The sequence below is a fragment of the Xenopus tropicalis genome, chromosome 8, assembly GCF_000004195.4.
Source record: "Xenopus tropicalis strain Nigerian chromosome 8, UCB_Xtro_10.0, whole genome shotgun sequence".
Taxonomy (NCBI): Eukaryota; Metazoa; Chordata; class Amphibia; order Anura; family Pipidae; genus Xenopus; species Xenopus tropicalis.
Window position 1 is genome coordinate 6,825,477 of NC_030684.2, and position 72,089 is coordinate 6,897,565.

The 72,089-nt window shown below is 46.5% G+C and overlaps 2 protein-coding genes and 1 non-coding gene across 7 annotated transcripts; 2 read left to right on the forward strand and 1 right to left on the reverse strand.

The window, feature by feature from the left end:
- The first annotated feature begins 669 nt into the window (after positions 1–669).
- Positions 670–27,799, forward strand: egfl7 (EGF like domain multiple 7). Of its 4 annotated transcripts, NM_001079441.1 has the most exons (10): positions 798–935; positions 5,349–5,415; positions 12,538–12,732; positions 16,945–17,067; positions 19,339–19,451; positions 19,957–20,052; positions 20,541–20,717; positions 22,690–22,754; positions 24,451–24,610; positions 26,884–27,796. In NM_001079441.1, the coding sequence occupies exons 3-10, from the start codon at positions 12,650–12,652 to the stop codon at positions 26,904–26,906; spliced, it is 840 nt and encodes a 279-aa protein (NP_001072909.1). In that variant the 5' UTR covers positions 798–935; positions 5,349–5,415; positions 12,538–12,649; the 3' UTR covers positions 26,907–27,796. The 4 variants fall into 4 exon arrangements, with proteins under 4 accessions (XP_012824157.1, NP_001072909.1, XP_017945364.1 ...); XM_012968703.2 differs by lacking the exon at positions 5,349–5,415 and having other exon boundaries at positions 670–935; positions 26,884–27,799; XM_018089875.2 differs by lacking the exons at positions 798–935; positions 5,349–5,415 and adding an exon at positions 6,760–7,273 and having other exon boundaries at positions 26,884–27,799.
- On the forward strand, positions 22,495–22,563 carry mir126 (microRNA mir-126). The gene has a single exon (NR_049571.1). It is a non-coding gene; the product is annotated as a microRNA mir-126 (primary transcript).
- Positions 27,800–30,884: 3,085 nt separating the features above from the next.
- Positions 30,885–57,716, reverse strand: agpat2 (1-acylglycerol-3-phosphate O-acyltransferase 2). 2 transcript variants are annotated; one of them, XM_031890246.1, is made up of 7 exons: positions 57,627–57,716; positions 55,310–55,537; positions 41,729–41,862; positions 36,714–36,889; positions 35,383–35,478; positions 34,780–34,852; positions 30,885–32,462 (listed from the first exon to the last, which is right to left on the reverse strand). In XM_031890246.1, exons 2-7 carry the CDS (start codon positions 55,495–55,497, stop codon positions 32,299–32,301), a joined length of 831 nt encoding a protein of 276 aa, XP_031746106.1. In that variant the 5' UTR covers positions 55,498–55,537; positions 57,627–57,716; the 3' UTR covers positions 30,885–32,298. The 2 variants fall into 2 exon arrangements, with proteins under 2 accessions (XP_031746106.1, NP_001123741.1); NM_001130269.1 differs by lacking the exon at positions 57,627–57,716 and having other exon boundaries at positions 30,888–32,462; positions 55,310–55,502.
- Positions 57,717–72,089: the final 14,373 nt, after the last annotated feature.

The window sequence follows — 72,089 nt, forward strand, 5'->3', positions numbered from 1 at the left end:
ACAGATAGCTAGAATCTCAGCCATAAAGCAGGGCAGGACTGCTGCTTACAATGGGGGGGGATCAGATAGGATCTGTGCCACTGTGACAGAATGCTCTGTTATACAGATAGCTAGAATCTCAGCCATAAAGCAGGGCAGGACTGCTGCTTACAATGGGGGGGATCAGATAGGATCTGTGCCACTGTGACAGAATGCTCTGTTATACAGATAGCTAGAATCTCAGCCATAAAGCAGGGCAGGACTGCTGCTTACAATGCATTCTGCCCACACTACAGATATGTGATCCTTACTGAATATCTCTGGATTTGTGCATAAAAATGCCCCTATTCTTTATTATACCCAATATTTAGGCCGGGGCAATCACTCTATGATATGACATTATAGGAAATCTGGAAGGAAGTGGGACCACCAGATGATGTTGGGGGGCTTCCTGCCTCATTAGGAAATGGCTTATGGCTTTTGCTGATGGGACGAGTTGCCCACAGCCGTTTCCTCGCTAGCAGTTAAACAAACATGGAAGTGCTTTGAGTTTGGAAAGCTGATCCCTGTGTCCCCCCTGTGCCTAAGGCTTGGGCAGCGAGTGCCACCGGGCTAGGCCGAGACCCCCCATGTGTGCAGCCTTAAGTGTTTGTTCTAACAGAAGTCTTTATCAGCCCCAAACACACACAGGATTTCCTCTTCTGGATTGTCCAACCCAATCCTGATTTATACAGGAAGAGCGGCATAAAAAGCATCCCTTCGGTCATCTGAGCTAGCACTCGTGTGGCAGTATTGCAGGGAGGTGGCCAGGAGCAGCTCAGGGGCCCACAACAGGAATCTGCTCCTTAAGACGATGGTGAAGTCTAAGGAGCCTTGGAGCTGGGCTAACTGCCTGCAATCACCATGGCAACTGCCAGTCTGGAGGCTGAGCCTGCACCCTGACTTACACCCAGCAGGTAAATATGATTTAATTACCAATTACCTTCTCCTCTTGTTATCCATGCCTGGCACCCACTACTCAACAGCCCCTTTATTTTATTTTATTACAATTTTAGCCTTTTTTTGGATATTGGGGAGTTGTATCAGGAGTCAGAACCAGCAGTGCAGAGAAGGGAAAGGGACAGACACAGTGACAGTTACACATAACTATAAACCCAGTGAGAATGAGGGATGAATGGGTATTGGGGAGTTGTATCAGGAGTCAGAACCAGCAGTGCAGGGAAGGGAAAGGGACAGACACAGTGACAGTTACACATAACTATAAACCCAGTGAGAATGAGGAATGAATGGATATTGGGGAGTTGTATCAGGAGTCAGAACCAGCAGTGCAGGGAAGGGAAAGGGACAGACACAGTGACAGTTACACATAACTATAAACCCAGTGAGAATGAGGAATGAATGGGTATTGGGGAGTTGTATCAGGAGTCAGAACCAGCAGTGCAGGGAAGGGAAAGGGACAGACACAGTGACAGTTACACATAACTATAAACCCAGTGAGAATGAGGAATGAATGGATATTGGGGAGTTGTATCAGGAGTCAGAACCAGCAGTGCAGGGAAGGGAAAGGGACAGACACAGTGACAGTTACACATAACTATAAACCCAGTGAGAATGAGGAATGAATGGGTATTGGGGAGTTGTATCAGGAGTCAGAACCAGCAGTGCAGGGAAGGGAAAGGGACAGGCACAGTGACAGTTAGACATAACTATAAACCCAGTGAGAATGAGGAATGAATGGATATTGGGGAGTTGTATCAGGAGTCAGAACCAGCAGTGCAGAGAAGGGAAAGGGACAGACACAGTGACAGTTACACATAACTATAAACCCAGTGAGAATGAGGGATGAATGGGTATTGGGGAGTTGTATCAGGAGTCAGAACCAGCAGTGCAGGGAAGGGAAAGGGACAGACACAGTGACAGTTACACATAACTATAAACCCAGTGAGAATGAGGAATGAATGGATATTGGGGAGTTGTATCAGGAGTCAGAACCAGCAGTGCAGGGAAGGGAAAGGGACAGACACAGTGACAGTTACACATAACTATAAACCCAGTGAGAATGAGGGATGAATGGATATTGGGGAGTTGTATCAGGAGTCAGAACCAGCAGTGCAGGGAAGGGAAAGGGACAGACACAGTGACAGTTACACATAACTATAAACCCAGTGAGAATGAGGAATGAATGGATATTGGGGAGTTGTATCAGGAGTCAGAACCAGCAGTGCAGGGAAGGGAAAGGGACAGACACAGTGACAGTTACACATAACTATAAACCCAGTGAGAATGAGGAATGAATGGATATTGGGGAGTTGTATCAGGAGTCAGAACCAGTAGTGCAGGGAAGGGAAAGGGACAGACACAGTGACAGTTACACATAACTATAAACCCAGTGAGAATGAGGAATGAATGGGTATTGGGGAGTTGTATCAGGAGTCAGAACCAGCAGTGCAGGGAAGGGAAGGGGACAGACACAGTGACAGTTACACATAACTATAAACCCAGTGAGAATGAGGAATGAATGGATATTGGGGAGTTGTATCAGGAGTCAGAACCAGCAGTGCAGGGAAGGGAAAGGGAAATTTGCTTAGAATTAGATTTCCAAAAGCAGTTTTGGGTTGATTTCCCCTTTAAACATTTCTATCCTTTAGTCTGGGCAGCGAAGGAATCCGCCGAGTTAATGACATATTTTACCTTGCAAATTATAGGTGTTTCGAAACAATTTCCCGAAACTGTAAAAGCCCCTTATTAACCCTTGCACTTACAGTTTTCTGTGTCTGGGTGGGTACCACGGGGGGGTTAGTTCTGACATTTCTTAATTTTTTTTTGTTTGGGTCTGTCACTGTCTGTCCCTTTCTCTCCTCTGGTTCTGACTCCTGAAACAATGTAGCAGAAGTCTGTTCTACATCTGCTACAGGGTCTGGCTTCTGCTACATTGCTGCAGTCTCACTGAATGCAGTAGGAGCACTCACAAAGAGACACTTACTATTGCTATAAACCTGCAGTCTCGTATAAAAGATTTCCACTCCAGCCAATGGGAGAAAATTGGATTTAATAAACCCTCCCCCCCAGTCTTTTTATTAGGTGCGATTCCCACATTATTTCTTTACATTAAAACATTTTTGGCCCTTATAGTTTTCCCATGGGCCCCCCGAGAGACCCCGTTTGTCAGTAATGGACTTTCCTGCGGCTGAACTCATACGCTCTGCCTAATTGGATCCATATAGAGAGGAGTGTGCGGGACATGCACGGGGATTGTTACAGGGGCTCGGGGGGCGCGTGTTAAACCCAACCAGTTTGTCGCTCACTTTAAACACTTGTTCTAATGTAGTCATTGGATTCTTGTGCCCAGAACATTCCTTCTCTGTATATTTGTATTTATACATATGGGTAGGAGGTGCCATAGTGTTTCCCTTAGACAGTACAGTATGGGGGTACAGCTTATTGTGTGCCCAGAACATTCCCTCTCTGTATATTTGTATTTATACATAAGGGTAGGGGGTGCCATAGTGTTTCCCTTAGACAGTACAGTATGGGGGTACAGCTTATTGTGTGCCCAGAACATTCCTTCTCTGTATATTTGTATTTATACATATGGGTAGGAGGTGCCATAGTGTTTCCCTTAGACAGTACGGTAGGGGGGTACAGATTATTGTGTGCCCAGAACATTCCTTCTCTGTATATTCGTATTTATACATATGGGAGGGAGGTGCCATAGTGTTTCCCTTAGACAGTACGGTAGGGGGGTACAGATTATTGTGTGCCCAGAACATTCCTTCTCTGTATATTCGTATTTATACATATGGGAGGGAGGTGCCATAGTGTTTCCCTTAGACAGTACAGTATGAGGGTACAGCTTATTGTGTGCCCAGAACATTCCTTCTCTGTATATTTGTATTTATACATATGGGTAGGGGGTGCCATAGTGTTTCCCTTAGACAGTACAGTATGGGGGTACAGCTTATTGTGTGCCCAGAACATTCCTTCTCTGTATATTTGTATTTATACATATGGGTAGGAGGTGCCATAGTGTTTCCCTTAGACAGTACAGTATGGGGGTACAGCTTATTGTGTGCCCAGAACATTCCTTCTCTGTATATTTGTATTTATACATATGGGTAGGAGGTGCCATAGTGTTTCCCTTAGACAGTACAGTATGGGGGTACAGCTTATTGTGTGCCCAGAACATTCCTTCTCTGTATATTTGTATTTATACATATGGGTAGGAGGTGCCATAGTGTTTCCCTTAGACAGTACGGTAGGGGGGTACAGATTATTGTGTGCCCAGAACATTCCCTCTCTGTATATTTGTATTTATACATATGGGAGGGAGGTGCCATAGTGTTTCCCTTAGACAGTACAGTATGGGGGTACAGCTTATTGTGTGCCCAGAACATTCCATCTCTGTATATTTGTATTTATACATATGGGTAGGGGGTGCCATAGTGTTTCCCTTAGACAGTACAGTATGGGGGTACAGCTTATTGTGTGCCCAGAACATTCCTTCTCTGTATATTTGTATTTATACATATGGGTAGGGGGTGCCATAGTGTTTCCCTTAGACAGTACAGTAGGGGGTACAGCTTATTGTGTGCCCAGAACATTCCCTCTCTGTATATTTGTATTTATACATATGGGTAGGGGGTGCCATAGTGTTTCCCTTAGACAGTACAGTATGGGGGGTACAGCTTATTGTGTGCCCAGAACATTCCTTCTCTGTATATTTGTATTTATACATATGGGAGGGGGTGCCATAGTGTTTCCCTTAGACAGTACAGTATGGGGGTACAGCTTATTGTGTGCCCAGAACATTCCTTCTCTGTATATTTGTATTTATACATATGGGAGGGGGTGCCATAGTGTTTCCCTTAGACAGTACAGTATGGGGGTACAGCTTATTGTGTGCCCAGAACATTCCATCTCTGTATATTTGTATTTAGTCATATTATTCATACTGATGTATCTGTAAAATAAACTGTATTTCACGGTGAGCCCATAAAGCCCCGGAATATAGGAGTAATAAATGTGCCCCCCTGACCCGAGCTGGTTAGTGGGTAGGTGCCAAGAGTCTCAGCGCTGCCAAATTCGGGCCCTGGGAACCGCTCGCTGGGAAGAACACGCAACTTTGTAGTCAATGAAAAATGAAATGAAAGGGGATTTATGGGAATTTCAGCTGCGTTTGGGTTCGGGGGGCTGACTCTGCGCCGTTACCAGAATCCCACAGGTACAATCGGGTCAGCACCCTCCCCGGCCCAATATCAATAACATAACTCATTAATGAAAGGTTCCCTAATTAATATGTGTCTGCTAACGAGGACCCCCCGACGCACAGAATAACCCCCCCCCCCCGCTTCTGGCTTTTTCTCTCTCAGGCACATGAGAAACACCGGGTCGTGGCGCCGTCAGGCCCATTCCTGTGAAAATGAGCAAATGGAAAAGGTAAGGTTTTTTTTCGTATCTCACTAACAGACATGAGTTTGTAATTAGGGGCGAATACACGGTTCTCTCCCCCCCCCCCTCTGTGCCCCATTAAAGGGGAACTTAGCTTGTTCAGACTTTATATCCATTTAAATACAGGTATAGGACCCCTTATCCAGAATGCTCAGGACCAAGGGTATTCCGGATAAGGGGTCTTTCTGTAATTTGAATCTCCATACCTTAAGTCTACTAAAGAATCAATAAAACATTAAACCCAATAGGGCTGTTCTGCCCCAATAAGGGGTAATTATATCTTAGTTGGGATCAAGTACAGGTACTGTTTTATTATTACAGAGAAAAGGGAATCATTTAACCATGAAATAAACCCAATAGGGCTGTTCTGCCCCCAATAAGGGGTAATTATATCTTAGTTGGGATCAAGTACAGGTACTGTTTTATTATTACAGAGAAAAGGGAATCATTTAACCATGAAATAAACCCAATAGGGCTGTTCTGCCCCCAATAAGGGGTAATTATATCTTAGTTGGGATCAAGTACAGGTACTGTTTTATTATTACAGAGAAAAGGGAATCATTTAACCATTAAATAAACCCAATAGGACTGTTCTGCCCCCAATAAGGGGTAATTATATCTTAGTTGGGATCAAGTACAGGTACTGTTTTATTATTACAGAGAAAAGGGAATCATTTAACCATTAAATAAACCCAATAGGACTGTTCTGCCCCCAATAAGGGGTAATTATATCTTAGTTGGGATCAAGTACAGGTACTGTTTTATTATTACAGAGAAAAGGGAATCATTTAACCATGAAATAAACCCAATAGGGCTGTTCTGCCCCAATAAGGGGTAATTATATCTTAGTTGGGATCAAGTACAGGTACTGTTTTATTATTACAGAGAAAAGGGAATCATTTAACCATTAAATAAACCCAATAGGGCTGTTCTGCCCCAATAAGGGGTAATTATATCTTAGTTGGGATCAAGTACAGGTACTGTTTTATTATTACAGAGAAAAGGGAATCATTTAACCATTAAATAAACCCAATAGGGCTGTTCTGCCCCAATAAGGGGTAATTATATCTTAGTTGGGATCAAGTACAGGTACTGTTTTATTATTACAGAGAAAAGGGAATCATTTAACCATGAAATAAACCCAATAGGGCTGTTCTGCCCCCAATAAGGGGTAATTATATCTTAGTTGGGATCAAGTACAGGTACTGTTTTATTATTACAGAGAAAAAGGAAATCAGTTTTAAAATTCTGAATTATTTGATTAAAATAGAGTCTATGGGAGACGGGCATTCCGTAATTCAGAGCTTTCTGGATAAGGGATCCCATACCTGTACTACATACAGCTGTTGTACTACAACTCCCAGAAGTCTCTGCTGGCTTCATGCTTGGGATATGTCCATATATAGATATATATATTGGGACACCCCGGTCCTGTGCCGGACCAGGGAACTTTCTTCAAAAGCCAACCCCCCCTCCCCATTGACTTAAGTGGAGAAATATTGGGCACTGGGGTGGGAAGCTCATAATTAAAGGGTGTAGGGGAATTCCGGTTATTAGCCCCTGTTGCAAATAACCAGCTGCCCCACAATAACGTGTATGGGCACAACTGCCACCTGTTATTCCCCCTTTGTTCCCAGAATAAATTGCTTTATGGCAGCCGGGGATGAATTGGGAAGCAGCACGCATTTCTAACACCTTTCTGGCCAATCAGAGGCTCACGTGAGTTTGGATAGGCTCCCCAGTTTTCAATAGGGATAGGCAGCCCCGCCGTTGCTCCCCATTTAGTACTCCGCTCCCTAAGGGGGGGTCTTACGTCATGGGAAGGGCTTGAGGGCCGCTAGATTAGGTAAGTAATTCTATTAATACGTAAGGAGATACTAGGGGCTATGGCCCCCATTACTTTATTATAGAGAGCGTTTTGTTGGAGTTTGGGGCCCCCAGTTGGGCGTGGGGCCCCTGTCGTCTTTGTTAGAAATGCTGACAGATGGGACATTTGATTTGTAAATTGATTTTCTAGGGTTTTAAAATAAATGTTTGATACACCCATTCCTTACCCTACCACAGTACTTACCCTACTTACCCTTTCCATTGTGTGGTTTAAAGGGGAAATAACCCAAGTGAAAGAAATTGTAATTGTAAGCAACTTCCCAATATCCATTCATCCCTCATTCTCACTGGGTTTATAGTTATGTGTAACTGTCACTGTGTCTGTCCCTTTCCCTTCCCTGCACTGCTGGTTCTGACTCCTGATACAACTCCCCAATATCCATTCATCCCTCATTCTCACTGGGTTTATAGTTATGTGTAACTGTCACTGTGTCTGTCCCTTTCCCTTCCCTGCACTGCTGGTTCTGACTCCTGATACAACTCCCCAATACCCATTCATTCCTCATTCTCACTGGGTTTATAGTTATGTGTAACTGTCACTGTGTCTGTCCCTTTCCCTTCCCTGCACTGCTGGTTCTGACTCCTGATACAACTCCCCAATATCCATTCATTCCTCATTCTCACTGGGTTTATAGTTATGTGTAACTGTCACTGTCCCTGTCCCTTTCCCTTCCCTGCACTGCTGGTTCTGACTCCTGATACAACTCCCCAATATCCATTCATCCCTCATTCTCACTGGGTTTATAGTTATGTGTAACTGTCACTGTGTCTGTCCCTTTCCCTTCCCTGCACTGCTGGTTCTGACTCCTGATACAACTCCCCAATATCCATTCATCCCTCATTCTCACTGGGTTTATAGTTATGTGTAACTGTCACTGTGTCTGTCCCTTTCCCTTCCCTGCACTGCTGGTTCTGACTCCTGATACAACTCCCCAATATCCATTCATTCCTCATTCTCACTGGGTTTATAGTTATGTGTAACTGTCACTGTGTCTGTCCCTTTCCCTTCCCTGCACTGCTGGTTTTGACTCCTGATACAACTCCCCAATACCCATTCATTCCTCATTCTCACTGGTTTCAAGTTATGTGTAACTGTCACTGTGTCTGTCCCTTTCCCTTCCCTGCACTGCTGGTTCTGACTCCTGATACAACTCCCCAATATCCATTAATCCCTCATTCTCACTGGGTTTATAGTTATGTGTAACTGTCACTGTGTCTGTCCCTTTCCCTTCCCTGCACTGCTGGTTCTGACTCCTGATACAATTCCCCAATATCCATTAATCCCTCATTCTCACTGGGTTTATAGTTATGTGTAACTGTCACTGTGTCTGTCCCTTTCCCTTCCCTGCACTGCTGGTTCTGACTCCTGATACAACTCCCCAATACCCATTCATTCCTCATTCTCACTGGGTTTATAGTTATGTGTAACTGTCACTGTGTCTGTCCCTTTCCCTTCCCTGCACTGCTGGTTCTGACTCCTGATACAACTCCCCAATATCCATTCATTCCTCATTCTCACTGGGTTTATAGTTATGTGTAACTGTCACTGTGTCTGTCCCTTTCCCTTCCCTGCACTGCTGGTTCTGACTCCTGATACAACTCCCCAATATCCATTCAGACTCCATATCACAGAGACATTGCCCAAAGGCTGTACAGATTGGGGATAGTTGCCCGAGGCTCCGGGATAGGGAAAGTTCCATTTTATGCATTATTCGGAGTCTGAAACTTTCCAGGTTCTTTTGTTTTACTGGAAACCAGTTGAATCCTATGGGACAGACACTGGTACCTCCTCGGGGACAGATCTAGGGCTTCTTCCAGCCCGTCCCTTTATAGATCCTGGAGGGTCTTTATCCCAGAATCCCAGCCGGACTCCCCCAGGTGATCGGTGAATGGGGGGACAGCGGTGTGGGGTCAGGTGGGATAAATTCCATATGATGTCAGGGAAAGCCCTGTATCCAATTGGAAGAGGGAAGGGGGGGGGGGGGCTTTCCCCCTGGCATGTGGGGGATGGGATCCCCGTGAACCGCCTGTCACTTTCACATCAATGTATATTTCAGATTGCACGAGCAAAGTGCAAAGCGGCCATTTCCCTAGTGCACCGAGCCTGCCTGTCCCCTTGTGGGATTTAAAGGGTCCCAGCGAGGAAATTTAACCTCTTCATGTCTGTCTTTAATGGACTCCTCTCCCTTGGAGTAGCCGTGATTGCACAGAGTCATTAGCTTGCGTGTAGGAATCAGCCTTCCCCTGCAGAACTGCAACTCCCAGCATCCTCGGCCAAGCGTCCGTCTCTTCTCTATGTCGTAAGTTGTAGTTAGGTCTCTTGTATGGGGGGGTTATTCTTGCTGGAGGGAGTAAAGGGGTTAAAATTAGCAGCCCTACCTTTGGAACCTTGATCCCTCGCTGCTCTCGGCTGCTATCAGGGAAAAAGTCCTGAGTGAGTGCTGAGCTGCAGGGGGGGCGAGAGAAGTTTTCAGCCCTTCTCTGATTGGTCTCCCTTGTATGGTACCCCCCCTAGTGGCAAAACTGTGGGAGCTGCACCCATACTTGGATTCCTGCACCCTGTGCCACCACCTATCTGACTATGCATTTAGGGCTGGGGCACTTCCTGGGGTGTGGCTTACGCATGGTTAAATGCAATATTAAAAGGGCAAGTACGATATAGAGAGTAATATTCTGAGACAATTTGCAATTGGTCTTCATTGTTTATTATCTTTCACTTTTTAATTATTTCATTTTTTGCATAGCAGCTCTCCAGTTTGGAATTTCAGCCGCTATCAGGTTGCTAGGGTCCAAATGACCTTAGCAACCAGGGAGTGGTTTGAATGAGAGACAGGAATATCAATAGGAGAGGGGCTGAATAGAAAGATAAGGAATAAAAAGTAACAATAACAGTAATAATAAAACTGGAGGTTTTTGGCTGCCGGGGTCAGTGACCCCCATTTGAAAGCAAATAATTCAAAAACTATGAGAAATAAATAATGAAGACCAATTGCAAAGTTGTTTACAACTGCCCATTCTATAACATAGTAAAAGTTAATTCGAAGGTGAACTGCCCCTTTATAGGTTGGTAATTTATCTGCAGCTTTTGGGAAATTATCTGGGTCTGGCTTTACATTATTATAATAACAATATTGGCACGGAGAGGCCTATTTATTGTCTGTTGGTGTTTATAGGTTGTTGTTAATATTTATTATTATTATTACTTTATATTTATTATAAATGGGACAATAAAACAGTGCCCCCTGTAGGTTGAATGCTGGCCTGGAAGTTGGGTTGAGTATTTGGTACAAGGGGGGGGGGGAACGGTCCATTTACTGAGCTGTATTGTTAGTTGCTAAATCCATCATTAGCTCCTATATTGCTAACATTTCCTATACTGAGTAATTAGGGCAGTACCTACCCCCTTAGGGGGTTACTTACCCCAAACTGTTATTGTAAATTTGTGTTTCTGAACTAGAACAAAAACAAATGTATATGGATGTGAATGTTCTCTACTTATTGCCTTTGTACACCTTGCAAGCAGTATGGCAGCTCCCTGCCATCAAAGGGGAGATTCACCTTTCAGCTAACTTTTATATTAATATTTATATTATAGAACGGCTAATTCTAAGCAACTTTTCAACTGGTTTTCATATTTTCTTTATAGTTTATGAATTATTTGCCGTCTAACTCTTTGCAGCTTTCAAATGGGGGTCACTGACCCCGGCAGCCAAAACCTATTGCTCTGTGAGACTCCTGATTTATTGTTATTGTTACTTTTTATTCCTTATCTTTCTATCCAGCCCCTCCCCTATTCATATACCATCCTCTCAACCAAACCACTCCATGGTTGCTAAGGTAATTTGAGCCCTAGCAACAGGATAACTGACCCCGGCAGCCAAACCCTATTGCTCTGTGAGGCTCCAGTTTTATTGTTATTGTTACTTTTTATTACTTATCTTTCTATTTAGGCCCTCCTCTATTTATATTCCAGTCTCTCTTTCAAACCACTCCATGGTTGCTAAGGTAATTTGAGCCCTAGCAACAGGATAACTGACCCCGGCAGCCAAAAACCCTATTGCTCTGTGAGGCTCCAGTTTTATTGTTATTGTTACTTTTTATTCCTTATCTTTCTATTCAGGCCCTCTTCTATTCATATACCAGCCTCTCATTCCAATCAAAGCCTAGTTGCTAGGGTAATTTGGACCTTAGCAACCAGATTGTTGAAATTTCAAACCGGTACATAAAAAGCTAAATAATTCAAAATACACAAATAATAAAAACATGAAGACCAATTGCAAATTGTCTCAGAATAGCACTTATTAATGGTTATGTTGAAGGTGAACAACCCCTTTATATAGATAGGGAGGGGTATTGACGAAGAATAGAAAGTTGAAACATTGCACCACTCCCGTTATGCCTGTGTGGGGCAGATGTAGGTGCTATAAGAACCCCACTTGTGTGATTGGAGGGGCAGCAGAGATGAGCCATTGTGATTGGCTGCTCTGAGACCTGTATGGGTGACAATAGCTTTATTGGGGCAGTGGAAGGATACATTCTTTTAAAGGGGCAGCATAATAGGTACAAGGTGACTATGGCCAGTGTTGGGGTATTAATGATCCCCCATCCAGGGAGAGAAGGGTTAAATTTGCCAGTCCTCCCGTCACGCCTTGCGTGCAACAAGCCCCCTCCTGTTCAAGAATTCATTCCTTTTGCTCCGGCAATTACTGGCAATTCCCGAATAATGCTCCACGCACCATAAACGCGTCCCCGGGCCGCGCCGCCTGATGGATGGGTCCCCCCAGGCCCCCTTGGGACTTTGGCCTATATGTCAGCATTTACATTTCATACACACAGGAGTCAGACATGAAGGTCTGTCCCAGACTCCTCTGCTTGCAGTTTAAAGGGGAACTATACCCCATATCCCATATCCTCATGAGAATTACAGATCCAGCATGGCCGCCACCGCAGGGGATTCTGGGAGCTGTAAGCGTGCTGGCATGGCCTCCAGATGGGCAGATTCCAAAGCTCACACTTGGCCTCCTACAATTTGGAGTTTATGATCCATTTCAAGACCCCAAAAATAGAAAAATGCTATTTAACCGTTTGAATGAATAGCCTAAATCACATGCCCCCCCCCCCCGCTATGATGAAAATGACAGCAGTTTATTGTGTAGAGAGACCCCACGGGGCCCCGAATAAATATGAATTGAAACAAGTTCTCCCCTTTGCTTTGTGTTCCAGGGAATTCCATTGAAGCCCCGGCTATAGGAGCGGCGGAGGGGAGAGAACGCACGGAACTCATTTATTCACCATTGCACCGCGGGAGAGTCGCCGCCACCGGGGCTGCCAGACCATGTGGAAAGTCAGCTGCTTGGTAACGGGATACCTTCTCATCCTGGCAGTGGGCGGCGCCGCCGAGCATTTGTACCGGACAGGGTAAGGGGACCCTTGGGGGGCGTCTGGCTCTGGCTCTCTGCTCTGGGACTGTGGGGGGGAGAGACAAAGGTAGGGGAATGCTCTGGGTTTTAGTGTTTTGTGCTCAGGAAGCACAAATTGTGTGTTTGTACACCCAGGGGGGGTCACTAACATCCCTGCCCTATACACTAACAACATAGGGGGAGAGTTATAGTCAAGGAAAAAGATAAAGTACTCCGACCCATACAGCTTGCAGTTGCCCTGCTGAATATATACATACACGGGCAGATCCGCTTGGTTGGTGAGATCCCCAAATGAATGGATCTGGGCCCAATTTGGCCACCCAAATGTTGAGCCTGGTCTGATTGTTGGACCCAGAAGACCTGTCGGACAAGGAACACATCAAAGCCAATATGCTTCTTGTCCGGAGGGATCTTAAAACCAGACAGACTGATATGTGGGCAGTTGGGCCCATACACAGACCAACAAGTTGCTTTGGAGGGCCAGGTCACCTTAAGAACCATAACTGATGTGGGTCCTTCAATAGGCAAGTATGGCGCCATACATTAGTGAGCCACACATGGATAGATAAGGTGACAATTCTACTGTATTGTCTAGGGGAGATAATATGGCCGCTCCCACCCATATGTATAAATACAAATATACAGAGCAGGAATGTTCTGGGCACACAATAAGCTGTACCCCCATACTGTACTGTCTAAGGGAAACACTATGGCACCTCCTACCCATATGTATAAATACAAATATACAGAGAAGGAATGTTCTGGGCACACAATAAGCTGTACCCCCATACTGTACTGTCTAAGGGAAACACTATGGCACCTCCTACCCATATGTATAAATACAAATATACAGAGAAGGAATGTTCTGGGCACACAATAAGCTGTACCCCCATACTGTACTGTCTAAGGGAAACACTATGGCACCTCCTACCCATATGTATAAATACAAATATACAGAGAAGGAATGTTCTGGGCACACAATAAGCTGTACCCCCATACTGTACTGTCTAAGGGAAACACTATGGCACCTCCTACCCATATGTATAAATACAAATATACAGAGAGGGAATGTTCTGGGCACACAATAAGCTGTACCCCCATACTGTACTGTCTAAGGGAAACACTATGGCACCCCCTACCCATATGTATAAATACAAATATACAGAGAAGGAATGTTCTGGGCACACAATAAGCTGTACCCCCATACTGTACTGTCTAAGGGAAACACTATGGCACCTCCCTCCCATATGTATAAATACAAATATACAGAGAAGGAATGTTCTGGGCACACAATAAGCTTTACCCTCATACTGTACAATATATATACAAATATACAGAGAAGGCGCCACTGCCCTGTAAATGTGTTTATTTTTTCATTTAAGTCAAATCACATCCTTCGGTTAAGTAGAGAGCGGCCTCACATAGCCAATTACCAGTAACCATCCCCTAATTCCCTCTATCCGCCTGGTTATTAGAAGCCTATTTACGTGCATGAGTGGCTAATTGAGTAGCAAGCGTTTAGCTGCAGAGGTGATTACGTCTCCGGCGTGGGTTTAATTAATTGCTCAGCCGTGGGCAGAACCAGGCTGATGTAGTAGCTCGGCCCCGGCCAGGATGGGGTTAACAGAGGCAACCTGCGCTGCTTCCATCTGGTCTCTGTTTCCTGCGGCCATGGAACATTTGTTACCTATTTGCTGTCAGAGCACATAAACACCCTGCGCCGAGGGACGGAGCCGTTGATTACAGGCTCTGGATATTGTGATCACTTACACATGGGCATTCCCTCCTGCACCCCCATATCATCCTATCAATGGTGGGTGGGATGGGGAACCAGTAACTGGCACCGACCCCTTCCCCTTAGTACAACCACATGTTCCTGCTATCGGGCCAGGACTCACAGCTTGAGTGAGCAGGGAAACACAGACCCAGTGAGCTCACTAATAAAACATTTATTATGTAGAATACAATATATACACAGTATAACGGTCAAACCTAAACAGCCGGAGGGCCGCAGGTTGCCCAAATCACTATTAGCATCCATCTGCTGCCTATTATACTTGGTGAGTGTTCCCTTTCAATAGACATTTCTGGTTGGTAGCTCAGGGCTAGTATTTTTGGATCCGGAAACCCATTATCCAGAAAGTTCTGAATTATGGAAAGGCCATCTCCCATAGAATTATTTGCTTATAAAGGAGTCTAAGTTTTAAAAATGATTTCCTTTTCTCTGTAATAATAAAACAGTACCTGTACTTGATCCCAACTAAGATATAATTACCCCTTATTGGGGCAGAACAGCCCTATTGGGTTTATTTCATGGTTAAATGATTCCCTTTTCTCTGTAATAATAAAACAGTACCTGTACTTGATCCCAACTAAGATATAATTACCCCTTATTGGGGGCAGAACAGTCCTATTGGGTTTATTTAATGGTTAAATGATTCCTTTTTCTCTGTAATAATAAAACAGTCCCTGTACTTGATCCCAACTAAGATATAATTACCCCTTATTGGGGCAGAACAGCCCTATTGGGTTTATTTAATGGTTAAATGATTCCCTTTTCTCTGTAATAATAAAACAGTACCTGTACTTGATCCCAACTAAGATATAATTACCCCTTATTGGGGCAGAACAGCCCTATTGGGTTTATTTAATGGTTAAATGATTCCTTTTTCTCTGTAATAATAAAACAGTCCCTGTACTTGATCCCAACTAAGATATAATTACCCCTTATTGGGGCAGAACAGCCCTATTGGGTTTATTTAATGGTTAATTGATTCCCTTTTCTCTGTAATAATAAAACAGTACCTGTACTTGATCCCAACTAAGATATAATTACCCCTTATTGGGGCAGAACAGCCCTATTGGGTTTATTTAATGGTTAAATAATTCCATTTTCTCTGTAATAATAAAACAGTACCTGTATTTGATCCCAACTAAGATATAATTACCCCTTATTGGGGCAGAACAGCCCTATTGGGTTTATTTAATGGTTAAATGATTCCCTTTTCTCTGTAATAATAAAACAGTACCTGTACTTGATCCCAACTAAGATATAATTACCCCTTATTGGGGGCAGAACAGCCCTATTGGGTTTATTTCATGGTTAAATGATTCCCTTTTCTCTGTAATAATAAAACAGTACCTGTACTTGATCCCAACTAAGATATAATTACCCCTTATTGGGGCAGAACAGTTATGAAGATCCAAATTACAGAAAGATCCCTTATTCGGAAAACCCCAGAATGAATACTTAACCAACAGATAGTTTATATTATGTTTAGTGACCTATTAAATAATCTCACCAATCTGGAATATACTGTATATATCAGTAAATATTGCCCTTTTACATCCTTTCCCTTGAACCACCATTTTGTGCTGGGCTGTGTGGTCCCTCAGAGATCACATGACCAGAAATAATGCAGCTCTAACTGTAACAGGAAGTAGTGTGGGAGCAAAAGGCAGAACTCTGCCCATTCATTGGCTGATGGGGCCTAGCATGTATGTGTGCCTATGTTTACCCAATGGCACATAGTACTAAGAAGGTATAGGGCTTATGAAAACCGGGCTGTCCAGGCCAAAATAGACAGGTGGCAACCCTATGGATTTATGAGCACCCATTTTAGCACCTAGTGATTGTAAACAAGCCCTTGCGTTTAAACTACAACTCTCACACTCCTGCCCTGAGGCCACAGCACATTGTGGCGTGGGAGCAACCATAACACCCCGGTATCCGCCATGTTGTGGATTAGCCGTTCCGCTTTGCCACACTGTGATATTTCACGGCAATAAATTAAGTAAGCGTTACAACCCATAATTAATTCATTTATAAAGTGGCTGCGCATTAGTCCTCCCCTGGTAGCAATTGTATCAAAGTACATTAATTGCATTTGGCTGCTCTTCCGCATTGCTCCGTCGCCGGCGCACTCTAAATAATAGGACTTGTCGTCTCCCTTTGATATATTGCCACTCTCAATCCGCCGCCAAAGAGCCGGCAATCTGCACGCTCAAAAATCTACCCAAATCATGACTTTTTAATGTGTTTTCTTTGTCTCCGGTTGGCACCCGGCGGCACTCAGGCCTCGGCGTAATTGGGCTTTTCGGCGCGTTCCGAATCATTTCTCTAGAAAGGAAGTTAAGCGATTTGTGCTCCGTACGTCAGCTCTTGTTTTAGATCCTTATTCTAACGAGTTCTCTCTCTTCTCCCTTAAAGGCGCAGGATCTGCTCGGCAGCCGGGCACGCTGGCACCGTGTCTGTTACCCAGTCCTTTGTGCAGCCTGTGCATAGCCCTATCGTCACGCTCTGCGACGGGCATAGGATCTGCAGCACCTACAGGTAAGCACTTGGGCACCTTGAGGAGTCATACCAGCTCCGGACTGGGACTCGAAATAGGCCCTGGCATTTCAAGTACCCAGAGGCCCAGACTGGCAATCTGTGGTTTCTGGCAAATGCCAGAGGAGCTGCTGTAAGATGCCATAGACAGTCACTATTTATTGGGCCGGTGGGGGGCTGTTTGGGCCTCTGTGTACTTCCCAGGGCCTATATTGAATCCCAGTCCAATCATGGTCCAAACATCCCCCTACAGACCCACTAAATACTGACTGTCTATGGTATCTTGAGGTGGCCATACATGGGCCGATTCCAGCTGCCGATATCGGTCCCTAAAGGTGGCCATACACGGGCCGATTCCAGCTGCCGATATCGGTCTCTAAAGGTGGCCATACATGGGCCGATTTCAGCTGCCGATATCGGTCCCTAAAGGTGCCCATACACGGGCCGATTCCAGCTGCCGATATCGGTCCCTAAAGGTGGCCATACACGGGCCGATTCCAGCTGCCGATATCGGTCCCTAAAGGTGGCCATACATGGGCCGATTCCAGCTGCTGATATCGGTCCCTAAAGGTGGCCATACACGCTAAGATCCACTCGCTTGGCGAGGTCGCCAGATGAACAGATCTTCTCAACCTATGGGTGGGCGATATCGGGTGAATTTAAGGTAATTCAGTCATTTGGCCTTGGGGCCAATCGATCGAATTACAACGCTGGTAATAGGCACAGTAAATCCGGATCTGACTAAATTTTTTAACCTGCCGATCGATATTTGCCCAATTTCAGGCCAGATATCGGTCGGGCAGGCCCGTCATTTGTGCCCCTACACGGCCCGATAAGCTGCCGAATCTGTCTAAGGGACTGATATCGCCAGCTACAATCAGCCCGTGTATGGGCTCCTTTAGACCAATTCGGCAGTTTACCGGCCCATGTACGGGCACTAACGACAGGCCTGCCCGACCGACATCTGGCCTGAAATCGGCCAGATATTGATCGGGCAGGTTTAAAAATGTAGTTGGATCGGGGACCGCATTGGCTTGTTGATGCGGTCCCAGAACCGGCTGCATCTATACCTGTCGTTATAATTCGATCGCTTGGCCCCAGGGCCAAATTAGCCTGAATTAGCCTGATATCGCCCACCCGTAGGTGGGGATATTGGGAGAAGATCCGCTCGCTTGGTGAGGTTGCCAAGCGAGCGGATCTTCTCCCAATATCTTAGCGTGTATGGCCACCTTTACAGCAGCCCCTCTGGCATTTGCCAGAATCCACAGATAGCCAGGCCTACCTGACACTAAAGATGGGTACCATACACAGGCAGATTTCAGCTGCCAATTTTGGTCTTTCAGTGTATGGGCACCACCGATGGCTTCCTGACCAATATCTGGCCTAAAATTGGCCAGATCTTGATCGGGCAGGTTTGATTTTTCATCAGAACGGGGACCACATCGGCTTGTTGATTCGGTCCTCCATCCAATGGCACCTATAATTTGATTGTTTCGCCCTAGGCCAAACGATTGAATTGGCCCGATATTGCCCACCTTTAGGTGGCCATTTCAGGAGAAGATGCGCTCATTTGGCAACCTTGCCAAACAAGCTAATCTTACCGTGTATAGCCATCTTAAGTAATAGGTGGTTGTAACTGCAGTTGGCCATAAAAGGGACCAATCTCATATTGGAATGTGACTGATAGGCCACCTTTCTATTGTTACATTTATCAAGGCTGACAGCCCAACAAGCTTCAGTGTGAATAGTAAGGCCAGATAGTGTCCGGATAAAGTGGAGGCAATGGAGGGTTAGTGTATCGTAAGGCAAGATGTGCCAAGGGTAGGGACTGTAGGTACCTTTAGTGTATTTATAGACATCCCATTAATATTGCCAAGGTACCAATCTGAACATGTGCGCTCAGTTGGCAATGGATAAACACACACTGTTAATAATTATCCAAGTAATTAGCCAAGCAAATGCAGGTTATGCTTCTATACGTTGCTTTTATTGCCACCGACGGCATAATCACTGGGATCAGAAGCAGAACAGCTGCAGCAGCCAAATAATCATATACTATAACCACTCCCTGTTAATAATCACATTAGTAGCCTGTTTTATTCTCATAATCATTATTACCAGTGGCAGTTTATCTCTGGTGCCCTCTGTGGGCAAACTGTAGAACTGCAAGTGCCCAGATAGGCACAAAGTGCATTTCTTACACTATATATATATATATATATATATATATATATATATTTTTTTTTTATTTATTTATTTATTTTTTATTTCCAGAACCACCTACAAGGTTTCGTACCGGCAAGTCTCCCGGAAAACGTCCCTTCCCCTTTACTCTTGCTGCCCCGGTTGGCGGAAGATCGAGGCTCACACCCACAGCTGCGGCCAAGGTACCCATTCTCCTCTGGAAATAGGCCAATGGTAGCTTGGCAAATGGTTTTATATTCTCATATTCTTATTTGTTTCATAGTTTTGCCCCTAAATTGCTATAATAAACTATTAACCATCTCAGGGACACCCCCCATTTAGAGGGCACTGCCCTTCCCATCTTGTCTCTGCGCTGATGGATGTCGGCGAGATTATTGCCCCGATGACAGAATGAGCAATAGGGGCACGACCCCATGTTCCCAATAATTAGAAAGGCATGCCCAGATGGCTCTAATAGGCCTTAATGTTAAGTGCTTCCATCTTTCCCACCCCAGGGGCGGAGCTACAGAGGAAGCAGACCCCGCAGTTGCTGGGGAGGGGGGCAGGAGTATAGAGGCCTTAATTAATGAGCAATTTCAATATATCATAGTATAAAAAGTCAACTTTCCAATATTTTGGGGCTCCAAATGACATTGTGGGGGCCCAGTGACATTGGGGGGGCCACTGACTCTCTTTCTCGTTATTTAGCCGGGTGTCGACTGCCGTGCCGGAACGGAGGGACGTGCGTCGCTTCTAATAAGTGTGAATGTTCTGCCGGATGGAGAGGGATTTATTGCCAGACAGGTAATACCTCTATTTCCTATGACTATTTATTAAGGGGAAATTCACCTTTACATTAATTTTTAATGTTATAGAATGGGCTGTTCTAAGCAACTTTCCAATTGGTCTTCATTTTTTATCTTTTATAGTAACTGAATTATTTGCCTACTTCTTCGGCCTCTTTCCAGCTTTCAAATGGGGGTCACTGACCCCGGCAACCAAACCCTATTGCTCTGTGAGGCTCCAGTTTTATTGTTATTGTTACTTTTTATTACTTCTCTCTCTATTGAGCCCCTCTACTATTCATATAGCAGTCACTCTCTCAAACCACTCCCTGGTTACTAAGGTAAAGTAAACCCTAACAACCAGATAACTGCTGAAATTCCAAACTGGAGAGCTGCGGAACAAAAAGTAAAATCATTAAAAAACTGCCAATAATAAAAAATGAAGACTAATTGCAAATTGTTTTAGAATAGCCCTCTCTGACCAACCCCTTTATTTTCTCTTTACAGATGTGGACGAGTGCAGCGACGGCAGCCATCAATGTGCCCAACTGTGCGTCAACTCTGCCGGAAGCTACCATTGCGGCTGCCTGGGGGGGTACCGGCTAATGGCGGATGGGAAGAGCTGTGATCTTGTGCCAAAGCCGACAGTGCCCCCTGCCTCTCCCCCATCAGTACATGAACAAGGTACAGTCTGATCTCTATACAGTGGGCCCTTGTGCTGTGGTTAAACTACAACTCCCAGCAGCCTTTAGTAGCCAATCAGTGCTGGGAGTTATCCTTCATCAATAAGTTCAACTGATATAAAGCAGTAGAGCCTCTATAAGCATGTATAGGACAGCCCCCCCCCCCCCCCAAAAACAGCTCTGGTTAATAGAATAAAGGGCAAGTATACTCCAGGGGGGCATTTTTACTGTGTGGCTTTTATTTTAGCCGAGACTCCATAAAACGCTTACAAACGGCTTTCCCAGGAAATATTTCCATGCTAAGCAGGAAGTTATTGCTACATTAATGTACAGTAATTAAAAATAAAACTCTGTGATAAATTATTCAGATTTGTAATTTCCATCGAAGCCGCTGTGTTTATCAAATACACTAAAATGCAAGCACAGCCGCTTCTTAGTTTATTCCCTTTCCTAACTGATAGAGTGTCAGCTCTTCTTTATTAAGGGTTGTATAGATTGTCAGCTCTTCTTTAGTAAGGGTTGTATAGATTGTCAGCTCTTCTTTAGTAAGGGTTGTATAGATTGTCAGCTCTTCTTTAGTAAGGGTTGTATAGATTGTCAGCTCTTCTTTAGTAAGGGTTGTATAGATTGTCAGCTCTTCTTTAGGAAGGGTTGTATAGATTGTCAGCTCTTCTTTAGGAAGGGTTGTATAGATTGTCAGCTCTTCTTTAGGAAGGGTTGTATAGATTGTCAGCTCTTCTTTAGGAAGGGTTGTATAGATTGTCAGCTCTTCTTTAGTAAGGGTTGTATAGATTGTCAGCTCTTCTTTAGGAAGGGTTGTATAGATTGTCAGCTCTTCTTTAGTAAGGGTTGTATAGATTGTCAGCTCTTCTTTAGTAAGGGTTGTATAGATTGTCAGCTCTTCTTTAGTAAGGGTTGTATAGATTGTCAGCTCTTCTTTAGTAAGGGTTGTATAGATTGTCAGCTCTTCTTTAGTAAGGGTTGTATAGATTGTCAGCTCTTCTTTAGGAAGGGTTGTATAGATTGTCAGCTCTTCTTTAGGAAGGGTTGTATAGATTGTCAGCTCTTCTTTAGGAAGGGTTGTATAGATTGTCAGCTCTTCTTTAGGAAGGGTTGTATAGATTGTCAGCTCTTCTTTAGGAAGGGTTGTATAGATTGTCAGCTCTTCTTTAGGAAGGGTTGTATAGATTGTCAGCTCTTCTTTAGCAAGGGTTGTATAGATTGTCAGCTCTTCTTTAGGAAGGGTTGAATACACCATCAGCTCTTCTTTAGGAAGGGTTCCATAGAGTGTTAGTTCTTCTTTAGCAAAGGTTCCATAGATTGTCAGCTCTTCTTTGTCAGATCTTCTTTAGCAAGGGTTGTATAGATTGTCAGCTCTTCTTAGCAAGGGTTGTATAGATTGTCAGCTCTTCTTAGCAAGGGTTGTATAGATTGTCAACTCTTCTTTAGGAAGGGTTGTATAGATTGTCAGCTCTTCTTTATTAAGGGTTGTATAGATTGTCAGCTCTTCTTTAGGAAGGGTTGTATAGATTGTCAGCTCTTCTTTAGCAAGGGTTGTATAGATTGTCAGCTCTTCTTTAGCAAAGGTTGCATAGATTGTCAGCTCTTCTTTAGCAAGGGTTGTATAGATTGTCAGCTCTTCTTTAGCAAAGATTGCATAGATTGTCAGCTCTTCTTAGCGAGGGTTACGTAGGAGATCGTATTGGTTTTGGTGCCTAACTGACTTTGATTCGCAGTGTGTAGCCCACCTCAGGAAGACCGCCGCGCAGAAGGTTGGTGGCTGTGCATTATTACTTTTGGTACGCGCTGTGTCACATCAAACTCGTACCGTGAGTAATAATGCGCAGCTGCCAATAATGCCGACAAGGATGCTCCAATGGACCTGGGGGGGGGGGGGGGAGAGAGTGGGGTGCAATCAGTTTTGTGGGTGCCGCAGGGAACATCATGTCTCACTGTTGTGTCCTCTACTCTAGGCCTTCCACATTCTGTCAGGGAAGAAATGGCAGAACTCCGGAACAAAATAGAAGTTCTAGAGCAGGTGAGTTGTTTTTAGACACTGAAACTCCTCAGTGACTTATAATATCCCTATATGTTACAATAGGGGGCACTTTATTCACTATATATTATAAGGAACTCCTCTGTGACTTATAATATCCCTATATGTTACAATAGGGGGCACTTTATTCACTATATATTATAAGGAACTCCTCGGGGGCTTATAATATCCCTATATGTTACAATAGGGGGCACTTTATTCACTATATATTATAAGGAACTCCTCGGGGGCTTATAATATCCCTATATGTTACAATAGGGGGCACTTTATTCACTATATATTATAAGGAACTCCTCTGTGACTTATAATATCCCTATATGTTACAATAGGGGGCACTTTATTCACTATATATTATAAGGAACTCCTCGGGGGCTTATAATATCCCTATATGTTACAATAGGGGGCACTTTATTCACTATATATTATAAGGAACTCCTCGGGGGCTTATAATATCCCTATATGTTACAATAGGGGGCACTTTATTCACTATATATTATAAGGAACTCCTCGGGGGCTTATAATATCCCTATATGTTACAATAGGGGGTACTTTATTCACTATATATTATAAGGAACCCCTCGGGGGCTTATAATATCCCTATATGTTACAATAGGGGGTACTTTATTCACTATATATTATAAGGAACTCCTCGGGGGCTTATAATATCCCTATATGTTACAATAGGGAGCACTTTATTCACTATATATTATAAGGAACTCCTCGGGGGCTTATAATATCCCTATATGTTACAATAGGGGGTACTTTATTCACTATATATTATAAGGAACTCCTCGGGGGCTTATAATATCCCTATATGTTACAATAGGGAGCACTTTATTCACTATATATTATAAGGAACCCCTCTGGGGCTTATAATATCCCTATATGTTACAATAGGGGGCACTTTATTCACTATATATTATAAGGAACTCCTCGGGGGCTTATAATATCCCTATATGTTACAATAGGGGGTACTTTATTCACTATATATTATAAGGAACCCCTCGGGGACTTATAATATCCCTATATGTTACAATAGGGGGTACTTTATTCACTATATATTATAAGGAACTCCTCGGGGGCTTATAATATCCCTATATGTTACAATAGGGGGTACTTTATTCACTATATATTATAAGGAACCCCTCGTGGGCTTATAATATCCCTATATGTTACAATAGGGGGTACTTTATTCACTATATATTATAAGGAACCCCTCGGGGGCTTATAATATCCCTATATGTTACAATAGGGGGTACTTTATTCACTATATATTATAAGGAACTCCTCGGGGGCTTATAATATCCCTATATGTTACAATAGGGGGTACTTTATTCACTATATATTATAAGGAACCCCTCGGGGGCTTATAATATCCCTATATGTTACAATAGGGGGCACTTTATTCACTATATATTATAAGGAACTCCTCGGGGGCTTATAATATCCCTATATGTTACAATAGGGGGTACTTTATTCACTATATATTATAAGGAACTCCTCGGGGGCTTATAATATCCCTATATGTTACAATAGGGGGTACTTTATTCACTATATATTATAAGGAACTCCTCGGGGGCTTATAATATCCCTATATGTTACAATAGGGGGCACTTTATTCACTATATATTATAAGGAACTCCTCTGTGACTTATAATATCCCTATATTTTATTACAGAAGCTTCACTTGCTGCTGACTCCGTTCCAGAGTTTAACCACCACCTCCCCGGACGCTCGCGCCGATCCCATCGCTTTACTGACGCACTCCCTCCAGCAGCTGGATCGGATAGATTCGCTCAGCGAACAGATCTCCTTCCTGGAAGAAAGGCTGGAGACATGTAAGTACAACATGGGGCAGAACCCCAAGGGGCCTAGGAAGCCATTAGGAAGCCATTGTGGCCAACTGGGCAGCCTGTGTTTCCTGCATCATCTTACAGGCCCTCTGGGCCGTTGGGTAGATCTCAAAATCTAAAAGGGCATGCTGGGATATGTAGTTCCACCACAGCCATTAAACTGCCCCTTAGTTAGGGTTGCCATCTTTTCTGGCTTCTTACTCCAGGCAGGGGGCGGGGAATGGGGGGTTGGTGATGTCATGGGGGCAGGCCGGTGATGTCATGGGGACAGGTCTTCCTAATTTGGAAAACTGGGCAGGCAGTTTTGACCCCAGCAGCCCTTAGTCAGGGTTGGACTGGGCCACCGGGAAAAAACCTGGTGGGCCCCAGTCCCAATCCCCACAGGGCACTCCCTTGAGGCGCCGGTCTACCTCCCCCCCCCCCGACATGCTGAAGGTAAGTTGGGGGGCACGTTCGGGGGGTCAGATGGGTGGTGGGGGCCCATTTTGGGGTGTAGGGGCCCTAACAGTAGCCCTGGTGGGCCCTGCACCCCCCCTCCAGTCTGACCCTGCCCTTAGTACCCCCAAACCTACAATGGCACCCTGTATCTTGGGTTTCCACCTCACCCCTTTAATACCAGCCACATATTGAATCTGCCTGCTGCAGACCAAACGGATTTATGTGCCGCCATGCATCTAAATTAATTGCTAATTAGCCAGGCAGGATTTAGTATTAAAGGGGTGAGGTGGCAACCCTATTTGTATTCCAGTCCAGGTCTGTATTCCGGCACATTATGGGTTAATGTCAGGCGTATAGGGAGGGGTTAAACCAGCCAACCAGCAAGCAGAACAAATCCCCCCCGTTTCTTAGTGCATTTGCATCACTAATCTCAAGCCCCCCCGGCCCCTTTAACGAGCCGCCGAGTGCAAGCTCCGCGCAGCGAGCGGATTCCAGCGCCAAGTAGCCCCCACACACTCGGCTTATTTTCCTTTCCACTGCAGCAAAAAAGCAAATATTTTGTTGCTTAGCGCTCGAGAGAGGCCCCTTTATTCCAAAAGCCGTTGTGGAATCTGAAGGATTTGTGAAAGAATTCTCCTTTGCGAGGGGGATAAACGACGAAACCCACCGCAGAGTCGACAGGATTCATTAGGGGATAGAAAGATATCGTGGGGGGGGGGCAGTTTATTTTGCACCCCTCACTTCCTGTCTGGGCTATTGGGCTATAAGCAAGTACGGACTGGGACTCAAAATGGGCCCTGGCATTTCAAGTAGAAACTGTCTGTGGCCAGGGCTGTATCTAATCTACGGTCCCGGGCGGGTTCGGCGCATCCCAAGTATCCCTAGTATCTACATATGGGTGGCCCTTGGGCATAGCAAGAGAGGAAGCAGACCCCACGGTTGCTGGGGGGCCTGGTAGTGGGTGGGGGGGCGTGTCAGAGCTGAGGGACGGCACTTCCAGCGGGCGTAGTTAGGGTGGCACCGGCCCTAGATACAGCCCTGCCTATGGCACCTTACAGCAGCCCCTCTGGCATTTGCCGGAACTAGTGATGGGTGAAATGTTTCACCAGGCATTGATTCCCGGCGAATTTCTGCGTTTCGCCATTGGCGGATTGTTTCACGAAACGGATGAAAAAATTTGTCGCGAAAAAATTCGCTAAGCGTACAAAAATTGTCACCCATGACAAAAGAATAGCCGCGGGTGACAAAAAAATAGCCATGGGCGACAAAAAAATAGTCGCGGGCGACAAAAGAATACCTGCGGGCGACAAAAGAATAGCCGCGGGCGACAAAAAAATAGTCGCGGGCGACAAAAGAATACCTGCGGGCGACAAAAGAATAGCCGCGGGCGACAAAAAAATAGTCGCGGGCGACAAAAGAATAGCCATTGGCGACAAAAGAATAGCCGCGGACGACAAAAGAATAGTCGCGGGCACAAAAGAATAGCCATGGGCGACAAAAAAATAGTCGTGGGCGACAAAAGAATAGCCGTGGGCAACAAAAGAATAGTCGCGAGCACAAAAGAATAGCCGTGGGAGACAAAAAAATTGTCGTGGGCGACAAAAGAATAGCCGCGGGCGACAAAAGAATAGTCGCGGGTGACAATTTTTTTGACGTGCGACATTTTCGCCGTTTCGCAAATCTTTTGATAGATTTGCTCATCACTAGCTGGAACCCATAGATTGCCATTCCGTGCCTGGCTAAACCCCCCCCCCAATCCGTGCCGCTCCCCTTTCTAAAGCACATGATCCCCTGAACTTCATTTGCTCTGTGTTTTTTAGGTTCATGCAAGACTGAGCTGTAATTGGCAGCCCGTCTCCCCCCCCCATGGACCCCCACTGATGTACTGCGCTTGGGAGATATAAGGAATGCGGGGGCTTCTCTCTATCAGCATTCCCAGGACGGACTCCATAATCCCACGGCTGCGCTGCTGTGTCATACAGTGTGACAGGTACCCTCCCCGCCAGCGAGGCTGACACTTCTCCCTCTGCCAACCACCCACACTGCCGGCACCCAAATGCCCCCCGATATGGGTACAGAGACTGAACATGGCGGATATTAAGAGTCAATCTATGCCCCTTATTATTATCATATAAGTCATGTTTAATTGGTGATCCAAACAAGGGTTAATGTATACAGGCGCATTTAATTACACTAGGGGGCACTATTTTGGGCATGATTAATATAGGAAATAGCTGGTAGAATAGGCATTATTATCCTATATATCCATAACAATCCCGGGGGGTGTCTCTCCCCAGAAATGACTCTCTACAGTCGCCATTGAAACATTGGCGGGGCTCAGCCCACAAGCAGCAGGGGGGAAACGCCTAGCGACCATTGTTTACATTTTACCAAATAAGCTTCTTAAACTCTGTTGGTGCAACAGGGGGTGCAGAGTTGTTGAGCCCCCCTGTCCCGATCTAATGTACAGTGTAAAGCACTGGGGCTGCCGTACGGCGCCGCGTCATTGGCTGTTGTGAATGCTGGGACATTCGGCACGACGGCTACTGGTTGCTGTCCCATAGGATCCAATGGAAGCACTAGATTGCTATGGGTATATGTATATAGCACACAGCCAGTCTGTATATGGTACCAGCAGCCTCCTGATTGGCTACATTTTGTACTGTTTTATCTTATCGGATTCACAAGTGTGTGTTTATATGTTTGAATTCACAATAAAATAACGTGAAGAAACCAGAATGTGTTTTTGTGTTGCATTGTGGGTATAATAATCCATAGGGGCCGCCTTCCACTGGCCTATTGAGTGCAAAGGACCTTCCCTCCGTATATAGATATATTCATTATATATAATGTACCCCCTACTGTAAATGATAAGGATATTAGCAGTCACTGAGGGGTTCTGTGCCCATATAAAGGCACAAGGCTGCAGGCTGAGTTATACAGGGAACTCTGAGTATCACTCATGTATTATAAGGGATAATGTACCCCCTACTGTAAATGATAAGGATATTAGCAGTCGCTGAGGGGTTCTGTGCCCCCCATATAAAGGCACAAGGCTGCAGGCTGAGTTATACAGGGAACTCTGAGTATCACTCATGTATTATAAGGGGTAATGTACCCCCTACTGTAAATGATAAGAATATTAGCAGGTACTAGATATTAGGTACTTTATTCACTATATATTATAAGGAACCCCTCGGGGGCTTATAATATCCCTATATGTTACAATAGGGGGCACTTTATTCACTATATATTATAAGGAACCCCTCGGGGGCTTATAATATCCCTATATGTTACAATAGGGGGTACTTTATTCTCTATATATTATAAGGAACTCCTCTGGGGCTTATAATATCCCTATATGTTACAATAGGGGGCACTTTATTCACTATATATTATAAGGAACCCCTCGGGGGCTTATAATATCCCTATATGTTACAATAGGGGGTACTTTATTCACTATATATTATAAGGAACTCCTCGGGGGCTTATAATATCCCTATATGTTACAATAGGGGGCACTTTATTCACTATATATTATAAGGAACTCCTCGGGGACTTATAATATCCCTATATGTTACAATAGGGGGCACTTTATTCACTATATATTATAAGGAACTCCTCGGGGGCTTATAATATCCCTATATGTTACAATAGGGGGCACTTTATTCACTATATATTATAAGGAACTCCTCGGGGGCTTATAATATCCCTATATGTTACGATAGGGGGCACTTTATTCACTATATATTATAAGGAACCCCTCGGGGGCTTATAATATCCCTATATGTTACAATAGGGGGCACTTTATTCACTATATATTATAAGGAACCCCTCGGGGGCTTATAATATCCCTATATGTTACAATAGGGGGCACTTTATTCACTATATATTATAAGGAACCCCTCGGGGGCTTATAATATCCCTATATGTTACAATAGGGGGTACTTTATTCACTATATATTATAAGGAACTCCTCGGGGGCTTATAATATCCCTATATGTTACAATAGGGGGCACTTTATTCACTATATATTATAAGGAACTCCTTGGGGGGGGGGCGATGCTGCTGTTATAGTGTATAGGGGCAATGGATGGGGCATACCAATTCCCTGGGGGGGGGAAACACATCTTGGTTTAATCAGATGCAGCATCTCATAAGCTGATGAGGCTACAGAGTCAGTAGATTGCTGAGACGCGGTTGTAAATCAAATCTCGGGCTCTTGTTAAATCAGCAGGTGGTCCATGTAGGCAGCACGTTCTGTGGGCGCCCAGCTGGGGGTCCGAGCAATGCGTTCCGGCTGTCTGCGAGATGAATAATGAGGAATGTGTCTGCCGCTCGCAGTCTGCGCTACAGTGAAGCTCATTGACTTGGGGTAAAATCCACTACAAGTCATCTGCCCCCAATAAGGGGTAATTATATCTTAGTTGGGATCAAGTACAGGTACTGTTTTATTATTACAGAGAAAAGGGAATCATTTAACCATTAAATAAACCCAATAGGGCTGTTCTGCCCCAATAAGGGGTAATTATATCTTAGTTGGGATCAAGTACAGGTACTGTTTTATTATTACAGAGAAAAGGGAATCATTTAACCATTTAATAAACCCAATAGGGCTGTTCTGCCCCCAATAAGGGGTAATTATATCTTAGTTGGGATCAAGTACAGGTACTGTTTTATTATTACAGAGAAAAGGGAATCATTTAACCATGAAATAAACCCAATAGGGCTGTTCTGCCCCAATAAGGGGTAATTATATCTTAGTTGGGATCAAGTACAGGTACTGTTTTATTATTACAGAGAAAAGGGAATCATTTAACCATTAAATAAACCCAATAGGGCTGTTCTGCCCCAATAAGGGGTAATTATATCTTAGTTGGGATCAAGTACAGGTACTGTTTTATTATTACAGAGAAAAGGGAATCATTTAACCATTAAATAAACCCAATAGGGCTGTTCTGCCCCCAATAAGGGGTAATTATATCTTAGTTGGGATCAAGTACAGGTACTGTTTTATTATTACAGAGAAAAGGGAATCATTTAACCATTAAATAAACCCAATAGGGCTGTTCTGCCCCCAATAAGGGGTAATTATATCTTAGTTGGGATCAAGTACAGGTACTGTTTTATTATTACAGAGAAAAAGGAAACCATTTTTAAAAATATAAATTATTTGATTAAAATGGGGTCTATGGGAGACGGGCTTTCCGTAATTCGGAACTTTCTGGATAATGGGTTTCCGGATAAGGGGTCCAATACCTGTAATATCGATATACAGGCACTTTTGTATATATGTCCAACTGAACCCCAACAATAAGATCAATAAACATTATTGGTGTACTTTATGTAACCAATCAGAGTGGGCCAGAGCCTCTGATACCAAGAAGGTGGAATGGCCAATAAGCCATGCCCAGTGAGAAGGTAAGGCAAGAAAGTTCCTCCTAAGGAGAAGTTTATGCCCAAATATGGTGGGAGATATTAAGCTATTGGCCCTGCAGCCAAACGATCCAATTACAACGAAGGGTATAGAGGACGTCGGACCAGGTCAATCAGTCCCATTTGGGGTCTTCGTCCATGGCTAGTTAAGCTGCCAAAGGACTAGTGGTCTATAGGACTCAAATTGGGAGCTTAAATCTACCCATGTATGGCCCCCTTAAGACAATATAAAGAGCCACAGGGCGAAGACGTCAGGAGAATGGACCTTCACTGTACATTGTCTACCCAATCCTGTTGGGTCTTAACTGCCCGCCAAATCAAATACTCTTTGTGCAAAAAAAAAGGAACATGGGAAGAATATACCTTCAGAAAAGAGGACACTAGATGATCGTTGATCTTCTCTATTAAAGTCATTTGGCAAATTTAAACATAATACAAAGAAATGTACAACTGGAAGAAGGTCAATGTGGAACCACAAGGAGGCCAGTCTTCCCTATACAAGGTATAAGTGCTTTCGAAATTCAAGCTACAGGTATACAGTTCCATCAAGGTTCCCTCCAGAACTTCTATGAGGACTTTCATATCTGATGGAACTCTTACATAAATGGCTTCTCTTGTCAAGCCCCAATACAGTAGGACACAAACATGGGCCAGAAAGCCATAAACAAGAGAACCTTTCTTGAGCCACTTTTCTCCTTAGTTCTGATGGAACTCTTTGTTGCTTCTATCCTGTGATGGAACATCTCTACTCTAGAATGTTGTGTGTGTTCCATCATGTATGGATCCCCATTGTTGTTCCACACTCAATATAACAGGGGTTATGTATAAAACATGACAATATCAACATACTCTTATTAGGATACACTTTAGAAGTGTAGAATTATCTTAAAAATAGTGTTGGTGCTGGAAAAACCATCCCAGAGGTCATCTATAACACTGAGATCCAGAGTTGGGGGAACACCCAACATCAGAGCAATACCTACTGCTGAATCCTAAAGATGTTCTAGGGGAGCAATACTGTATGAAGAATAATTCCAGTGGGCCCATGACCATGACCATCAGAAACCCTCATCTGATACTGGAGGCCATGTTATTAGATCAAGAGCAGCATCTATCATCCAGGATGTGCTAAACCCATGAACCAAGATGCTTTTCAAGCACGAGGACTTGTATTTTGGAAATTCCCAGAGGAAGGTGTAGTTCTGTTTCCATTTCACCCTTGTTGGGGTGCAGGACACTGACCAACTGCACCTAAATATTAGCTGAGGGACCTGAGATTCCTGTAGGAGATATGGCTTATGTGCTAATGAAGGTCATGTTATCAGATCAAGAGCAACATATATCATCCAGGATGTGCTAAACCCATGAACCAAGATGCTTTTCAAGCACGAGGACTTGTATTTTGGAAATTCCCATAGGAAGGTGAAGTTCTGTTTCCATTTCACCCTTGTTGGGGTGCAGGACACTGACCAACTGCACCTAAATATTAGCTGAGGGACCTGAGATTCCTGTAGGAGATATGACTTGTGCTTCAGCAGTATGTGCCAATAATACAGAGGTCTGGAAATGTTATGTACGAGGAATAATCTGCTCCAGAGGAATCCAGTCCTGTCTTCTGAGCATTGTGCAAATCCCCAGCTCTGAGAGTTCTAGGACTTATCTTGTGTCTTCCAGTGGAACTGACCTCGTGTGGCACTTTGGGTGGCTTAAACGTTCCCTGTTCCTCTTGTTCAGTGCCTTTCGAATCAAAATGAGAACTTTAGCCCTAGGGTGTCCTTTGGTACCTTAAGTCCCATCGCCTACTGGGCACAATTGCTTTGCCCGTTGGACTCGTAGGGTTTATTCGAGAGCCTGAAGAAGACCTGCCTCATGGTCTGGTGGCATCTCTCCGTCAGGTCCGTGATGTCATTTTCCGTCAAGCCTGAAGTATCGATTTTGGGAAGGATCTCCACCTTGACAGTGCCTAGAGATTTAAAGTGAAACACAGGGGTTCAAAATAGTGACCGGTGGAAAGTTCTTACTGGGGTGGCCTGTCATAGACAGGGGAGGAGCCATGTTTTATTCAAATGGAAACGCTCAGCTAACGGGTGGATATATTAATGATTTAATTACTCAAAGAGGGAGCGTTGGGTGTAGAGAGAACCCTACTTGGTAACTTGGAAGTCAAGAGTCTTGAAGGAAGTCTATTTCACACAATCCCTCCTATGTTTAGAGTGCCCCTGACCTATTATTCTGTAGAGCGTTACATGAGTCGATCCAACCCCGTAGCCCTATAAATACAATATAAAGCCCTATAAATACAATATAAAGCCCTATAGCCCTATAAAAACAATGTAAAGCCCTATAAAAACAATATAAAGCCCTATAGCCCTATAAATACAATATAAAGCCCTATAGTCCTATAGTAGCCCTATAAAAACAATGTAAAGCCCTATAAATACAATATAAAGCCCTATAAATACAATATAAAGCCCTATAGCCCTATAAATACAATATAAAGCCCTATAGTCCTATAGTAGCCCTATAAAAACAATGTAAAGCCCTATAAATACAATATAAAGCCCTATAGCCCTATAGTATCCCTATAAATACAATATAAAGCCCTATAGCCCTATAAATACAATATAAAGCCCTATAGACTTATAAATACAATATAAAGCCCTATAGTAGCCCTATAAATACAATATAAAACCCTATAGCCCTATAGTAGCCCTATAAATACAATATAAAGCCCTATAGCCCTATAAATACAATATAAAGCCCTACAGCCCTATAAATACAATATAAAACCCTATAGCCCTATAAATACAATATAAAGCCCTATAGCCCTACAGTAGCCCTATAAATACAATATAAAGCCCTATAGCCCTACAGTAGCCCTATAAATACAATATAAAGCCCTATAGCCCTATAGTAGCCCTATAAATACAATATAAAGCCCTATAGCCCTACAGTAGCCCTATAAATACAATATAAAGCCCTATAGCCCTACAGTAGCCCTATAAATACAATATAAAACCCTATAGTAGCCCTATAAATACAATTTTAAGCCCTATAGCAGCCCTATAAATACAATATAAAGCCCTATAGCCCTATAGTAGCCTTATAAATACAATATAAAGCCCTATAATAGCCCTATAAATACAATATAAAGCCCTATAGCCCTATAGTAGCCCTATAAATACAATATAAAGCCCTATAGCCCTATAAATACAATATAAAACCCTATAGTCCTACAGTGGCCCTATAAATACAATATAAAGCCCTATAGCCCTATAGTAGCCCTATAAATACAATATAAAGCCCTATAGCCCTATAGTAGCCCTATAAATACAATATAAAACCCTATAGTAGCCCTATAAATACAATATAAAGCCCTATAGTAGCCCTATAAATACAATATAAAGCCCTATAAATACAATATAAAGCCCTATAGCCCTATAAATACAATATAACGCCCTATAGCCCTATAAATACAATATAAAGCCCTATAGTAGCCCTATAAATACAATATAAACCCCTATAGCCCTATAAATGCAATATAAAGCCCTATAAATACAATATAAAACCCTATAGCCCTATAGCAACAATATAAAGCCTTATAGTCCTAAAGTAGCCCTATAAATACAATATAAAGCCCTATAGCCCTATAGTAGCCCTATAAATACAATATAAAGCCCTAAAGCCCTACAGTAGCCCTATAAATACAATATCAAGCCCTATAGCCCTACAGTAGCCCTATAAATACAATATAAAGCCCTATAGCCCTACAGTAGCCCTATAAATACAACGTAACAAGGGATTTTGGAGGTAAAAGGAACCTGATCTTTATAAACCCACCTCCATGCCCCATGACCAATTAAATAGAGTGCAAGGATCCCCCATCTGACCAGCAGGGGTCAGTAGCGGACAAATCCCAATGGAGTTGGGGACCTGGGCCAATGTTTTAGACAGAGGAACCCACAGCACGCCCTGACTTTGCAGCTCTCTAGAGCGGCTTAAACCGTTATCGAGTTTCTGGGGGCAGCGCAGCTTAAGCCGGATAATCCCCCCATCTCCGTATAAGCCGGGGATCAAGATAGAAGCTCTGAGTATCGACGGCGGGGAGAGAAATAAAGCATTTGGAGATGACAACATGGCCAGAACCTTCAGGGTTCTACTGAGCGAGAGCATCGGGTCAACGCCGGCCCAATAGGACGCAAGTGGGGCGGCTTGGGAAGCTCTACTGGGCTACAGTTGGTCACCATGGCAACTGCTTGGTACCCTTTATATATACCTACCTCCCGTGAACAGGTTCTTTTTTTGGTTATAGAAGCTGGTTAAGGAGGAATAGACCACCGGAATGATCGGAACCTGAATGCAAGAAAAAAACGGTCAAAACGCCCCACTCTCATTTGTTAAACCCACTAGTGAAACCAACTGGATATAATCATGAAAGATACACAAAGAAAATGGTTTTGTTTATTTAGCTGGGGGAAGCATTTATGTGTTGCGCTCATGATGGTCTGAGCACTTCCTGTCTGAGCACTTCCTGTCTGATGATAGTTCTCCTTATACTTTGTAATAAGCTCAGCCAATGGCCTGCCAGGACTGCACAGAAGCTGCCGGAGGGTTTTATGTTCTAGTATGTTCTGGCTGACGCCTTCCCTGACCCACATGACTTACGGGTCGGGCTTTAATCCCGGTTCCTTTCGTTATAAAGTGGGATTAGCCTAAGCAGGGCATTATGGGTATTAGTATAAAAGCCTGGAGGTACGGCCAGTGCTTACAGAATAATGACTACACAGAGTCTCCATACAGACCCAAATGATCCGGCTGCTCTGTGTTTCCGGCACGGTGTTACCAAATGGATCAGGGTTCTGGAGTAATAAGGCGGTACCAACCTGAGCCTGCAGCGCCAGATGGAATGCTCCCTTCTTGAAGGGCAGTAGGTCCCCGCTGTTGTTCCTGGTTCCCTCGGGATAGATCCAGACCTTTAACTGGACAGAGGGTGGAAAATGAAAGTTAGTGGCAAGCGTCGGTATGGTCCCGGCTACCAACCCTAAGCCTGGGCTGTAGATCAGTACTGAGCCTGGGCCGTCCCACATATCAGCACTGACCCAGGACTGTCCTATAGTTGGTACTGAGCCTGGGCCGTCCCATATATCAGCACTGACCCAGGACTGTCCTATAGTCGGTACTGAGCCTGGGCCGTCCCATATATCAGCACTGACCCAGGACTGTCCTATAGTCGGTACTGAGCCTGGGCCGTCCCATATATCAGCACTGACCCAGGACTGTCCTGTAGATCAGTACTGAGCCTGGGCCGTCCCACATACCAGCACTGACCCAGGACTGTCCTGTAGTCGGTACTGAGCCTGGGCTGTCCCACATATCAGCACTGACCCAGGACTGTCCTGTAGTCGGTACTGAACCTGGGCCATGCCAGATATCAGCACTGACCCAGGACTGTCCTGTAGTCGGTACTGGACCTGGGCCGTCCCACATATCAGCACTGACCCAGGACTGTACTGTAGTCGGTACTGAACCTGGGCCGTCCTACATATCAGCACTGACCCAGGACTGTCCTATAGTCGGTACTGAGCCTGGGCCGTCCCATATATCAGCACTTACCCAGGACTGTACTATAGTCGGTACTGAACCTGGGCAGTCCCACATATCAGCACTGACCCAGGACTGTACTGTAGTCGGTACTGAACCTGGGCCGTCCTACATATCAGCACTGACCCAGGACTGTCCTATAGTCGGTACTGAGCCTGGGCCGTCCCACATACCAGCACTGACCCAGGACTGTCCTATAGTCGGTACTGAACCTTGGCCGTCCCACATACCAGCACTGACCCAGGACTGTCCTATAGTCGGTACTGAACCTGGGCCGTCCCACATACCAGCACTGACCCAGGACTGTCCTGTAGTTGGTACTGAGCCTGGCCCCCAGGCCCAAGTCCTTCCAGATGCCCTCTACGTCCCCCCCAGACGCACTCAGCTCAGACTGAAGAAGATCTATGGGCCGAGCAGTAAATCCGCCCGTGACTAACGGCTTCCCGAGCGCCGCGCTCACACAGCAAATGGCCAATAACCATAAATTAAAATATCCATTTCTGCTCTCGCCGCCGTAATGCCAAATCCTCTGCCCAATAAATAAGAAAAGGCCCAGGATTGGAGGAGGAATGAGTTTCCCCAGGGGCTCAGCCCGGCGCTTGGCAGGACTCACGTTATCACTTATCATCGCCTGGGCAACGGCGGCCATTATGCTCTTGGCATCGCTGGTGCGTTTCCTGTTGATGTAAATGACCCCCCCCAGGTAAGTGATGAGCCCCACGGAGCCGGCGTACATCAGCTCCTTCTTGGCGATCTGAACGCAGCGGTCGGGCAGGATCTCCATCAGACCTGGGGGGGGGCACAAGGGAAAGGGGGACACTCAATAATACACTAATAATATAATAATCCCCGAGCCACTGAGCACGTGCAGAGCCGCTGACACAATTTATTAATTATTTTCTATAGTTTTTTTTTTATTATTTCCATTCTTGCTTTCAAATGGGGGTCACTGTCCCCGGCAGCCAAACCCTATTGCTCTGATAAGTTACTGTTTATTATTGCAACCAGATAGCAACCTCATAGCAACCCAATAGCAAAGTATACCAAACTGAACCAACCTCATAGCAACCTATACTAACCTGCACCAACCTCATAGCAACCTATACCAACCTGCCCCAACCTCATAGCAACCTATACCAACCTGCACCAACCTCATAGCAACCTGATAGCAACCTTTACCAACCACACAGCAACCAGATAGTAACCGAATAGCAATGTATACCAACCTGAACCAACCTCATAGCAACCTGCACCAACCTCATAGTAACCTAATAGCAACCTCATAGCAACCCAATAACAACGTATACCAACCTGAACCATCCTCATAGCAACCTGAACCAACCTCATAGCAACCTGATAGCAACCTATACCAACCTGCACCACCCTCATAGCAACCTATACCAACCTCACAGCAACCTATACCAACCTGCACCAACCTCATAGCAACCTATACCAACCTGCACCACCCTCATAGCAACCTATACCAACCTGCACCAACCTCATAGCAACCTATACCACCCTGCACCAACCTCCTAGCAACCTATACCAACCTGCACCAACCTCATAGCAACCTATACCAACAACCACCAACCTTATAGCAACCTATACCAACCAGCACCAACCTTATAGCAACCTATACCAACCTGCACAAACCTCATAGCAACCTATACCAACCTCATAGCAACCTATACCAACCTCATAGCAACCTATACCAACCTGCACCAACCTCATAGCAACCTATACCAACCTGCACCAACCTCATAGCAACCTATACCAACCAGCACCAACCTTATAGCAACCTATACCAACCAGCACCAACCTTATAGCAACCTATACCAACCTGCACAAACCTCATAGCAACCTATACCAACCTCATAGCAACCTATACCAACCTCATAGCAACCTGATAGGAACCTATACCAACCTGATAACAACCTGATAGCAACCTATACCAACCTCATAGCAACCTGATAGCAACCTATACTAACCTCATAGCAACCTGATAGCAACCTATACCAACCTCATAGCAATCTGATAGGAACCTATACCAACCTCATAGCAACCTCATAGCACCCTATACCAACCTCATAGCAACCTGATAGCAACCTATACCAACCTCATAGCAACCTGATGGCAACCTATACCAACCTCATAGCAACCTCATAGCACCCTATACCAACCTCATAGCAACCTGATAGCAACCTATACCAACCTCATAGCAACCTGATGGCAACCTATACCAACCTCATAGCAGCCTGATGGCAACCTATACCAACCTCATAGCAACCTGATGGAAACCTATACCAACCTGATAGCAACCTATACCAACCTCATAGCAACCTGATGGAAACCTATACCAACCTGATAGCAACCTATACCAACCTCATAGCAACCTGATAGCAACCTATACCAACCTCATAGCAACCTGATAGCAACCTATACCAACCTCATAGCAACCTATACCAACCTCATAGCAACGTGATAGCAACCTATACCTGAGATTCCAGCTCTCTGTATGACACACTCACAGTGCCCTTACAGGACCAGCCCAGGAAATACGCTGAACAGAGAAGTCCGTAACTTATTTCCCAGCCAGTTCCCCACAACATCCAATTAACATTAATGCATTTGGAAGTAGCGATCGACTCCTGATAGCTTATAGCTGGTTACAAAAATAAAAGTCACATTGGGATTAGGGAAACGTGCGCTGGGCGATTAGTGGGGAGCTGAGGTCGGGCCCAGCGAGTTGGTCACTAATGAACTCAACACACATAATTAGTGCGTGGGGCAAAGTCACACTGTGGGGCACGGGGAGAGGCGAAGGCTGTACCTCCTCCTTGGGGAGTTGTATCAGGAGTCAGAACCAGCAGTGCAGGGAAGGGAAAGGGACAGACACAGTGACAGTTACACATAACTATAAACCCAGTGAGAATGAGGAATGAATGGATATTGGGGAGTTGTATCAGGAGTCAGAACCAGCAGTGCAGGGAAGGGAAAGGGACAGACACAGTGACAGTTACACATAACTATAAACCCAGTGAGAATGAGGAATGAATGGGTATTGGGGAGTTGTATCAGGAGTCAGAACCAGCAGTGCAGGGAAGGGAAAGGGACAGACACAGTGACAGTTACACATAACTATAAACCCAGTGAGAATGAGGAATGAATGGATATTGGGGAGTTGTATCAGGAGTCAGAACCAGCAGTGCAGAGAAGGGAAAGGGACAGACACAGTGACAGTTACACATCACTATAAACCCAGTGAGAATGAGGAATGAATGGATATTGGGGAGTTGTATCAGGAGTCAGAACCAGCAGTGCAGGGAAGGGAAAGGGACAGACACAGTGACAGTTACACATAACTATAAACCCAGTGAGAATGAGGAATGAATGGATATTGGGGAGTTGTATCAGGAGTCAGAACCAGCAGTGCAGGGAAGGGAAAGGGACAGACACAGTGACAGTTACACATAACTATAAACCCAGTGAGAATGAGGAATGAATGGATATTGGGGAGTTGTATCAGGAGTCAGAACCAGCAGTGCAGGGAAGGGAAAGGGACAGACACAGTGACAGTTACACATAACTATAAACCCAGTGAGAATGAGGAATGAATGGATATTGGGGAGTTGTATCAGGAGTCAGAACCAGCAGTGCAGGGAAGGGAAAGGGACAGACACAGTGACAGTTACACATAACTATAAACCCAGTGAGAATGAGGGATGAATGGATATTGGGGAGTTGTATCAGGAGTCAGAACCAGCAGTGCAGGGAAGGGAAAGGGACAGACACAGTGACAGTTACACATAACTATAAACCCAGTGAGAATGAGGAATGAATGGATATTGGGGAGTTGTATCAGGAGTCAGAACCAGCAGTGCAGGGAAGGGAAAGGGACAGACACAGTGACAGTTACACATAACTATAAACCCAGTGAGAATGAGGGATGAATGGATATTGGGGAGTTGTATCAGGAGTCAGAACCAGCAGTGCAGGGAAGGGAAAGGGACAGACAGACACAGTGACAGTTACACATAACTATAAACCCAGTGAGAATGAGGGATGAATGGGTATTGGGGAGTTGTATCAGGAGTCAGAACCAGCAGTGCAGAGAAGGGAAAGGGACAGACAGACACAGTGACAGTTACACATAACTATAAACCCAGTGAGAATGAGGGATGAATGGGTATTGGGGAGTTGTATCAGGAGTCAGAACCAGCAGTGCAGAGAAGGGAAAGGGACAGACACAGTGACAGTTACACATAACTATAAACCCAGTGAGAATGAGGGATGAATGGGTATTGGGGAGTTGTATCAGGAGTCAGAACCAGCAGTGCAGGGAAGGGAAAGGGACAGACACAGTGACAGTTACACATAACTATAAACCCAGTGAGAATGAGGGATGAATGGGTATTGGGGAGTTGTATCAGGAGTCAGAACCAGCAGTGCAGGGAAGGGAAAGGGACAGACACAGTGACAGTTACACATAACTATAAACCCAGTGAGAATGAGGGATGAATGGGTATTGGGGAGTTGTATCAGGAGTCAGAACCAGCAGTGCAGAGAAGGGAAAGGGACAGACACAGTGACAGTTACACATAACTATAAACCCAGTGAGAATGAGGGATGAATGGGTATTGGGGAGTTGTATCAGGAGTCAGAACCAGCAGTGCAGGGAAGGGAAAGGGACAGACACAGTGACAGTTACACATAACTATAAACCCAGTGAGAATGAGGGATGAATGGGTATTGGGGAGTTGTATCAGGAGTCAGAACCAGCAGTGCAGGGAAGGGAAAGGGACAGACACAGTGACAGTTACACATAACTATAAACCCAGTGAGAATGAGGGATGAATGGGTATTGGGGAGTTGTATCAGGAGTCAGAACCAGCAGTGCAGAGAAGGGAAAGGGACAGACACAGTGACAGTTACACATAACTATAAACCCAGTGAGAATGAGGGATGAATGGGTATTGGGGAGTTGTATCAGGAGTCAGAACCAGCAGTGCAGAGAAGGGAAAGGGACAGACACAGTGACAGTTACACATAACTATAAACCCAGTGAGAATGAGGGATGAATGGGTATTGGGGAGTTGTATCAGGAGTCAGAACCAGCAGTGCAGGGAAGGGAAAGGGACAGACACAGTGACAGTTACACATAACTATAAACCCAGTGAGAATGAGGGATGAATGGGTATTGGGGGAGTTGTATCAGGAGTCAGAACCAGCAGTGCAGGGAAGGGAAAGGGACAGACACAGTGACAGTTACACATAACTATAAACCCAGTGAGAATGAGGGATGAATGGGTATTGGGGAGTTGTATCAGGAGTCAGAACCAGCAGTGCAGAGAAGGGAAAGGGACAGACACAGTGACAGTTACACATAACTATAAACCCAGTGAGAATGAGGGATGAATGGGTATTGGGGAGTTGTATCAGGAGTCAGAACCAGCAGTGCAGGGAAGGGAAAGGGACAGACACAGTGACAGTTACACATAACTATAAACCCAGTGAGAATGAGGAATGAATGGGTATTGGGGAGTTGTATCAGGAGTCAGAACCAGCAGTGGGTTTCCTTCTCTTTAAATATAAAAATGCCACTGATTGATACAAGCCTCAGGTTCTTACCCATCATGTCCAGGATACTCTGATGGTTGGATATAATGACACACGGCCCATCGATCTGAAAATTCTCCAACCCTTTCACCTCAAATCGTACGCCGAAGAAGTACTTCAGGGTGCGAACCACTCTACTAATTATCCTAGGGGAGAGAATAATGTGTTTAGCCGGGGACTGGAGCAGCTCCGTCTGTATCAATACAAATATACAGAGAAGGAATGTTCTGGGCACACAATAAGCTGTACCCCCATACTGTACTGTATAAGGGAAACACTATGGCACCCCCTACCCATATGTATAAATACAAATATACAGAGAAGGAATGTTCTGGGCACACAATAAGCTGTACCCCCATACTGTACTGTATAAGGGAAACACTATGGCACCCCCTACCCATATGTATAAATACAAATATACAGAGAAGGAATGTTCTGGGCACACAATAAGCTGTACCCCCATACTGTACTGTCTAAGGGAAACACTATGGCACCTCCTACCCATATGTATAAATACAAATATACAGAGAAGGAATGTTCTGGGCACACAATAAGCTGTAACCCCATACTGAGAGGAGGTGTGTGTGTGAGCTCCAGACTGTGAGGGTTTCCCAGGCCCTTTTTGGGTCTGGGAGGAGTGCTTTTTACCTGCAAACTTTGCAGGTTGTGAGGATTTCTCTCAGGAGAATTATTTTTTCTGCAATTTCCCCAAAAAAACTTTCCTCAAAAGAATGAGGAAGAAAGTTGTGGTAACTCCGGGTAAAGGAGTGAGGATCTGCCTGAGATCCAGCAGGAAGGCTGCTCCCCCCAATCTGGCAGCAGCGGCTGAGAGCAGTGAGGTGCGCAAGGAGGTGAAGGCCATGGCTAAAAGTGACAAGGAAGGAGAAAGTACCGGCACGTGCGGCGTTCCATCTGTAATGGAGGTCCCTGAGCGAGCGAACACCCTGGACGACCAGGCCGAGGTTACTGCAGAGAGTTGCAGTTCTGCTGCGGAAAACGGCAGTTCTGTTGCTGGGAGCTGCAGTTCAGAGGCAAGCCAGGAAGCTGCTGCAAGGCATGCTGGGACCCAGGAGGGAAGTGCTGCAGGCTGCGAGGCAGCCATGGAGAGTGCTGAGGCCGCAGGCTGTGTGGCTATGGAAGTGGCTGAGGAGGCGCTGAGAGAGAGCTCTGAGACTGCTGCAATGGCCCAGGTAGGAGCAATACACCTGTGTGATGGGGGAGAGACAGCTGCTAGCAATGGCGCTGGGAAGCCAGAGACTGTGGGCTCAGCTGGGCCCAATCAGACCCAGATCATCAGGGCTCTGAGAGACATCAGTATTCTGGAGGAGAAAAGGAACATTTTGGAGGGGAGTATAGACAATATGGTGGCTGGACTGGGGGCCCTTAGGGGGGCACAGAGAGCAAAAGCAGTTGAAAAAATTGCTTATTTAAACAAAGACTTGGAGGACATTGAAAGTAACATTACCGGGGTTCTGGCAGTTATAGAGCCCTGGAGAGAGCTTTATCATAACCGCAGGAGGTTCCAGGAAATGGAGAGAAACCAACTGAAAAAGGGTTTGAAAGACTCTTTTGCTTTTCCTAAAGGGACTGTGACTCCTGCGGGTGGGAATGGGGGTCCGTCATGTGCGGATTCCTGGGATCCACTGACTAATTCTTTGCCATGCAATAATGTTAATACTGTGAGTGTGTCTGGTGGGAGTGTGCCTCATGTGAGTGTGCAGTGTGGCAAGGCTGCTGGGAGTACTGGTATAGCTGCTGGGAGTACTGGCATGGCTGCTGGGAGTACTGGCATGGCTGCTGGGAGTACTGGTATAGCTGCTGGGAGTACTGGCATGGCTGCTGGGAGTACTGGCATGGCTGCTGGGAGTACTGGTATAGCTGCTGGGAGTACTGGCATGGCTGCTGGGAGTACTCGTATGGCTGCTGGGAGTACTGGCATGACTGCACCATTGACTGATAAAACTGTATGTGATGCTGCAGCAAGAGTGGGTGATAGTGGTGCCACAGAGGGTGCAGGGAATCCCCCTGTAAATACCGAGAGTGAAGGGGCACAAGGGAGGAGAGGTGCCTGGGACGGTAAGAGACTGTTTCAGCAGAATGTCTCTATGGCGGGTGAGAGTGCTGCCAGTAGGAGGAAGAATGTAGTGAAGATCAAGTGGGAGAAGGAGAGGGGTGAGTTCCCGGGGCGCAGGTTTGTGGGCAGGAATCTCATCAAACAGTCCCTGGGTTTTACCCCTGCAGACGTAAGTGGGCTGATAAGTGTCACAGACACTGAGTTTGATCTTGGCTTCAAACTGTCTCAGGGGTTGGATGATTTCTGGCGCAGGTATGAGGGTAAGAAAGGTGCCCCAGAGTGGGAGGGGTTTAGGGTGACCCCAGTCTCCAGGCCCGACACCAAGACAGTCACCATCATGTTTAAGACTGAGTCTGTGCACCCGGATGACGTGCTGATCTGGCTAAAGAGACAGTGCACCGTTCTGTCCCCCTTCACCCCACTGTATGATGAGGAGGGTTTCTGGGTAGGAGGGTGGAAGGTGCAGGTCAAACTGCACATGAATCTCCATGTCCCCAAGCACCTCCCCAATTCCTTCTTTATTGGGAAGGACAGGGGCGTTTGTTTCTACCCCGGCCAACCCAGGGTGTGTTTCAAGTGCGGATCAAACAGGCACTTTGCAGTTAAATGCACAGTTGTAAAGTGCGCCCTCTGTGGTGAGACTGGGCACCCCAGTAAGGAATGCCAGAAAATCCGCTGCAATTTGTGCTTAAAGTTAGGCCACGCCCACAGCTCTTGCCCCGACGCCTGGCACAATATGGTGGCAGAATGTTCTAATTTGGAGGAGGAAATGAGCCTCTCAATGGAACTTCTGGAGGAAGGGAATCAAACCTCAGAGGTAGTGGAACCAGAGAGGGAGGCTGTGCAGCCTGAATCCTCTGCCCCAGTTACTAAGGTGGTGGGTGGGGCACAAGGGAGGTTACCCAAGGGGAACAGTGGGAAAAAGGAAGGAGAGCAGAGGGTCAGTAAGCCTAGAGAAGAAGGGGAGTGGAGTGTGGCGGGGGGAAAATCCTCAGAGAAAAATAAAAACATTCCCCCAAAAATGACGGTAGCAACAGACAACAGATTTGTCCTGCCAGATGGTAAAACCTGGGGGGATCTCGCTGAGGAAGAGGAGGAGAGGCTGCGGGAGGAGGAGAGGAAAGAGGAGAGGAAAGAGGAGAGGAAGGCTAGGGCCTTGGCAAAGAAGGACAGGAAAAAAAGAGAGAGGAAAGAGAGTGGGGAGGAGAGTCAGGAGGCAGAGTCCCCAGGGGAGGAGGTGGTGGTTGACCTGGAGGGGCAGAGAGTACCCCAAAAGTTCAGGTGAAAAGAAGGGGTGATGAAGGGGTTGGTGGTAGGCAGAAGCAAAACAAGACCTAATGATGGATCATCCTATCCCATTCCTTACAGCCAATGTCTGTAGCATCAAGAATAGGAAGACCAGATTTTTGGCTTTTGATTTTTTTTAGAAAGGTGGAGGCTGAAATCCTTTTTTTGCAGGAGACCAGGCTCACAACCAGAAGTGAGATTTTTGAAGCCAAAAGAGATTGGTGGCACGGGCCCTCCTTTTGGTCTATTGCTGAGGAGCCGGCAGGAGGGGTAGGAATACTTTTCAAAAATGTTCAGGGGTTGGAGATTAAAAAAATCATAGAAATCCAGGTTGGGCGTTGTTTGATGCTTGACATTGTATTGCAAGGGAATCTGATCAGATTGATCAATGTGTATGGCCCCCAGGGGCCCTCAGAGAGAAGGGAACTCTTATTAGAGATCAAACCGTACCTGTATACATCAAGTCCAGTCATTTTGGCAGGGGACTTCAACCAAGTCCTGAGGGCAGTAGACAGGACTGGCAGATTCTGTAAATATGAGGGTTCATTTATGAATAAGTTGGCTGAGGATGCGGGTTTAGTAGATGTGGCCACATGGGGGGGTCGGGCAGGCAAACATACGTATTTCTGTGGGCAGAGAAGCAGCAGAATAGATATGATTTTTGTTAAGAAAGGTGAATCTTTTACAGAGGTCTGTGAGAAGGCCGTTGAGTTCTCAGATCACTCGGTACTCTCCTTTCTGTATGGTATCCGGAACCAGCCCAAGATTGGGAGGGGTTTATGGAGACTTGATGTAGGTTCCCTGGAAGGAGAACAGGCAGAACAATCTTTTGAGGATCTGCTGCTGGTGCAGATATCAAAGGTTGAGCTGTATGATTCTCTATCTGTATGGTGGGATGCAGCCAAGGATTCTTTCCGGTCCCTCTTCAAGTCTATCTCTTATAAAAAAGGGAGGGAGAAGGAGAGGAGGTACCAGTCCTTGAGAAAGGAGCTAGAGATCTGTATTTCGGAAGGGGAGGGGGCTGAAAAGCGAAACCGACTCAAGCAACTGATCAGGCAACATCAGTACAGCCGGTACAAGTCTTTGGTTCTGGAAAGAGACTATGGGGCTTCTGTTTGCCCAGATCCTTGCCAGAACTGCAAAGAGGTTGTTGAGAAAAAGCTGGTTGAGGGTCTTTATGACTCCCAGGGTCATTTTCATAAGTCAAGGGAGGGGATCTTGGAAGCCGTTAGATCTTACTATGTTGGGCTTTTCAGGGAAAGAGTTTTGGATAAGGGAAAGACCGAGGCTTTCTTGAAGGCGACCCCAGGTCCCAATACTGATCATTTGGATTTTTCCACTTTGGAAGCAGAAATAACACTGGAAGAGGTGATTCAGGCCATAGACAAACAGCAAAAGAAAAAGGCCCCAGGGCCTGATGGTCTAACAGCTGAGTTTTACAAAAGATTTAAAGACAGACTTGTTGAAGTCTTCAATGAGAGTTTGGAGAAGGGTAGTCTTCCTCCCTCTATGGGATACTCTTCCTTGATCCTGCTTTCAAAGGGGAAGGACTCAAGGCATGTTGAGAATTGGAGGCCCATTGCTCTTCTTAACACTGACAGAAAGATTCTTGCAAGAATTCTCTTTTCAAGGCTAAGTAAGTTTGCTGGCACTTTACTATCTTCTTTTCAGTACTGCACAGTGGAGGGACGTAGCATTTTTGGAGCAGTCCTTACAATAAGAGAGGCCTTAGAGAGGTGCAAAGTCCATAAATGGGGAAAGTATCTCCTGACCTTGGACCAAGCAAAGGCTTTTGATAAAGTTAATCACCAATACCTATGGGCTGCTTTGCTGAAATACGGCATTCCGGGTCAGTTTGTCAGATGGTTACAGACTTTGTATCAAGGGGCAAGAAGCTTTCCAATTGATTAATGGTTGGAGAGGCAAGACTTTGAGGTGGGAGCAGGGGTAAGACAGGGGTGCCCTCTCAGTCCACTTTTGTATGTGTTTGCTCTGGACCCTTTCCTAAGAGCATTACAGCATAGTGCATTGGAGGGTGTTCGGTTTCCCTTGAGTCAGCCCTTTAAGTTAGTAGCCTACGCGGATGATGTGACCATTGTTCTGTCTAGACCAGAGGAGGCGTCTATTGGTAATGGAGCACATCAGAAGCTACTCAGAGGCCTCTGGGTCTCTTGTCAACCAAGAAAATCGGAAGCTTTTTGGGTCTTAGAGGAAGAGCCGGGTTTCCAACTAAAAGACTTCCCTGTAGCCCCAGAGAGGATTAAGATCTTGGGTTGTAAAATTTGGGAAGGGCGATGATGCAAAGGCAATTGGGATGAGAACTGAATGCCTGTGCAGCAAAGGTTCAGCGATGGAAGGCTTGGAGGCTGGACCTATAGGGAAAGGATTAACGTCATCAAGTCTTTCTTGGTCCCTCTGCTTCTGTTTGTCTCTCATATCTTCTTGTTGCCAGAATCTTTCTACGCAAGAGTCCACAGTCTGTTCTTCCAAATGCTCTGGGGGAGCAGACTGAACCCAGTTAAAAGGGGAGTAACTTTCCTGCAGAGAAAGGAGGGAGGTTTGGGCATGCTGTGCCCGGTGGCTTTCTTCTGTGTCATATTCCTCAAATGTAACCTTGGGGGTATGGCTCAGGGGAACGACTCTCTGTGGGAGAGCAGTATTAGGGCCTGGGTATCGCCTTTTATCAAGGACTGGCTGCTCAATGATAGGTTGAAGAGTGTCCGGATAAGAGGAGGTTGTGTCCCACCCCATGTAGCTCAGGCCTTGAAGCTCATTAGGAAGTGGCACATAGGGATGGAGGAACTCAAGTCTGCCCCTAGGAAAAACATTTATTTCAGGATTTTGGAGGTTTTCTTTTGTGTTCCCTTGCTCTGAGAGACTGCACGAGCGAGACCCTGGCTCTGAGCCTAAAGTTCCTAAACAGTAAGAGACTGCCCAAAAAGTTTCAGGATAACGCTTGGCTCTCCCTCCAGGGGAAACTGTTTGTCAGGGGGAACCTACGGTATCTGAATGTGGGGGACAGGGAATGCCCCTGGGGCTGCGGCACGGATGAGACCCAGGAGCACTTTCTGTTAGACTGTGTCATTACCAAGAGCCTCAAATCTTCCCTGGCAAATACTTTACAGTTGGGTTTTTTGGAGAACTTGAATTATACGGAGATGGCGTACGGGATAGTGGGGCGTGAGTGTGCTGGCGCGGTAACTACGGAAACCCTGTATCTTATAATATCTGTTATGCGCTATTATCTGTGGCATATGCGCTGCAAGTTAACCCTCAGTCAGAAGAGAGAAGCAGTGGGGCAAGTCACAGGGGCAATTGTAAGGGAACTTGCTTTCATTAAATCCAGAGAGACTGAGCGAAAGGCAGAGAATGTTGCACTCTGGGTAAATGTACATTTTCATTTGTGATTCTTCTTTGCTTCTGAATTTCATTGAGTAATAATGTGATGCATTTTTGTTTGCTTTTCTGTTTCTGAAATGTTTATATTTTACTTGTAATGTTTTTACTTTCAATAAAATCCCTACCCATATGTATAAATACAAATATACAGAGAAGGAATGTTTTGTAATAGTCCACTGTACTAATTAATGAAAAGCAATCAATATCATTTTCTTACATAACATACCAATCAGTGACACAGGGGTGAGGTGGTTCATATGTTACATAAGCAGTTCTTCTCTGTACTTTGCACTATTTCTCACCGACTGTAAAAGTGATGAATTAATTGGTCCCACGTCTCACAGTTCATTAAAGGTTTATGTTGATCTATTTCTTAATGAATAGATAACTATACAGCTTTGTACCTTATAGAGAAGTCAGTGAGAAAACACATATTGAAAATGTCATTTTTTAATGTAGAGGATCCAAATGATCTACAATATATATTTATTATACAGTAGGGGGTACATTATCCCTTATAATACATGAGTGATACTCAGAGTTCCCTGTATAACTCAGCCTGCAGCCTTGTGCCTTTATATGGGCACAGAACCCCTCAGTGACTGCTAATATCCTTATCATTTACAGTAGGGGGTACATTATCCCTTATAATACATGAGTGATACTCAGAGTTCCCTGTATAACTCAGCCTGCAGCCTTGTGCCTTTATATGGGGGGCACAGAACCCCTCAGTGACTGCTAATATCCTTATCATTTACAGTAGGGGGTACATTATCCCTTATAATACATGAGTGATACTCAGAGTTCCCTGTATAACTCAGCCTGCAGCCTTGTGCCTTTATATGGGCACAGAACCCTCAGTGACTGCTAATATCCTTATCATTTACAGTAGGGGGTACATTATCCGTTATAATACATGAGTGATACTCAGAGTTCCCTGTATAACTCAGCCTGCAGCCTTGTGCCTTTATATGGGGGGCACAGAACCCCTCAGTGACTGCTAATATCCTTATCATTTACAGTAGGGGGTACATTATCCCTTATAATACATGAGTGATACTCAGAGTTCCCTGTATAACTCAGCCTGCAGCCTTGTGCCTTTATATGGGGGGCACAGAACCCCTCAGTGACTGCTAATATCCTTATCATTTACAGTAGGGGGTACATTATCCCTTATAATACATGAGTGATACTCAGAGTTCCCTGTATAACTCAGCCTGCAGCCTTGTGCCTTTATATGGGCACAGAACCCCTCAGTGACTGCTAATATCCTTATCATTTACAGTAGGGGGTACATGATCCCTTATAATACATGAGTGATACTCAGAGTTCCCTGTATAACTCAGCCTGCAGCCTTGTGCCTTTATATGGGCACAGAACCCCTCAGTGACTGCTAATATCCTTATCATTTACAGTAGGGGGTACATTATCCGCTTATAAATACATGAGTGATACTCAGGTTCCCTGTAATAACTCAGCCTGCCAGCCTTGTGCCTTATATGGGGGCACAGAACCCCCTCAGTGACTGCTATATCCTTATCATTTACAGTAGGGGGTACATGATCCCTATAATACATGAGTGAATACTCACGAGTTCCCCTGTATAACTCAGCCCTGCAGCCTTTGTGCCTTTATATGGGGGGCACAGAACCCCTCAGTGACTGCTTATATCCTTATCCTTTACAGTAGGGGGGTACATTATCCCCTTATAAATACAGTGAGTGATACTCAGAGTTCCCTGTAATAACTCAGGCCTGCCAGCCTTGTGCCTTTATATGGGGGGCACAGAACCCTCAGTGACTGCTAATATCCTTATCATTTACAGTAGGGGGTACATTATCCTTATAATACATGAGTGATACTCAGAGTTCCCTGTATAACTCAGCCTGCAGCCTTTGTGCCCTTTATATGGGGGCACAGAACCCCTCAGTGACTTGCTAATATCCTTATCATTTACAGTAGGGGGTACATTGATCCCTTATAATACATGAGTGATACTCAGAGTTCCCTGTATAACTCAGCCTGCAGCCTTGTGCCTTTATATGGGGGGCACAGAACCCCTCAGTGACTGCTAATATCCTTATCATTTACAGTAGGGGGTACATGATCCCTTATAATACATGAGTGATACTCAGAGTTCCCTGTATAACTCAGCCTGCAGCCTTGTGCCTTTATATGGGGCACAGAACCCCTCAGTGACTGCTAATATCCTTATCATTTACAGTAGGGGGTACATGATCCCTTATAATACATGAGTGATACTCAGAGTTCCCTGTATAACTCAGCCTGCAGCCTTGTGCCTTTATATGGGGGCACAGAACCCCTCAGTGACTGCTAATATCCTTATCATTTACAGTAGGGGGGTACATTATCCCTTATAATACATGAGTGATACTCAGAGTTCCCTGTATAACTCAGCCTGCAGCCTTGTGCCTTTATATGGGGGGCACAGAACCCCTCAGTGACTGCTAATATCCTTATCATTTACAGTAGGGGGGTACATTATCCCTTATAATACATGAGTGATACTCAGAGTTCCCTGTATAACTCAGCCTGCAGCCTTGTGCCTTTATATGGGGGGCACAGAACCCTCAGTGACTGCTAATATCCTTATCATTTACAGTAGGGGGTACATTATCCCTTATAATACATGAGTGATACTCAGAGTTCCCTGTATAACTCAGCCTGCAGCCTTGTGCCTTTATATGGGGGGCACAGAACCCCTCAGTGACTGCTAATATCCTTATCATTTACAGTAGGGGGTACATGATCCCTTATAATACATGAGTGATACTCAGAGTTCCCTGTATAACTCAGCCTGCAGCCTTGTGCCTTTATATGGGCACAGAACCCCTCAGTGACTGCTAATATCCTTATCATTTACAGTAGGGGGTACATGATCCCTTATAATACATGAGTGATACTCAGAGTTCCCTGTATAACTCAGCCTGCAGCCTTGTGCCTTTATATGGGCACAGAACCCTCAGTGACTGCTAATATCCTTATCATTTACAGTAGGGGGTACATGATCCCTTATAATACATGAGTGATACTCAGAGTTCCCTGTATAACTCAGCCTGCAGCCTTGTGCCTTTATATGGGGGCACAGAACCCCTCAGTGACTGCTAATATCCTTATCATTTACAGTAGGGGGGTACATTATCCCTTATAATACATGAGTGATACTCAGAGTTCCCTGTATAACTCAGCCTGCAGCCTTGTGCCTTTATATGGGCACAGAACCCCTCAGTGACTGCTAATATCCTTATCATTTACAGTAGGGGGTACATTATCCCTTATAATACATGAGTGATACTCAGAGTTCCCTGTATAACTCAGCCTGCAGCCTTGTGCCTTTATATGGGGGGCACAGAACCCCTCAGTGACTGCTAATATCCTTATCATTTACAGTAGGGGGTACATGATCCCTTATAATACATGAGTGATACTCAGAGTTCCCTGTATAACTCAGCCTGCAGCCTTGTGCCTTTATATGGGGGGCACAGAACCCCTCAGTGACTGCTAATATCCTTATCTTGTGGGTAAAAAAAAAAACTTGCCCTTTGCACACATTTAGCCAATGAGTCTTTATATCATAATCAGATCTTGATAACTATCCGATTGCTTCATCTACATTGGGGTGTTGCAATGTCGCCCTGCAATTGGTCGTCTTTTTGTTCAGCAGCTCTCCAGTTTGGAATTTCAGCAGTTGATTGGTTGCTAGGGTTCAAATGACCTTAGCAACCAAGCAGTGGTTTGAATGAGAGACTGATATATGAAGAGGAGGGGGCCTGAATAGAAGAATAAGTAATAAAATGTAACAATGACAATAAAAATGTAGCCTCGCCGAGCAATAGTTTTATTTGGTTGCCGGGGTCAGTGACCCCCATTTGAAAGAGTCAAATAATTAAAAAAACTATGAAAAATAAATAATGAAGACCAACTGAAAAGTTGCTTGGAATTGGCCATTCTATAACATATTAACAGTGAATTTAAAGGTTAACTAACCCCATACAAACTACGGAACCCCCTATGGAATCATTAGTATTGGGCTTGCCCGGAATCTCTAGTGCCTCTTACACTAATGCTCTTCAGATCGGTCAAGGAGGGACCCGTGGTGCTGATTGGCTCCCGAATAACTCCCATCACCCTGAGTAAATTTGCAGACCTTTCACATGAGTGTGTTTGCCCCATTCCTCGGGGTAAGTGCCCTTTATATATTTAATTTTTTTCCTCTGTAACCCATTGTTTTATCCGTCCTGCCACTATATAAAAGCACAGTGTGACTATTGTTGCCTCCCCCAGTTCAGTTATACCACGTGACATGTACAAGCTGCTGGGCCTTCTCATTGGTCACTGCCTTGATTTACTGCACTGACGTTCTGGCCTCAGTGGGACCTTCCTCTGGGTGGAGGCGGCAGACCAAGGCCATCCAGGAGGGTGTTCATAGTTTCTCTTTCCTACAGTGCCCAAGGCTGCCAGGGCATGCTGGGAACTGTAGTTCTGCACCAGTTACACTTCAATAATACTTTTCCCTAGCCCCGCCCACTCCTATAGTATATAATTATGGGATTTCATGATTCATTGCAAGTGGTTACTCGGGCCTTAGTGATGGGAGATCTGTCCCTACACGTCTGTGCTCTAGCTACATGCCCCCCCCCCCCCCGTGAGCAGCCAGTAGGGGGCCCCAGGTGTACACTACAACTCCCAGCATTCCAGGCCAGCCGGGGGCTGGGAATCAGAAAGTGAGAAGCTGCTCTATGCGGATGGAGGGACACTTGCCCTTTAATCTGTAGGAAATTAACCTGTTTTTCAAATAACACTCGGGCGACCCCCCCGGAACCAGAATGGGGGTTTAGTTGCCCCACTGACTGCCCATCCCTGCTTTCCTTCTGTACAATGCTGGTTAGTCAGCAGTAGTCACCCAACCTGTTGTACCTGCTCTCTGCCCAACTAACCCAAAGGTACAGGATGTATAACTTACCCTTTAAACTCAGGATATCTGGGTTTCCATCATACACTGATTTTAGGGGGTCCAAACCAGCCCCCTGACACCATCTAATCCAACCTATATCTGCTGTGGTTCTGGCCACACACTGCTATTTGGACCCCCCCCTCTAACCATAGGCCTGATTCGATCAGCCAATCACACGCTCCCCTCTGGGACAGCTGTTATAGAGGGGGGAAAAGCAGATTCTGTTTATGGACCACTAAGCAACTTCTTTTGTACTCAGTCCTTTTGGACTAGATTGCAAGCTCTTTGGACAAGGATGTCAGGCCCAAGTTTTAGCTGTTACTGTCACTAAAAAGGACACCGCGAGGATTCTCATACTGACCCAATAACATGTCTGTGTGCTGATAAATGGCAGAACAATCAGCAATGCACTGCCCTCAACCGGATCAGCTTCTCCCACTTGTACCCGACAACCTCTAACTGAGAGACTTGCACTTTCCTAACTGGGTCACGTTACAGTACTCACAGAACCCCTCAGTGACTGCTAATATCCTTATCATTTACAGTAGGGGGTACATTATCCCTTATAATACATGAGTGATACTCAGAGTTCCCTGTATAACTCAGCCTGCAGCCTTGTGCCTTTATATGGGGGGCACAGAACCCCTCAGTGACTGCTAATATCCTTATCATTTACAGTAGGGGGTACAGTATCCCTTATAATACATGAGTGATACTCAGAGTTCCCTGTATAACTCAGCCTGCAGCCTTGTGCCTTTATATGGGGGGGGCACAGAACCCCTCAGTGACTGCTAATATCCTTATCATTTACAGTAGGGGGTACATTATCCCTTATAATACATGAGTGATACTCAGAGTTCCCTGTATAACTCAGCCTGCAGCCTTGTGCCTTTATATGGGGGGCACAGAACCCCTCAGTGACTGCTAATATCCTTATCATTTACAGTAGGGGGTACATTATCCCTTATAATACATGAGTGATACTCAGAGTTCCCTGTATAACTCAGCCTGCAGCCTTGTGCCTTTATATGGGGGGCACAGAACCCCTCAGTGACTGCTAATATCCTTATCATTTACAGTAGGGGGTACAGTATCCCTTATAATACATAAGTGATACTCAGAGTTCCCTGTATAACTCAGCCTGCAGCCTTGTGCCTTTATATGGGGGGCACAGAACCCCTCAGTGACTGCTAATATCCTTATCATTTACAGTAGGGGGTACAGTATCCCTTATAATACATGAGTGATACTCAGAGTTCCCTGTATAACTCAGCCTGCAGCCTTGTGTCTTTATATGGGCACAGAACCCCTCAGTGACTGCTAATATCCTTATCATTTACAGTAGGGGGTACATTATCCCTTATAATACATGAGTGATACTCAGAGTTCCCTGTATAACTCAGCCTGCAGCCTTGTGCCTTTATATGGGGGGCACAGAACCCCTCAGTGACTGCTAATATCCTTATCATTTACAGTAGGGGGTACATTATCCCTTATAATACATGAGTGATACTCAGAGTTCCCTGTATAACTCAGCCTGCAGCCTTGTGCCTTTATATGGGGGGCACAGAACCCCTCAGTGACTGCTAATATCCTTATCATTTACAGTAGGGGGTACATTATCCCTTATAATACATGAGTGATACTCAGAGTTCCCTGTATAACTCAGCCTGCAGCCTTGTGCCTTTATATGGGCACAGAACCCCTCAGTGACTGCTAATATCCTTATCATTTACAGTAGGGGGTACATTATACATTTAGTGAATAGTTTAGGGTTTCAGGAGTCAGAACTGACAGTGATATGTACATTTAGGATGCCTCTCAGGCCAGTGTATATTATTAAGCCATTGGCACTCACCTCATGTTATTGACAGTGCGGCCGCCGTTGGTCAGTAGGCACATTGGCGCTGCCAGGGCAGAGAGTAGGAGGCACATGGCACAGTAATACACAAGTTTGAAGTGGAATTTAAAGCCGCTGCTGATCTCCATTAGGATGAAGGGAACCAGGAACAGAAGGGAAATCCACAAGAGCCACCAGAGGTCCATAGTGACTGCAGGGCCGAAGCAGTTGGCCGGCTAAAAAGGGCTAATGGGAGGGAGTAAAGGTTAGAAAGGGTGATGCCAGGCAGTTGGCACAGACACGGGGGCTAAAGTACAGGCGGCTCGGGGACGGCGCGAACAGGTAACGACTCGTGCACTCAGGTGTTGCACAAAGAAATGAAAGGTGTGGGTTACCATGGGAACCAGGGAGGTGTCACTGCGAATAAGCAGCACCCACTGGGCAGGGAAAGGTAACCAATAACCTGGGCACCACAAGGGGTTACTGGGGCACCAAAATGGGCAAGTAACAGGGTTAGGGATGGCTAAAGGGCACTTCTAGGGTTAATTTACAGGATGTAGGCAGGGTAACTAAACAGGGCAAAGTTGGGGCAAGTTGGAGGGTATAGAGGGGCAAGTGACAGGGCAGAGTAGGGGTTAAGATGGAGGGTATAGAGGGGCAAGTGAAAGGGCACAGTAAGGGTTAAGCTGGAGGGTATAGAGGGGCAAGTGACAGGGCAGAGTAGGGGTTAAGCTGGAGGGTATAGAGGGGCAAGTGACAGGGCAGAGTAGGGGTTAAGCTGGAGGGTATAGAGAGGCAAATGACAGGGCAGAGTAGGGGTTAAGGTGGAGGGTATAGAGAGGCAAGTGACAGGGCAGAGTAGGGGTTAAGGTGGAGGGTATAGAGGGGCAAGTGACAGGGCAGAGTAGGGGTTAAGCTGGAGGGTATAGAGAGGCAAGTGACAGGGCAGAGTAGGGGTTAAGCTGGAGGGTATAGAGAGGCAAGTGACAGGGCAGAGTAGGGGTTAAGGTGGAGGGTATAGAGGGGCAAGTAACAGGGCAGAGTAGGGGTTAAGATGGAGGGTATAGAGGGGCAAGTGAAAGGGCACAGTAAGGGTTAAGCTGGAGGGTATAGAGGGGCAAGTGACAGGGCAGAGTAGGGGTTAAGCTGGAGGGTATAGAGGGGCAAGTGACAGGGCAGAGTAGGGGTTAAGCTGGAGGGTATAGAGAGGCAAGAGACAGGGCAGAGTAGGGGTTAAGGTGGAGGGTATAGAGAGGCAAGTGACAGGGCAGAGTAGGGGTTAAGCTGGAGGGTATAGAGAGGCAAGAGACAGGGCAGAGTAGGGGTTAAGGTGGAGGGTATAGAGAGGCAAGTGACAGGGCAGAGTAGGGGTTAAGGTGGAGGGTACAGACAGGCAGTAACAGGGCACAGTAAGGGTTAAAATAGAGGGCACAGACAGGCAAATCACAGGGCAGAGTAAGGGTTAAGCAGGAGGGCACAGAGGCAAATCACAGGGCACAGTAAGGGTTAAGCTGGGGGGCACAGAGGCAAATCACAGGGCACAGTAAGGGTTAAGCTGGGGGGCACAGAGGCAAGTTACAGGGCACAGTAAGGGTTAAGCTGGGGGGCACAGAGGCAAGTTACAGGGCACAGTAAGGGTTAAGCTGGGGGGCACAGAGGCAAGTTACAGGGCACAGTAAGGGTTAAGCTGGGGGGCACAGAGGCAAGTTACAGGGCACAGTAAGGGTTAAGCTGGGGGGCACAGAGGCAAGTTACAGGGCACAGTAAGTGTTAAGCTGGGGGGCACAGAGGCAAGTTACAGGGCACAGTAAGGGTTAAGCTGGAGGGCACAGAGGCAAATCACAGGGCACAGTAAGTGTTAAGCTGGGGGGCACAGAGGCAAATCACAGGGCACAGTAAAGGTTAAGCTGGGGGGCACAGAGGCAAATCACAGGGCACAGTAAGGGTTAAGCTGGGGGGCACAGAGGCAAATCACAGGGCACAGTAAGGGTTAAGCTGGGGGGCACAGAGGCAAATCACAGGGCAGAGTAAGGGTTAAGCTGGGGGGCACAGAGGCAAATCACAGGGCACAGTAAGGGTTAAGCAGGAGGGCACAGAGGCAAATCACAGGGCAGAGTAGGGGGTAAGCAGGAGGGCACAGAGGCAAATCACAGGGCAGAGTAGGGGGTAAGCAGGAGGGCACAGACAGGCAAGTAACAGGGCACAGTAAGGGTTAATGCGGAGGGTAGGCACAGTAAGGGTTAATGCGGAGGGTAGGCACAGTAAGGGTTAATGCGGAGGGTAGGCACAGTAAGGCAGGGTGGGCACCGGTAGTGCCAGGGGGTAGGAGTCACACCTGCTGGGGGGGCTCCAGGGAACAGTCCCGCGGTGCTGGGGCCAAAGTTGAAAAACAGAAGCAACAGATCGCGGAAGAACACGGGGAGGGGCGGAGTTATAAACAGGGGCGGGGCCTTAGAAATGCAGTGTTCAGTCACGGTAGCTGGCATAGGGATGGGCGGGGCAATGAACAGGGGCGGGGCCTTAGCAATGCAGTTTACAGTCACAGTAGCTGGCATAGGGATGGGCGGGGCAATGACCGGGGCGGGGCCTTACAAATGAAGCTTACAGTCACTGTATGGGGAGTAGCTGGCAGGGGAGGGGCAAATTAAGAACGAATTTATTTTTCGGCAGTCAGTTTGCCCAGTCTGGCCCAGCTGGCCTATTGACTCAGCCACTAGTCACTTTCTGCCTGGTCATCCTGCCCGGGGTCCCTGCCAGGCACTGCCCTGTGTTTCTACATGTGTTTTCCCCTCAATGGGTTAATTATACCATGTGACTGGCTCAAACTGAATGGGGGGGAATCTGTATAGCAGCTTCTACTTGTAGGAACTGTACTGTACTGTATATCGAGGGAAAGTCCTGGGGCTCTGGGCATACAAACAGCCCCTTACTGTGCCGGCACTATGGCAGCTCCCACCTCCATGTACAAAGCAGAAATATAAATATTAAATGCAATATCAGACGTGTGAGCTCGCCGCCCCATAATGCATTGCCCAAATACTTCTCACTTACGGTATAATCCCAAAATAAACCCTATCACCCAGGCCCAACATTCTCACTACTACATTATACTCTCCTGCCCCCCCCCTATAAACAACTGCCCCCTGCTCTTTGTACTGCTTCTATTGATAGATAATGGGTGCAACTTAGATTAGTCAATACCTGAGCAATTACACATATATTATATAACAGCTATAGTAGCAGTGGGGGATAATAGCCTCTGGGAAGGGACTGGGGCTGTGGGATAGCAGGTATAGTAGGGAGAGATGGTGCCTATAGTAGCAGTGGGGGATAATAGCCTCTGGGAAGGGACTGGGGCTGTGGGATAGCAGGTATAGTAGGGAGAGATGGTGCCTATAGTAGCAGTGGGGGGATAATAGCCTCTGGGAAGGGACTGGGGCTGTGGGATAGCAGGTATAGTAGGGAGAGATGGTGCCTATAGTAGCAGTGGGGGGATAATAGCCTCTGGGAAGGGACTGGGGCTGTGGGATAGCAGGTATAGTAGGGAGAGATGGTGCCTATAGTAGCAGTGGGGGATAATAGCCTCTGGGAAGGGACTGGGGCTGTGGATAGCAGGTATAGTAGGGAGAGATGGTGCCTATAGTAGCAGTGGGGGGATAATAGCCTCTGGGAAGGGACTGGGGCTGTGGGATAGCAGGTATAGTAGGGAGAGATGGTGCCTATAGTAGCAGTGGGGGGATAATAGCCTCTGGGAAGGGACTGGGGCTGTGGGATAGCAGGTATAGTAGGGAGAGATGGTGCCTATAGTAGCAGTGGGGGATAATAGCCTCTGGGAAGGGACTGGGGCTGTGGGATAGCAGGTATAGTAGGGAGAGATGGTGCCTATAGTAGCATTGGGGGGGATAATAGCCTCTGGGAAGGGACTGGGGCTGTGGGATAGCAGGTATAGTAGGGAGAGATGGCGCCTATAGGAAGGAAAACACTATGGCACCCCCTACCCATATGTATAAATACAAATATACAGAGAAGGAATGTTCTGGGCACACAATAAGCTGTACCCCCATACTGTACTGTCTAAGGGAAACACTATGGCACCTCCTACCCATATGTATAAATACAAATATACAGAGAAGGAATGTTCTGGGCACACAATAAACTGTACCCCCATACTGTACTGTCTAAGGGAAACACTATGGCACCTCCTACCCATATGTATAAATACAAATATACAGAGAGGGAATGTTCTGGGCACACAATAAGCTGTACTCTTAAACAATTAATATTGAATTGTAGTTGTTATTTTACACATTACACATAATTATTCTGAGCCCATACAAAGAGCTGCACTAATATATTCTCCAACCCTTTTATCTGTATCAGTCGTATGTGGCTAATTGGCCGGGAGTCGCTATCACAAGCGGCGCTGGATGGTTTGGCGCGAGGCTCAGATGGCTAAACACTGGCGCTCCAGCCTCATCCACTTACTGGGGAGAGAGAAATGAGCAGAATGGGGAGACACAGAGGGACCCTGCCCAGACAGAGGGGAAGGTGAGGGGCACATACAGAATGGGGAGACACAGAGGGACCCTGCCCAGACAGAGGGGAAGGTGAGGGGCACATACAGAATGGGGAGACACAGAGGGACCCTGCCCAGACAGAGGGGAAGGTGAGGGGCACATACAGAATGGGGAGACACAGAGGGACCCTGCCCAGACAGAGGGGAAGGTGAGGGGCACATACAGAATGGGGAGACACAGAGGGACCCTGCCCAGACAGAGGGGAAGGTGAGGGGCACATACAGAATGGGGAGACACGGAGGGACCCTGCCCAGACAGAGGGAAGGTGAGGGGCACATACAGAATGGGGAGACACAGAGGGACCCTGCCCAGACAGAGGGGAAGGTGAGGGGCACATACAGAATGGGGAGACACGGAGGGACCCTGCCCAGACAGAGGGGAAGGTGAGGGGCACATACAGAATGGGGAGACACGGAGGGACCCTGCCCAGACAGAGGGGAAGGTGAGGGGCACATACAGAATGGGGAGACACAGAGGGACCCTGCCCAGACAGAGGGGAAGGTGAGGGGCACATACAGAATGGGGAGACACAGAGGGACCCTGCCCAGACAGAGGGGAAGGTGAGGGGCACATACAGAATGGGGAGACACAGAGGGACCCTGCCCAGACAGAGGGGAAGGTGAGGGGCACATACAGAATGGGGAGACACAGAGGGACCCTGCCCAGACAGAGGGGAAGGTGAGGGGCACATACAGAATGGGGAGACACAGAGGGACCCTGCCCAGACAGAGGGGAAGGTGAGGGGCACATACAGAATGGGGAGACACAGAGGGACCCTGCCCAGACAGAGGGTGGGTGAGGGGGTGGCCTAGTTCCATCCCTTTGGGTTGCAATGGATAATGTGGCCGTTAGAGTCAAAGATTGCCCCATGGAATTGTGGGGGACCACTATTAGAAGGAAACTACTACTCAAAGGGAGTACTGGGAGTTGTAGTTTAGTTTTCTCTTATCTGAGCGATGCTAAAGCCCCGTGTAGGCCCCATTATACAGAATATGAGTGCGTCTCAGACTCAGGGACGGGGCCAATCGCTGTACTGAAATGTGATTGGACATTGGGTCCAACCCCGGGGGCCGGATAAGGAGGGAGAGACAGGTGGAAATATTAACCTTGTATTCGGATAACCTGCCAAATCCCCCTCCGGCCAGCCGGCCAATCAGGAGGGGGCATCAACCAAGGGCACAGAGGGGTTTATATTCGGGTGGAAGCTGCCATAGTGATTTCCCAGCCTTCCCTATATCTAAATGCAGCTGTTCCCTCCGCCGCTCATCCCGACTACTGCCTGTAAATCCTACAACATGCAAAGCATTGTGGGAATCTTTTCCTTATTACCGAGAGTGAATTTTACTTTGCCTTGAAACCGACGGCCAATCAGACGCTCAGAGTTAATATCAGGGAAGATTACGGGCGGATTTGGGAGAAAACTTAAGGGATTTCGAGAGGATTTACGAGGCTTTTACGAAGGGGAAGCAAACCCTCGTCTGACTTATGCACCAAATTAAATTTTATTGGCCGAAGCCTCCGGCCCCCTTTTTATGGCTTCGATTCCGAGCGCCGGCCAATTGGATTCCTAATAACAAAGCGACCATTCATGTCCTCGACTTGAACTTGTCCAAATGAGATCCTTAGGACGTTAAGCGGGGGGTTAAAGCGCGACTGCGGCACACAAATGGGGGCTGTTTATGGGGAATTCATTACGGGAATTTTATTGGCTCCCAGGGGGGCGGGATCAACCCGTTTATCCGCCGGATTGGGGTTTTTTATTAAGGAATATATCCCCAGTTTATTAACCTCTGGTTATTTGATAGGAAAGTGTCCCCAGTGACTCAGCAGCGCCCCCTGGGAAATAACTCATTGAAATTGCTCTATAAAGGGGAAATATGCCCAAAAACTAATTTTATTTTCAGTGAAACAGAGGAAATACTTGCCCTTCCTCCTCCTCTGCAGAATTGCACTACAATTCCCAGAATCCCCTGCCACACAATGATTGGATGTTAAACAGGCGGAGAGCTACAGACACCCCCCCCCCCCCAACATGGCCTTGGGCGCCGCTTATTGAACACTGTCTGGGCCGGGATTTCACAGAATCAATATTTGCAGAGCAAACACGTTGAGCTGACAGTTTGCAGCGCCAGATTCCATCTGTAGCACATGTGACACGGTGACGATCCTCCTTGTGCAGCGGGACCACCGGGGGACCCCCCACCCGCCTTCTTTCTGCCCTTGTGCAACATTAATACAATGTATACGGCTTGGGAAAAAAGAAAAACTAGCCTATTAGATTTTCAGGGCACAGATAATCCCTCCTACATAATGGTTTCCTCGTTATCTATAAGCTAAAGCCGTCAAAACAAAGTGTAAAAGGAGAGGGTTGTTTATACAGAGCTCATTATCTAAAGTCAAACTGACACAGCTAATTATAGGGGTGGCTGTAACTGTGAAAACAACTTTGTTATGGGCTAAGGGGGCCCAGCCTGAAGGCCAGTTAGGGGGGGATTTGGGGTGAGTGCTCATTTGTGCCCTGGGTACCCCTGGAACTATAGCGGGGTGACTGTTACCCCAATGTTTCTATATATCTGTAACCTTGTTATGGGCTAAGGGGGCCCAGCCTGAAGGCCAGTTAGGGGGGGATTTGGGGGCTTATTGGTGCCCTGGGTACCCCTGGAACTATAGCGGGGTGACTGTTACCCCAATGTTTCTATATATCTGTAACCTTGTTATGGGCTAAGGGGGCCCAGCCTGAAGGCCAGTTAGGGGGGGATTTGGGGGCTTATTGGTGCCCTGGGTACCCCTGGAACTATAGCGGGGTGACTGTTACCCCAATGTTTCTATATATCTGTAACCTTGTTATGGGCTAAGGGGGCCCAGCCTGAAGGCCAGTTAGGGGGGGATTTGGGGGCTTATTGGTGCCCTGGGTACCCCTGGAACTATAGCGGGGTGACTGTTACCCCAATGTTTCTATATATCTGTAACCTTGTTATGGGCTAAGGGGGCCCAGCCTGAAGGCCAGTTAGGGGGGGATTTGGGGGTGAGTGCTTATTTGTGCCCTGGGTACCCCTGGAACTATAGCGGGGTGACTGTTACCCCAATGTTTCTATATATCTGTAACCTTGTTATGGGCTAAGGGGGCCCATTCTGAAGGCCAGTTAGGGGGGGGATTTGGGGTGAGTGCTTATTTGTGCCCTGGGTACCCCTGGAACTATAGCGGGGTGACTGTTACCCCAATGTTTCTATATATCTGTAACCTTGTTATGGGCTAAGGGGGCCCAGCCTGAAGGCCAGTTAGGGGGGGATTTGGGGTGAGTGCTTATTTGTGCCCTGGGTACCCCTGGAACTATAGCGGGGTGACTGTTACCCCAATGTTTCTATATATCTGTAACCTTGTTATGGGCTAAGGGGGCCCAGCCTGAAGGCCAGTTAGGGGGGGATTTGGGGTGAGTGCTTATTTGTGCCCTGGGTACCCCTGGAACTATAGCGGGGTGACTGTTACCCCAATGTTTCTATATATCTGTAACCTTGTTATGGGCTAAGGGGGCCCAGCCTGAAGGCCAGTTAGGGGGGGATTTGGGGTGAGTGCTTATTTGTGCCCTGGGTACCCCTGGAACTATAGCGGGGTGACTGTTACCCCAATGTTTCTATATATCTGTAACCTTGTTATGGGCTAAGGGGGCCCAGCCTGAAGGCCAGTTAGGGGGGGATTTGGGGTGAGTGCTTATTTGTGCCCTGGGTACCCCTGGAACTATAGCGGGGTGACTGTTACCCCAATGTTTCTATATATCTGTAACCTTGTTATGGGCTAAGGGGGCCCAGCCTGAAGGCCAGTTAGGGGGGGATTTGGGGTGAGTGCTTATTTGTGCCCTGGGTACCCCTGGAACTATAGCGGGGTGACTGTTACCCCAATGTTTCTATATATCTGTAACCTTGTTATGGGCTAAGGGGGCCCAGCCTGAAGGCCAGTTAGGGGGGGATTTGGGGTGAGTGCTTATTTGTGCCCTGGGTACCCCTGGAACTATAGCGGGGTGACTGTTACCCCAAAGTTTCTATGTATCTGTAACCTTGTTATGGGCTAAGGGGGCCCAGCCTGAAGGCCAGTTAGGGGGGGATTTGGGGTGAGTGCTTATTTGTGCCCTGGGTACCCCTGGAACTATAGCGGGGTGACTGTTACCCCAATGTTTCTATATATCTGTAACAATCACAATTCTCTATAAATTCTACCCCCTTTCCGGGGTAGAAGCGGATGCCATTGTGACATCGCCATAGGCAACAGGATAAGTGGGGGGGGGGCAGCATTTTATTTCTCATTCGTCCATAAGATCTTATCTCATTTATTCAAGGCCTCAAGGACAAGTTGAAAGGAAATCATTTTGAAGCATTAAGTAGCGGCGCTTAGACATCAAGGTGTTTCTGACTGCGCATTCAGTCCTGGCAGAATAGGGACATGAAAGCTTCTGCCCTCGGAGGCAACAATAAGGGCCACAATGTGGGGGATTCTCATTAGAACGTTATAATGTACAGGTATAGGACCCGTTATCCATACTGCTCGCGACCAAGGGTATTCCAGATAAGGGGTCTTTCTGTAATTTGGATCTTCATACCTTAAGTCTACTGAAAAAACAATAAAACATTAATTAAGCCCAATAGGGCTGTTCTGCCCCCAATAAGGGGTAATTATATCTTAGTTGGGATCAAGTACAGGTACTGTTTTATTATTACAGAGAAAAGGGAATCATTTAACCATTAAATAAACCCAATAGGGCTGTTCTGCCCCAATAAGGGGTAATTATATCTTAGTTGGGATCAAGTACATGTACTGTTTTATTATTACAGAGAAAAGGGAATCATTTAACCATGAAATAAACCCAATAGGGCTGTTCTGCCCCAATAAGGGGTAATTATATCTTAGTTGGGATCAATCAGAAGCACCCAGTTCCCAGTAGGGGACACATAGGTCCCTGTGGGCACATTGGCATTTCAGGGGTAGCGCCACAGTCTGTGCCGGAGTACAATGTACAGAGCGCAGGCAATAGATCATCCCCATCCCGAATCCTGCCGGCCCCTGTAACTCCCCGCCACCCTCTCAATTTATGGAGAGATGCTCAGACTTCTCTGCGCTGTGTGAATAATTGATTGGAATCGCCGAGCCGAGGGATATTTATGGCTCCTCGAGATGCGATTCCAAGGTAAAAATCCCCGCGCAGATGTCATAACTCTGCCCAAGCGCCACCGATATCATCACCCGCAACTTATATCCTTCATCGGGGCGTCGGTGTGTGCCGAGATTTATTATAGGCTGTGGGTGAATTAGGGAGAGTCCCCCTGCAGGGCAAGCTAAAGGGAAAATGCTCTACCCCCATACTGTACTGTCTATGGGAAACACTATGGCACCCCCTACCCATATGTATAAATACAAATATACAGAGAAGGAATGTTCTGGGCACACAATAAGCTGTACCCCCATACTGTACTGTCTAAGGGAAACACTATGGCACCTCCCTCCCATATGTATAAATACAAATATACAGAGAAGGAATGTTCTGGGCACACAATAAGCTGTACCCCCATACTGTACTGTCTATGGGAAACACTATGGCACCCCCTACCCATATGTATAAATAGTAACATAGTAACATAGTAAGTTGGGTTGAAAAAAGACATACGTCCATCAAGTTCAACCATAATGCCTATACCTAACCTGCCTAACTACAAGTTGATCCAGAGGAAGGCAAAAAACCCCACCTGAAGCCTCTCTAATTTGCCTCAGAGGGGAAAAAATTCCTTCCTGACTCCAAGATGGCAATCGGACCAGTCCCTGGGGCAACTGGTACTAAGAGCTATCTCCCATACCCCTGTATTCCCTCACTTGTACTGAGAGCTATCTCCCATACCCCTGTATTCCCTCACTTGTACTGAGAGCTATCTCCCTACCCCTGTATTCCCTCACTTGTACTGAGAGCTATCTCCCATACCCCTGTATTCCCTCACTTGTACTGAGAGCTATCTCCCATAACCCTGTATTCCCTCACTTGTACTGAGAGCTATCCCCCCTACCCCTGTATTCCCTCACTTGTACTGAGAGCTATCTCCCCTACCCCTGTATTCCCTCACTTGTACTGAGAGTTATCTCCCATACCCCTGTATTCCCTCACTTGTACTGAGAGCTATCTCCCATACCCCTGTATTCCCTCACTTGTACTGAGAGCTATCCCCCTACCCCTGTATTCCCTCACTTGTACTGAGAGCTATCTCCCCCTACCCCTGTATCCCTCACTTGTACTGAGAGTTATCTGTATTCCCTCACTTGTACTGAGAGCTATCTCCCCTACCCCTGATTCCCTCACTTGTACTGAGAGCTATCCCCCTACCCCTGTATTCCCTCACTTGTACTGAGAGCTATCTCCCCTACCCTGTATTCCTCACTTGTACTGAGAGCTATCCCCCCTACCCCTGTATTCCCTCACTTGTACTGAGAGCTATCCCCCCTACCCCTGTATTCCCTCACTTGTACTGAGAGCTATCTCCCCTACCCCTGTATTCCCTCACTTGTACTGAGAGCTATCCCCCTACCCCTGTATTCCCTCACTTTGTAGCTGTAGAGCTATCTCCCTACCCCTGTATTCCCTCACTTGTACTGAGAGCTATCTCCCCTACCCTGTATTCCCTCACTTGTACTGAGAGCTATCCCCTACCCCTGTATTCCCTCACTTGTACTGAGGGCTATCTCCCTGTATTCCCTCACTTGTACTGAGAGCTATCTCCCCTACCCCTGTATTCCCTCACTTGTACTGAGAGCTATCCCCCCTACCCCCTGTATTCCCTCACTTGTACTGAGAGCTATCCCCCTACCCCTGTATTCCTCACTTGTACTGAGAGCATCCTACCCCTGTATTCCCTGCACTTGACTGAGAGCTATCTCCCTACCCCTGTATTCCCTCACTTGTACTGAGAGCTATCTCCCCTACCCCTGTATTCCCTCACTTGTACTGAGAGCTATCCCCCCCTACCCCTGTATTCCCTCACTTATACTGAGAGCTATCTCCCATACCCCTGTTTCCCTCACTTGTACTGAGAGCTATCCCCCCTACCCCTGTATTCCCTCACTTATACTGAGAGCTATCTCCCCTACCCCTGTATTCCCTCACTTGTACTGAGAGCTATCCCCCCTACCCCTGTATTTCGCCTCACTTTCTACTGAGAGCTATCTCCCCTACCCCTGTATTCCCTCACTTGTACTGAGAGCTATCTCCCCTACCCCTGTATTCCCCTCAACTTGTACTGAGAGCTATCCCCCCTACCCCTGTATTCCCTCACTTGTACTGAGAGCTATCCCCCCCTACCCCTGTAATTCCCCTCCACTTGTACTGAGAGCTATCCCCCCTACCCCTGTATTCCCTCACTTGTACTGAGAGCTATCCCCCATACCCTGTATTCCCTCACTTGTACTGAGAGCTATCCCCCCTACCCCTGTATTCCCTCACTTGTACTGAGAGCTATCTCCCCTACCCCTGTATTCCCTCACTTGTACTGAGAGCTATCTCCCCTACCCCTGTATTCCTCACTTGTACTGAGAGCTATCCCCCCTACCCCTGTATTCCCTCACTTGTACTGAGAGCTATCTCCCCTACCCTGTATTCCCTCACTTGTACTGAGAGCTATCTCCCCTACCCCTGTATTCCCTAACTTGTACTGAGAGCTATCTCACCTACCCCTGTATTCCCTCACTTGTACTGAGAGCTATCCCCCATACCCCTGTATTCCCTCACTTGTACTGAGAGCTATCTCCCATACCCCTGTATCCCTCACTTGTACTGAGAGCTATCCCCCCTACCCCTGTATTCCCTCACTTGTACTGAAAGCTATCCCCCCTACCCCTGTATTCCCTCACTTGTACTGAGAGCTATCTCCCTACCCCTGTATTCCCTCACTTGTACTGAGAGCTTATCCCCCATAACCCTGTATTCCCTCACTTGTACTGAGAGCTATCCCCCCTACCCCTGTATTCCCTCACTTGTACTGAGAGCTATCCCCCCTACCCCTGTATTCCCTCACTTGTACTGGAGAGCTATCCCCCATAACCCTGTATTCCCTCACTTGTACTGAGAGCTATCTCCCATACCCCTGTATTCCCTCACTTGTACTGAGAGCTATCCCCCATAACCCTGTATTCCCTCCACTTGTACTGAGAGCTATCTCCCATACCCCTGTATTCCCTCACTTGTACTGAGAGCTATCCCCCATAACCCTGTATTCCCTCACTTGTACTGAGAGCTATCCCCCTACCCCTGTATTCCCTCACTTGTACTGAGAGCTATCCCCCATAACCCTGTATTCCCTCACTTGTACTGAGAGCTATCCCCCCTACCCCTGTATTCCCTCACTTGTACTGAGAGCTATCTCCCCTACCCCTGTATTCCCTCACTTGTACTGAGAGCTATCCCCCATACCCTGTATTCCCTCACTTGTACTGAGAGCTATCCCCCATAACCCTGTATTCCCTCACTTGTACTGAGAGCTATCCCCCCTACCCCTGTATTCCCTCACTTGTACTGAGAGCTATCTCCCCTACCCCTGTATTCCCTCACTTGTACTGAGAGCTATCCCCCCTACCCCTGTATTCCCTCACTTGTACTGAGAGCTATCTCCCCTACCCCTGTATTCCCTCACTTGTACTGAGAGCTATCCCCCCCTACCCCTGTATTCCCTCACTTGTACTGAGAGCTATCCCCCCTACCCCTGTATTCCCTCACTTGTACTGAGAGCTATCCCCCCGACCCCTGTATTCCCTCACTTGTACTGAGAGCTATCCCCCCTACCCCTGTATTCCCTCACTTGTACTGAGAGCTATCTCCCATACCCCTGTATTCCCTCACTTGTACTGAGAGCTATCTCCCCTACCCCTGTATTCCCTCACTTGTACTGAGAGCTATCCCCCCTACCCCTGTATTCCCTCACTTGTACTGAGAGCTATCCCCCATACCCCTGTATTCCCTCACTTGTACTGAGAGCTATCCCCCCTACCCCTGTATTCCCTCACTTGTACTGAGAGCTATCTCCCCTACCCCTGTATTCCCTCACTTGTACTGAGAGCTATCCCCCCTACCCCTGTATTCCCTCACTTGTACTGAGAGCTATCTCCCCTACCCCTGTATTCCCTCACTTGTACTAAGAGCTATCCCCCCTACCCCTGTATTCCCTCACTTGTACTGAGAGCTATCTCCCCTACCCCTGTATTCCCTCACTTGTACTGAGAGCTATCTCCCCTACCCCTGTATTCCCTCACTTGTACTGAGAGCTATCCCCCCTACCCCTGTATTCCCTCACTTGTACTGAGAGCTATCTCCCCTACCCCTGTATTCCCTCACTTGTACTGAGAGCTATCCCCCCTACCCCTGTATTCCCTCACTTGTACTGAGAGCTATCCCCCCTACCCCTGTATTCCCTCACTTGTACTGAGAGCTATCTCCCATACCCCTGTATTCCCTCACTTGTACTGAGAGCTATCCCCCCTACCCCTGTATTCCCTCACTTGTACTGAGAGCTATCTCCCATACCCCTGTATTCCCTCACTTGTACTGAGAGCTATCTCCCCTACCCCTGTATTCCCTCACTTGTACTGAGAGCTATCTCCCCTACCCCTGTATTCCCTCACTTGTACTGAGAGCTATCTCCCCTACCCCTGTATTCCCTCACTTGTACTGAGAGCTATCCCCCCTACCCCTGTATTCCCTCACTTGTACTGAGAGCTATCTCCCCTACCCCCTGTATTCCCTCACTTGTACTGAGAGCTATCCCCCATACCCCTGTATTCCCTCACTTGTACTGAGAGCTATCCCCCCTACCCCTGTATTCCCTCACTTGTACTGAGAGCTATCCCCCCTACCCCTGTATTCCCTCACTTGTACTGAGAGCTATCCCCCATACCCCTGTATTCCCTCACTTGTACTGAGAGCTATCCCCCCTACCCCTGTATTCCCTCACTTGTACTGAGAGCTATCCCCCATACCCCTGTATTCCCTCACTTGTACTGAGAGCTATCCCCCCTACCCCTGTATTCCCTCACTTGTACTGAGAGCTATCTCCCCTACCCTGTATTCCCTCACTTGTACTGAGAGCTATCCCCCCTACCCCTGTATTCCCTCACTTGTACTGAGAGCTATCTCCCATACCCCTGTATTCCCTCACTTGTACTGAGAGCTATCCCCCCTACCCCTGTATTCCCTCACTTGTACTGAGAGCTATCTCCCCTACCCCTGTATTCCCTCACTTGTACTGAGAGCTATCCCCCCTACCCCTGTATTCCCTCACTTGTACTGAGAGCTATCTCCCCTACCCCTGTATTCCCTCACTTGTACTGAGAGCTATCCCCCCTACCCCTGTATTCCCTCACTTGTACTGAGAGCTATCCCCCCTACCCCTGTATTCCCTCACTTGTACTGAGAGCTATCTCCCATACCCCTGTATTCCCTCACTTGTACTGAGAGCTATCTCCCATACCCCTGTATTCCCTCACTTGTACTGAGAGCTATCTCCCCTACCCCTGTATTCCCTCACTTGTACTGAGAAGCTATCTCCCCTACCCCTGTATTCCCTCACTTGTACTGAGAGCTATCTCCCCTACCCCTGTATTCCCTCACTTGTACTGAGAGCTATCCCCCATACCCCTGTATTCCCTCACTTGTACTGAGAGCTATCTCCCATACCCCTGTATTCCCTCACTTGTACTGAGAGCTATCCCCCCTACCCCTGTATTCCCTCACTTGTACTGAGAGCTATCCCCCCTACCCCTGTATTCCCTCACTTGTACTGAGAGCTATCTCCCCTACCCCTGTATTCCCTCACTTGTACTGAGAGCTATCCCCCCTACCCCTGTATTCCCTCACTTGTACTGAGAGCTATCTCCCCTACCCCTGTATTCCCTCACTTGTACTAAGAGCTATCCCCCCTACCCCTGTATTCCCTCACTTGTACTGAGAGCTATCTCCCATACCCCTGTATTCCCTCACTTGTACTGAGAGCTATCTCCCCTACCCCTGTATTCCCTCACTTGTACTGAGAGCTATCTCCCCTACCCCTGTATTCCCTCACTTGTACTGAGAGCTATCTCCCCTACCCCTGTATTCCCTCACTTGTACTGAGAGCTATCTCCCATACCCCTGTATTCCCTCACTTGTACTGAGAGCTATCTCCCCTACCCCGGTATTCCCTCACTTGTACTGAGAGCTATCCCCCCTACCCCTGTATTCCCTCACTTGTACTGAAAGCTATCCCCCTACCCCTGTATTCCCTCACTTGTACTGAGAGCTATCCCCCCTACCCCTGTATTCCCTCACTTGTACTGAGAGCTATCTCCCATACCCCTGTATTCCCTCACTTGTACTGAGAGCTATCCCCCCTACCCCTGTATTCCCTCACTTGTACTGAGAGCTATCCCCCCCTACCCCTGTATTCCCTCACTTGTACTGAGAGCTATCTCCCCTACCCCTGTATTCCCTCACTTGTACTGAGAGCTATCCCCCCTACCCCTGTATTCCCTCACTTGTACTGAGAGCTATCTCCCCTACCCCTGTATTCCCTCACTTGTACTGAGAGCTATCCCCCTACCCCTGTATTCCCTCACTTGTACTGAGAGCTATCCCCCCTACCCCTGTATTCCCTCACTTGTACTGAGAGCTATCCCCCATACCCCTGTATTCCCTCACTTGTACTGAGAGCTATCCCCCATACCCCTGTATTCCCTCACTTGTACTGAAAGCTATCCCCCCTACCCCTGTATTCCCTCACTTGTACTGAGAGCTATCCCCCCTACCCCTGTATTCCCTCACTTGTACTGAGAGCTATCCCCCTACCCCTGTATTCCCTCACTTGTACTGAAAGCTATCCCCCCTACCCCTGTATTCCCTCACTTGTACTGAGAGCTATCCCCCATACCCCTGTATTCCCTCACTTGTACTGAGAGCTATCCCCCATACCCCTGTATTCCCTCACTTGTACTGAGAGCTATCTCCCCTACCCCTGTATTCCCTCACTTGTACTGAGAGCTATCTCCCATACCCCTGTATTCCCTCACTTGTACTGAGAGCTATCCCCCCTACCCCTGTATTCCCTCACTTGTACTGAGAGCTATCTCCCCTACCCCTGTATTCCCTCACTTGTACTGAGAGCTATCCCCCCTACCCCTGTATTCCCTCACTTGTACTGAGAGCTATCTCCCCTACCCCTGTATTCCC

Bases quoted from the DNA above. Each gene is read 5' to 3' on its own strand.
- egfl7 (XM_012968703.2), top strand. From the start codon at position 12,650: ATGTGGAAAGTCAGCTGCTTGGTAACGGGATACCTTCTCATCCTGGCA. The intron at 12,733-16,944 runs GTAAGGGGACCC...TCTCCCTTAAAG, and splicing joins GAGCATTTGTACCGGACAGG to GCGCAGGATCTGCTCGGCAG. The intron at 20,718-22,689 runs GTACAGTCTGAT...CCTCTACTCTAG, and splicing joins CCCATCAGTACATGAACAAG to GCCTTCCACATTCTGTCAGG.
- agpat2 (XM_031890246.1), bottom strand. From the start codon at position 55,497: ATGGACCTCTGGTGGCTCTTGTGGATTTCCCTTCTGTTCCTGGTTCCC. The intron at 41,863-55,309 runs GTGAGTGCCAAT...TCTCTCCCCTAG, and splicing joins CGCACTGTCAATAACATGAG to GATAATTAGTAGAGTGGTTC. The intron at 32,463-34,779 runs GTAGGTATATAT...TTAAATCTCTAG, and splicing joins AAAGAACCTGTTCACGGGAG to GCACTGTCAAGGTGGAGATC.